Genomic DNA, 72,089 nt, shown 5'->3' on the forward strand with positions numbered 1-72,089 from the left:
TTTGATGGGGTTAGAAGTTTTGGAATGAGCTGATTTTTGGTGAGGATGATCTCCTCACCATAGAGATCATCCTCACCAAAAATCAGCCCATTCCAAAACTTCTAACCCATGTAGGACAAAACACGTTGTTAAAGTGTGTGGTAAAGCTTAGGGTGCTGAACGGGACCCTATATATATATAGGGTCCCGTTCGCCACCCTTAGTTTTTACCACACACTTTAACAAACGCGTTTTGTCTTACATGGGTTAGAAGTTTCGGAATGAGCTGATTTTTGGTGAGGATGATCTCTATGGTGAGGAGATCATCCTCACCAAAAATCAGCTCATTCCAAAACTTCTAACCCCATCAAAATTGATTTACAAAAAATGGACGGTCCATGATTTTTCAACGTGTAAACATGGCGCTAAACATTTCGGAATGAGCTGATTTTTGGGGAGGATGATCTTCTAATCATAGAGATCATCCTCACCAAAAATCAGCTCATTCCAAAACTTCTAACCCATGTAGGACAAAAAACGTTTGTTAAAGTGTGTGGTAAAACTTAGGGTGCTGAACATTTCCCATATATATATATATATATATGAAGCCTACAAACTATTCTTGTCCTTAGAATTAATGGATTATGTGTCTGTCAAACCCACAAAAATCTTTCAATATTAATTGTAAGTAGCAAAAAAAAAAAAAAAATTATCGATAGTTATTTGGTAGAATGAGTGTGGAAGAGCGACAGACTGAACTCCTAGAAGTGATATATATTATTTATAGAGAACATATATAATCTTGTTTTGATATTGGCAACATTTCATCAAGAAAACAAGTATATATCAAAATGAATTTTTTGGCAAAATCAAATATAAAACTAGAATCAAACGCCACTTTAAACTATAAATTTTAAACTTGATTTTACATGCAATTATTTTATAATATGTTTCTGGATTGTTTTATACATGAATTGTAGACCTTACATTTATGGTGTTACACTATCAGAGTTTCCTTACAATGGTCATAACCGTTGGTCTAATAGAACGTTAGATGCCAAACTTTTATGAACCCACCTGGATATAAACGTGTGGAATCTAGGAATTTTCATGGAAGATAGAAAAAATGTTTATTGGAATTATTTATAAGTTGAATTTTCAACTATTAGACTTGAAAATTGGAAAACCAGTTCTTCCCCATTCCACCAAGTCCTTGAACATGGCGTGTTTATTATAATTTTAATATTTTTTTTTTTTTGAGAAGGTTCATACATACACGTCATCGCATTATTCTATTTATATATCAAAACATATGCACTATTTTATATATTCGACTTATAAGGCATCAAACCTCTCATTAATAATTTTCATTTTAGATTGAGGAGAGACTTTGGCAATCTCACAAATCTTCAAGCCTTGTTAAGATTGGTTAATCTACAGATTATAGACCATGTCTGCAGCAGCAAGAACCATTGCTTCTTTTAACTTGAAAAACCTTCATATCCTTGCTCGCCGCAGATCCAATGTTTACGCTCTTAATCCGTATAACTCTTCACAGATCTCCACCTTTACATCTCGACATGGTCTCTGGGCAAACCAAGGGGTGTCACTTCACATCTACCGTGGAATCCATAGTAGAAGCAACAAAAAAATGTAATCTTCTATGAACATCATCTTTTTCCCTTTCACTTCCATTATCTTTACCACTAACTAACGTTGATTTTTGTGTCTTGAGTTTGAGTAATTTGGTGTAGGCCGAAAAGCGTAAATTTGATTGTTTATCAATCAAAAGGAAAAATTAGTCTTTAACCCTAATTATATACTTAACCTTTTATTGTATTAATTGATGTAGGAATTTGAATGTTAACTGTAATGTTCAACCAAGTGCACCTATTCCTCCAAGATTCCCTTCCATTTCTTGGTAATTATCTACTAACCATTGTACTGGTAATTCAATTTTTCATACCATCAATGAGTATTTGCTAATTTCTTGGTGTTTTTATACCTTGATCAATGAGGATTCGCTAAAAATTTTTCGCATGAATTATATATGTAGGATAAGGTGGATTATGGGGGCATTATTATCCATGGTTCTACCCTTTTGGAAGAGCACATGGCCATCAGTACAAGAATTGGAAAGTAAGGTCAAAGAAATCACTTTTATATATATCCACTCTTCATAAATACATAGCTTGTTTACTTCATCTGATTCCTTGTAAACCCTTTTGTTCTGATTTCTAAAAGATGTTCTGAATCTGGTTAATTGGTATTTTGGGTTTCGGATTATATATAATGTTACTTAATTTGGGATTAGGATTGTATATAACATTACTTGTTTTGCGATTATGGGAAAGTGAAATTGATGGGAAAAATTAAGGTTTCAAGATTTGGAAGAAGTTAATTGATTTTATATTTGTGATTTGATCTAGGATTTCATTCTCACAAATATTTATGTGTTGGGTACTGTGGATGTCTAGGGGAGGTGGACATGATTGTTGACACAATAGATACTGCAACGGAGGTTATCGAAGAGGTGGCTGAGGGAGTGGAAAAGGCAGCGGACGAAATGTTAGATAAGCTTCCAGAGGGCGGAAAGCTCAAGGATGTTGCTCGCTCTATTGAACATATAGCCAAAAATGTAGCTGATGATGCACATGCAGCTGATGAGTTAATTCACAAGGTATTATTATTATAATCAATAATGCACTTTGATTGGTAATTATGTTCATTTAGACTATTTTCCATTGGTCAATTGATTATTGTCTGATCGAGTCCTTTGGCTATATTTAATCAAAATAAACAACCTCACATGGCTTAATTACAGGTAGTCATGTCTCACTTCTGTATAATAATCATGGATCCTTCACTAATTTTATCTGACTTGGATCAATCTCATATTTCTTGGTATTAGTGGGGCAACTCGGTAGGGTTAATTTGATTGGGTCGGATTTGACTTAAACTCAATTTCAGACCATGGTCAATGTGTATGACTCAGGACCAACCTGAGACCTGAGTTGCTCCTCTCTATGCCCAAGTCCAATTGGGTTAACTCGGGGTGGTCAGATTGGTGACCTAATTAGCACCAAAATAAAGTTGGTAACATATGATCACTAAAAGAAAAGAAAAAAAAAAAAGATTTTGTAAGTAAAGTAAGATAAAATTACAGAAAACAGGGTCAAGTTTGGTCAGGTTGCCCGGGTCTCAACCAGAAATTTCGCTCCAGCCGAGATAGAAAAATTACATATGGGTTCGACCCATTGGGCGATGGAGCCAACTTGCACCCCACTTGTTAATAGGAAATTAAATTGATTTCATATGTGAATTACATTGGTTATGAGGTTTCTTAGAAGAAAAAAAAAAAAAAGCAAAGTTATTTCAGATATATAATTATAGATTTTAGAGTTTTCTCATGAAAATGCAGGTAGAGAAGGTTGAGAAAGAGGTGGAGACGGTCATTGATGCTGTCCTGGGACCTGAAAATGTGGGGAGAAAAGAAGTTGTGGAATAAAAATAAAATCATGTTCAAGCTAGTGCAGGGTCAATGTAAAACTTGATAAATATGTAAAAAGTGAAACTAGGGTTAGAGAAATGTTGACTCAATTTGTAATTGGAATTTGTTGTCTTCATCTTTGGTTATGAAAGTAATTCTTTATATTTACTAATCACCCGTGTGGTTTTCAATGCTGATCACCTATTAACAGGTTTTCCTTAGATATTAATTTTGAATGTCTAACACCTCAAGATCAATGTGGACTTATCTAGATCTGACTCCTAAGCTTTCCACATATCTCGTACCCGTGTGGTACATGTTAATTGCACTCCAACATTCAAGTTAAGAGCGATTAGATTTGCTCTCCAAATCATACCTTCAAGTCTTTATATGTCTCTTCACCTAAAGTGGTATATTTAACTGATATACATGTGCAGTGAATGATATGCACGGTTCACTAAAGAAAAAAAAATTGTTAAGATGCATGTATGCATTAAGCAGGAATGAAAACATATCAAACAAAACAATATTGATTTGACATATGACCCATTTTCAGCAAAGGAATCTTATAAATTTCATTTTTGGAGTTATTTCTAATTAATACATGATGGATTTGTAGAAATTTGATTGGTACTTTTCTTTTATAGATTTCTTAGCGTAGTTGTCCATCATCCTACAAAATGAATATTTTAACATATTAAGAACTTGATTGATCATTTTCATTTCGTGGAAAGTGAGTTTGGATAATATCTTTTCCAACTTCCCCATGTCGAGATATTGGATTGTGCACACATCAAGATGATACATGGTCGCTTAGAATAAAAAAAAAAGTAAAAACAATTCGTACAACCCATATTAGTATTGTCTACAAATTGATATCGAATTTTAGTTTCAGCCTATATATATTTTATTTTTTCTGTCACAAAGCTCTACGAGAAAGGGTGTTTCGCAAGTAAAGGAATCCCTACCATGTATTAGGAGATAGGGTATAAATATTTTTTTTGTCACGATTCCAGGTGGGCTAAACGAGTTGTATCCTTCCATCCTACCACTATAAAGTTTTGTTAGAAAGATTATTTATATAAGGCCATCTTGATTAGAGTTGGCACGTGCCTACTAGATATGGGTCCGTCCACCCCAAATCTTTAAGATGAAGTTCTTTGTAGGGAAAATTATAGAACAGGTTGGATTTGGCCGAACATAAGTATATCCATATTTGATATTTTATTCGGATTTGACTAGTTAAAATCATATTTTGATCCAGCTCAATCGAATTAATTGATTCGGGTCGATTGAGTTGCATAATTTCGAATTGTTCAAGGTTGTTTTATAAAAAAAAACACTAAGTTGTGACTTGTAACTTAAGACTTTTACCTTTTTGAAGGGAGGTTTTGATCACTATGCCCAACACTTGTTGCTAGAAAAAAAAGATATCCTAAAAATATAAAAATCTAACTTACAAAGTAATATATCATTCGAATTTAGGTAAATATAAAAATGGATCTATATTTAAACTTGGTTCCAGGGACATCAATTCATATCCAACCCATTTTTTAATTCGGATATACGTGAAGGAACCAAACCCACGAAATTCGAATTCGAATCACTCGAATTTTAGATAAAATCTGACTCATTTTATGCCCTAGGGAAAATATGAACTTTTCACATCTTTTTGCTCTCTATTTATAATGCTCCACTTTAGACAATATTTGCTAATTTTCATTGGGATTGATATCTTAATTGAGTTCGTAATTACCTTGAAAAAAACACGAATGATCTCTTCAAGATTGGTGTTCCCATTTAGACATTCCCCAACTTTGATTCTTCTAAGACAATCCGTCGATTCTAAACTTGACCTAAAAGGTTGTTTCATTTTAAACTCGATATTTGCTTATGTGTCAATCAAATCTTTTCCAACATGACTTGGATCTTGAGAACATGTTTTATTATTTGTGTAAATTGATTGTATTGGTCGACATGGAGTACTTTTCATCATTCTACATTTTTTTACCATCAATTTTTAAAGGTATTTTTCGTAATTTCACTGATATTATGTAAAATGTTAGTTATGATTTTTCGGAGTATATATTTCTTTTTATTTGGTGGAATAATGTAATCAATAGCAAAGAGTTTGTCTTGGTAATAGAATCGACGTGGATCCATGGACATAGCCTAATCTCGAGGGAACTATGTAATTCTGTATTTCTAATGGAATCAATGTTGATTTATTTCTTTCATAATATTCTTAGATCGATTTCTCTAAAACATGTCAATCCATGACTGATTGGAAAATCACTACATACGATACACATGTTATTTGCTATAACATTCCTCAATAAATGGAAGAATAAAAAAAAAAAAGGAATAATGTTGTAGTGACTTCAGGCTGGAACATCATATCTCATTTCTTGACGTGAAATTATATGGGAACCATAGATTATTTTCATCGAGATAACCGAGTGAAAAAGCATCTATGATTCCTACTCCCTACGAAGAAGGGCGATATGAGGTTTCCAGCTTGAGGTCAGTCCAGCACGACTCAAAAATTACAGCTGAGTCAGCAGCATATCCTCTTTTGTTTTGGGAACCGGCATAACCTATTCTTATCCATTCGACAATGACTTGGTCCTCCATCACAACCTTAACCTTCCGAAAGTTTAAGAAGGAACTTCAAAGTTTGGCAGATTGAGTAATTGACTCTCTCTCTCTGTCAATTGGTTTCTTCTCTTCGTAGTAATCTACATGGTGTGTTTCAATTGGTTTCTTCTTCCTAGAAAATAGGACAGTTTGTCGCATACGATACCATTTTTCTTTGTAGAATTGCTCTGGAAAAAAAAAAACGTGCAACCATATTCTTCCAAGATGATAGATAGTACATTAACTGGTCCCCTTATCGTCATCCCTACATTTAGTCCATTGGATGGTCTTCAAGATTCGTAAAATCTCAAAATCAATATTTTTTAAATTTACCATTGTACGTTATTACTTGAATTGGAAAGCCACCAACTACCTAACTCAAGTCCTCAGAAAATGCATGGCGTGTTTCCTCAAAATTTCTCACCTTCTAAGTTCTAAGATGATCCACACAAGTCAAATCTCTCTATTTATACTAAATTATGAATGGAGCCTTTATCAACTTCTCACAATCATAAGTTTCATTTTAGATTAACATACTTTATCAATTTCACAAACTTCCCAGACTCAACATTATCATGTCTTCAATAAGCACCATTGGTTCTTGTTACTTGAAAAACATTCATCTACTCGATCATCATCGAAGATCCAAAGTTTACTTACTTAATCCCTATCAATCACAAGAGATCTCCGCCTCTAAGCATCATCGACATAATTTCATTGCAAACCATGGATTGTCTCTCAACATCTGCAGCAGAATTTGTCGTGAAGACGATACGAACAAGTAATCTACTATTAACATCATTCTTCTCCCTTTCAAGTTTATTATCTTTTGCATCTTATTAGCGTTGCTGGTTGTTCCGTGACACATCTAATTAATCACTATTTAGTAATTCGATGTTGATTGTTTACTTGAGATTAGTCCTTCAGCTCGTTGGTGCGAAAGAGCGAAAAAATTAAAGTTAATTTTTTTAGCTCCAATTAAATATATTTTATTTTAGAAAATTCAGTGTTCTTACAAGTCTTAATTAATAACCTTTTTTTTTTGTTTATTATTATTGTATTTATTGATGTAGGGGTCTGATTGTCTATAGTGGTGTTACACCAGGAGCTCCTGTTCCCCCGGGACCCTCTTCTAGTTCTTGGTAATAATATTTTAAAAAATTCTCTATAATATATATATAATATATTAATTAATTATACTCATTTAATTTCGTATACCTTCAATGATGATTAGTTAAAGTTTCTCATACAAACCATGCATGCAGGGTATATTGGATTTTGGGGACGTTATTAGGCGTAATTCTACCCTTTTGGAAGTTCAAGCGACCATCGTTCCTAGAATTGAAAAGTAAGGATAAAGAAAACATTATACCCAAATTATTAACTCATTTTAGGATTACAAGAGAGTGACATCGAATTAATTGGGAGAATTGTGTTCTAATTTCATATAATTAATTGAGGATTATCTGTAATTCTGTAAAAGTTTATTCAGGTAGGTCACTATTGGAGTGTATAGAATCAGAAAGTAGTGGTAACAAGAATATGGATTCAATCATAACTCACTCTAGATCACCCTTAGAGTGCCAATTTAGGATAAATTCTTTTTTAGTTTCACAAAGAAAGTGAATCTCTCTCATCTAAACCTCAATCATATATATTTTTATTTTCTCATATATTTGTGATTTGATCTAGGATTTCATGTTCGTACTTGTGTTGGGTACTTTTGATGTCTAGGGGAGATAGACAACGTTGTCAATACAATAGAAATTGCAACGGAGATTGTCGAAGAGGTGGCTAATGGAGTGGAGAAAGTAGTGGAAGAGATAGAAGATAAGCTTCCAGGGGATGGAAACCTCAGGGATGCTGCCCATTCTGTTGAAAATATAGCGAAAAATGTAGCTGATGATGCACACAAAGCAGATGATTTAATTCACAAGGTATTACAATAATGAAATTTTGTTAATTATCTTCACTTAGAATATTTCCAATTAGTTGATTATTGAGAGTCTCTATATAACTTGGACCAATCTCATAATAGATTTGAAAGTCGGTTGGATTGGGTCTGTATTTTCACCATTGTACAATTAAGATTCTAACAATGTGTAACAGAATTATAGAAATCGATTTATCAGGTTCCCCTAAGTCTCAACCCAAATATAATCCTCAGCCGGAGGTGGAACCAGGATTTTCTTATAGTGGGGGCAAACTAATTAGATTTTTTTGCTAGAAGTTGAAGAAAATGATATTTAGGTTATTTTCAATTAGTCCTACTAGAGGAGTCCAAGTCAAGATGCAATGTCATCTTAAAAAAAATTGAGAATTTTTCAAAAATTGGAGGGATTTGAGGGAGTGGGGCAAATGGGGGATGTAATTAGTTGATAATACAGGGGTATCTCAAAAGTTCTGTGGGGGCAAAAATTGGAGGGAGGGAGGTGAGGGTGTGGGGCAAATAGGGAGGGAAGGAGGCGAGGGAGTGGGGGAAAATGGGACATGTAATTAGTGAAAAATACAGGGGTATCTCAAAGTTCTATGAGGCAATTGTCCGCACTGGTTCCTGCCCCTGTCCCCAGCCGAGATAGAAAAATTATATATGGGTTCAACCCATCCTTGTTGCAACCCCCACTTGTTATAGGAAATTAAATCAATTTCATATGTGAATCATATTGGTCATGAGGTTTCTTTGGAAGAAATAAGTTGTTTAGGATAATTTAGTTTATTTCGTGGCTTATTGATATTAAGTTTTTCAATTAAATTGCAGGTCGACGAGGTTGAGAAAGAGGTGGAGACACTCACTGAGCCTGTAATGGAACAAGAAAAAAATTCCAGGACCGAAGAAATTAGGGAAGAAAAAAAAAACTAAGAACTATATTCAAGCTTGTGTAGGGGGTTAATGTAAATTATTTTTAAACTTGTAAAAGGTGAAATTAGGTGTAGAGATGCTGAATTGGCTTTGTATAGTTGTAATATTTATTTATTTATTATTAAAGTAATTCTTAATACTTAAAAATGACCTGCAAATATATAAAGAAAAGCAGGATTTGAACCCAGGTCGTGTTATTAAGACTCAGACTTCACAAACTTAGCATGTTGTGGTTGGACCTCATGACAATTGAAATGGGATTGTAAGTTGTAACGCAAACTTTTGCAGTTGATTTTGTAGAAGCCTATGGGCCTAACTTATCCTTACAAAACCGGCTTGTAAAGAGAGGATTGCCCCAAGTTTATGTATAGCCCAGGGTTATGATACCCATGTAGGACTATCGCTCACATTCCCCCCTTATGTGTAACGTGTCTCTTATATTCTTGTTGTTACCCGTTCTGATATCATATAGAAATCCATGGGCCTAATTCATTCTCACAAAATTGGCATGTAAGGGGATGATTCTCTCAGGTTTATATATAGCCCAAGATCATGATACTCAGGCGACATCGGACCATCGCTCACACTCCCCATGCTTTGATACCATGTAAAAGTCCATGGGCCTAACTCATCCTCCCAAAACTGGCTTGGTCTAAGAGCAAACTTTTGCTATCATCGGTCCTAGGAAGATTTGTAAGTAAAGCCCTTTCTTGGACCCCCAAATTGTCGTGAACTAAACTTTAATTTCCAGATGATTAGGCATTTCCGGGTGTTTGGTTAAAACAATAAAAAAAACCTAAGTCGAAAGATTTAGAACAGACTAAAGGAATCTTGTTTCTCTAGGCATTTACAACTGCAATCCTTGGTTTGGTTTACTTATCCTCCGATTTCATTGGGAAACGAAATGAGGCATGACAAGGATTGCAGTTGGCACGTGCGTGATGCATATGTGACTGGGTCAGCCCAACGTCTCTTCTGGTACGAACAGTTTGATCTTTCACTGCGTTTTAAAAAGTGCAACTGATTTGAACGTTAGATGTAGGGACGGTTTGGATTAAAACATGTTGGCATATTGCTTCCGGATGTGCGTATTATAAAGACTATGTGTAGTTTCGTTTTTTCCAAATTTGCAAATACTGTGGGCCCTCAAGTTTAACGTATTTGAATAATTTGAAAAACTAACCATGATGGTTTAACTCTCAAGCATAATCGGTATATATTTTTCCTCAATTATAAATTAATTTATTAAACTTCTGACTATTTAAGGATGGCTTATCATCTGCATTCCCTCTTAATTTTAACAAAATCCATGTATAATTGACATTCCCTCATTTCCATTTTCCACCTTGGAGTATTTTTTATATTTCATTTATCAAAAAAATATCTCATTCATTTGCTCATTTTTAAATGAGCCATATGGATCCATCTAGAATGTATCTTATCCTCATTAAACTACATTAAATCTTATCTATTCCATATCATATATGTTAAAAAAATAAAAGTTCAAAAAGAAATAGAATGAATTTTTTTTTTATCATGTACAACATAAGTAAGGATAAATCATTTTGGATGGTCAATGCAGGGTTTGAACTCAAAACCTTTCTATTTTTGAAAGGATGCTTTGACCACTTCGCCTAACACTAATTCATTATTATAAAAGTATTGTTGGAAACAAATTTATATCAAATCAATCAAATATTAAAAGTCAAATGTTGTTCCATAAATTTTCCAAACGTAGTTTAAGGTTAGAAATTATCCAAAAGAATAAAAAGATAATAATAAATAAGGTCGATTCTCATCTTCCAAACCAATCACCCCACAAACAGTCAAATTTGCCTTGAGGCATATTTAATTAACCTTCTACATAAAATGACCATTGTGGAGGAGATTGTAATTTTTTGTCAACCAGTACTTTTAGATTATCAATATATGTGCTTCTATTTATTTTAGATACATGAAACATTCTCTTAATTGTTGTTGTTGTTTATGAGACAATGATGCAGTTCTTGTTAAAGAAGTTTCGAATGCTTAAATTAACATACTATGAGATCGAACCAAGTCTTAGTATCATTTTCAATGACTATTTCCAAGTTTCTTCTTATGAACGCTTATTTAATAATTTCCTTAACAATGCAACTCCCACTTTATTATTTAGTAGATATTTAATTACATTTCAGAATCAATAAATTTTCTCATGCACTTGCTACCATTTTCACCTTGGATTATTCCTGATACGAATCTTGAGACAACACATGCTACATCGTAAATAAATGATTTACAGCGGCTCGATTTAGGTGGTTTACTACAAAAGATCAACTTTAAGCAATTAATTAACTCAGTCAACCAAAACTCTAAGCTCTCTTCTCTCTCTCTCTCTCTATATATATATACGTGGAGTCTATGTAATGGGTGATCACAGCTGTGAAACACGTGACACATATGATGGGATACTCTCTCTTCTGTTCTTTTTCAAAAAGAAACCGAAAAGAGCCATGATTCCTGCTGTTGCTCCAACTGAGCAAAAGAACAAATCCAGAACTACAAATGTCCAGCATTCTTTCCCTTCTCGATCACTCTTACCATTCTAAATCCAAAAATCCGAAAAAAAAAAAAAATTTAAGAAAAATAGAATGACTTTAAAAAATTCCAAACAAAGTATAATATAATACTAAAAGTAAATCAAATCAACATCCTAGCCGTCCAATACATGATCAACCATCATAGAAATAATAACTGAGCAAAAAAATAAAGAAAAATAAAAAAGCAAAACTAAGCAGGTTCAAATCTTCCACTCCAACGGACGGAGTAAAAGTTCAGATCAGATCTACAGCAATAGAACGGTCGCTAAGACGCCGATGAAAGCAGATCCGGAGATGGTGATTCTGTTCAAAGCAACGCCGTTATCTGAAGGAGATCCTGATGGAGACCGAGACGGTGGCAAAGAGATTCCCGGAGACTGAGCGACAGGAGGCGCAGGACCCGGTGATGTCGTGGGAGGAGCTGGTGGAGACATGACCGAGGCTGGAGAAGGAGCGGAGGATGGAGGACTAGTAGTTGTTGGAGCAGGAACCGGAGCCACTGGAGAAGGCGTCGGAGCAGGAGGAGTGGCAACCTTTGGCGGAGAAGCTGGTGGTGATTTGGTCGGCGCCGCTCCTGGCGAGGCTGACGGTCCTTGCGCGAGAGCCGATCCGATCATCAAAGCAAACATTATCAGAACAACATTGTTCGAAGATCCCATCTTACGGCACTGAGATCAGATCGAGATTCAAGAGTGAGCGAGAGCGAGAGCGAGGGCGAGAGCGGAGAAGAAATGAGAGAAAATGTTGAATAAAAATAGCTGAGAAGAAAACAGAAAAGGAGTATATATAGGTGGAGTGGGGTTAAGTCGGTTTGCGGAGAATCAATTAGTAAGGCTAATTTTGTAAATTTACATGGTCTAATTGTCTTTTTCCCCATCAATGCCGAGGATATTATAAAATATTCTTATATACATTTCTAACTATAAATAATTTCGTATACACTTTAAAGGACCATTTGATTATCTTGGATCCTCTTTAATGTCATTTAATATTTTCATATACATTGATGATCAATCTCAGTCGTTGATTAATATATTCCATTGGTTATTAGAGAATTAGAATATAAAATACTCTAAAGAAAATGGACGGGTAAGATGTGATCATGCATTCACACTGACCACTAGATTGAGTTTTATATAAGCTTACGAATCTCTACTCAATTACCTAAAGTGCACCCACGTTCTCCCTCTCTTTATTATTATTAATTTTTTTTTATTATGAGCTGTGCCCACGTTCTCAAATGGAACTATCACCATCATTTGATCCGTATTACATCAAATTTTCAGATAATCTCTCCGTCCAAATTTAAAAATATTGTACTTTCTTCGTGAAGATTATTAACATCGTTCAGCCGAAGTTGCTTCCAGATTGCACTACACAAATCTCTAAAAACATCTCATGATCTAAGCCACAATATCAGGTTGCTTATAACCTTTGAAGAAATTTGTGAAGTCTTTGACCAAATCAAATACGTTTTAAATTATATATATATATATATATATATATATATATATATATATATATATATATATATATATATATATATAATAAACGGCATTTGGTAGACAATGTCGGGAAAAAAAATTTAATTTTTTTATGATAAGATCATCCTCATATAAAATCAGACCATTCCAAAATTTTTAACCCCAATAAAAATTTATGATCATTCTTACTTCTATCTATAGATATAATCCTTACAAAGAATAAAAAAATCAGTCCATTATTATGAAATGTTTAACCTATATAGGGACATACCTCTTTGTCTATCAAACCCAACTCATATAAAATAATAAACTATAAATATACATTAATTATATATTTTAGACATAATATCAGATTGCTAAATGATTGATCCAATCCAATATCGATCTATTAATTTACCAAATAAGAAGTTCAGAACCACTTTATTAAAGCTATTTCTTTTTTTTTATCATTAGTATAATTTGGTTCGGTGAGCTTGTTTGAATTAAAAGTTGAATTGTTCACTGAACACGTCCCATCCTTAAAAGTAGCCGTTGAAGTGGATGACAGCCAAGAAAAAAAAACACGAAATCAAGAAATAAAATATACATATAGCATCACGAGAAGAGGGCTGTTATAACCCCATGAATCGGCAATTCTCACATCATAGGCCCACCCTAATTAAGATTAAACACATTTCAAGAAAACACTACTGAAAATGATTTTTTCCACCAAACACACACTCAGGTCTTTCAATGTGAAATGTCATCATTTGGTCCATCATGATGGATCAAATTATTAGACCAAGGAAATTTTTTGGGATTAAGCTGTGAGGATGATGGATCAAATGACAGCAGATGGCAACCACTCAAGTGCTTGGCCCGCAAACATGGGAACAAGTTCTCCCAAGGCAAAGGAATAAGCCTCTGGCACCTTCCACGTGGTCTTGATCATTTTGATCTTGGATGAATTTCTTGGGAGTCCATAGAAGTCTGGCCCATTAAAGCTCGTAAACGCCTCTAGCTTGTCAAGTGCGCCCGCCTAAAAAATAAAAATAATTATGCAGTTTTATATCAAACAAGCAATAAGGATGCCGATAGTCATAGACTCAAAATATAGATATAGTGCACCGACAAAAACAAAAGTTTGGTTGTTCCCGTGTGGACTTCTGACACACTACACCCGCTAAGAAGTTGCAACCAATGAACCACGGGACCATAGAGACCTCCGATCTTCAGCCATGAAATATACCTAGAATTGTTGCCTAACATCGGCACTCTTCCTACCATGTAGATGCACTCTTTTCTGAGAATACAATCACTACAAGAACGATGGCAAAAATCTTCCAAGTCAAGGATGCACCAAGGTCTTTCATCTTTACGACTAAAGAACCACCAAGCATGTATGGGATCCTCATCAAAGGGTCTTCGGATGGGGGACCTTGCTAACCAGCTAAACACTCGTAAGGCATGACAAGATGCATCAAGGGGTGAACAAAATGAGAACAGATGCCTGATTGTGAAGGAAAAAATTAGATGCCTCTTGTGCTAGAAGACCTTGAAGATGGAGACTAGAAAAAGGTGGCCCAATTTGGACAAAATAGAGGTTATATTGTAAAAGTGGAACATATTTTTTGCCCATAAAAAAAAAAGTAAAAAAGGGAAGAATATATTTCAGTTTCCAAAATTGGGGTAGGTATATCGAAGTGGGTACACATTTCACTAAACAACAAGATAGGGATGAACATTTAAACAAGCAAACCTAAATGGAAGGGCATGTTGGTCCAAAATAGGGATGAACATTTAAACATGAAAACCTAGGAGACCTTGATCAAGCTTAAGGAGTGGGGTCTCATCAATGAAGCTAAGTGCAGCCTGTGTAAAATGCAAGATTTGGATTCAAAGCATATCTTTGGGGGCTGCCCTTTTTTGAGGTGGGTATGGACCGGTATTCTCATGAAATGTCTCATGCGAAAAGCCTTTGGTACTTGGGTTAAAGAGGTTGAATGGACTGTCAAAAATTTTAAAGGGAAGTTGATCATTCAAAGGGTGAAGCAAGTAGTTGTATGTGCCTTTATTTACCACATTTGGAGGGAGCATTGCAATAGAATTTATCAAAATAATTGCCTTGATCTGGATTCGATTATTCACAAGATTGTTGAGGATATTAAGATCAACTTCGAGGGATTACTAGAAGACATTGAAGACTCTAATTTGAATCGTGCCTTCACTCATGCTCGGGACCTTCAAGCTAGTTTTATCCCCAAGCTGAGAAGGTATTGCGCTTGGCCTAAACCAGATAGAGATATTTGAACCATTAACCCAGATGGTTCCTTCTCCATGAGTAGAAGAGGGTTTGGCGCAATCATTAGGAACAATGAAGGAGAAGTTTTGGCGGCTATTGCAGGATGTGAAGCCCCGATTTCTGTCATTTCTCATGAGCTCCGGGGCATTCTCCATGGGATTAAGTTAGCAATCTCCAAAGGATGCTCAAAGATTCATATCCAATCCGATTCCTTGCAAGCTATCCAAGTCCTGAAAGGTAGGTGGAACCCCTCGTGGAGTGTTCTTCACGTGGTCCTTGATATAAGGAACTTGCTTCACAGATTCAGCGAAGTTTCCTTCTCCCACGTCTTTAGAGAGACCAACAAGGCTGCCGATATGCTAGCTTCCTATCAGAATAGCTTAGATTGTACTGAATTAGATTGTGAGTTGCTCTCTAGCGACCTTATATGTATTAGTTATCAAGATGCTTGTGGTATCCCGTTCATTCGATTGTAGCTGGTCTGGGTCTGCCTTAACCTTGTTGACCTTTCAAAAAAAAAAAGGCAAACCTAGAAGGAAAGGCTTGTGCCATCAAATGGGACAAACATCAACAAACAAGCCCAGACATGTTACATGTTTTCATTGGCAGACCAATTGGTCTTAACAATCTATGTAGGCCTTCAGTTTAATGGGTATACAGGTTCATTAATTATTTCACAAGTAAAATCGTTTCGATGGAATAAATGTATCATAGAATTAGGTGTGGAAAATTAAATTCTTTAGACCTATTTGCCAAAAATAATTAATTTGACAATAGAGAAACATTATAACTTTGTTTTGGGTAGATGCATAAATATTACAGATTTACAACAGAAAGTGTAACGGAAATTACCTCTTCAAATACCTTCGCATAAAGTGACAGGGCAACAGGGGCACTGTATATACCGGCACACCCACAAGAGCACTCTTTCTGTCGTCTCTCATGAGGAGCACTATCAGTTCCAAGAAAAAAACGTTTATTTCCACTTGTCACAGCTGATACAATAGCCTGTCCTATATGAAAAACAAACCAATGATCTAAGCAAGGGAGATAACCAAGAGTAAATGTACAGTCAGCAACTTCAAAATAAATTTAAAAAAAAACTAGCTACCAAATAATTTCGAAAACAACAAAAAATTAAAAAGCCTCTAATCTAATAATAGTGTTTTTTCTTGGGAAAAAAATCCTCAAAACACAAGGGGTGTTCGTAACAGGCAACAATTAATGTGGGAAGAGATCATCTTTGACTAAGAGTTGAAGATAAAACTTATTTTGAGATTTAAGTAGCTCCAAGGAACTCCCAAAATCAAGTCAACACCACACCTGAAACCCGAACCAAATATTTCCCTTTTGGCCAGTCTTGCGAGCAGAATAGAACTTATTTTTACAAACCAATTTTGTAAAAGAACCCCCATGTGGTAGAGTGATGCCCCTCCACTTGTTCTAAAAAATGTTCAAGAAATTAATCATATCAGTGACCACCAGCAAGGATTAAAATAGGTAGGGCTGTGCCTATGCCATCCTTGTTCTAAAAAACAGTTGAGAGATTAATCATATTTGTGATCACAAGCAAGGTTTAAAATCCCATTTTGATGCAATGTTTCAGTCAGGAGAAAAGAACAAAATGGTCTCAACTGAACATTCTAAGACAACCCGAAATATTCCTGGAACATTCAATGTTTTGTGATCAATGTTTCATTCCGGTCACGGCCTGCATGTAAATCTCAATAGATCTAACTTGAACAACCTCTAAGGATGAGTTTTAGGTACAAAATCATTGAACATTCAGTAATTACCAGCTAGATAGTTCCTTAGCTCCAAACATCTCAGGGAACCATGTGAAAGTACACGTTTGTGCTTTTTTAGTTAATTTAGAAATTAATGTAAAACCCAGCTTATATTTTGGTGGGAGAGCTGGATTTGAACCCACTACTTCAACGTTGCATTGTAATGTCAACCTATAGAACTATGGGTCTAAGCCCATAATAAAAATCATGTTAGAATCTATTCTTCTATCTATAAATCAGGACTGTCTAAGGAGAGTCCCTCCTTTTCTAGGAATGCAGAGATCTAATGCTGCCAAGCCATATAGTGTATATAATAGAGCTCTCTGGATGGTTCTCCTGTCGAAATCACATTGTATCCACCATGTATTGTACGTCCCCAAATGAATCTAACCCTTGAATTTTTTAAGTGGAGAAAAGTGAAAGATATCCTACCCCTTTTTGCCATGTCACAGAGTGGTATAGGGGTTAAAGTTGGAACATGATGAGAGGTGAGTTAGGCAAAACATATGTGGCCTTCTGGGCTCAAAATTGAATTTTAAGTGAAGGATACTTATTAATCAAATGGCATGGCATGCCATTCAACATAGAAAAACCTTGGAAATGGAGTATCTTTAAATATCTTGCATGATGCCATAAAAATATAAGGATTTTGACTGTTAACAGTATAATAACTACCATTCATTTCGGGAAACATGTAAATAAACTTTTCCAATATTTTCTTTTTTAAGTAAAACCCTTTCCAACATGCTCTGGAGTGCAAAAGGATAACATACTATGGATCTCTCTTTTCAATACTGGAAGGCAGTAATTATGTGGCTGTAATCCTCCTTGAAATATAGAATTCCTATTGAGAAGAAGATGTTGTGGTGTCACAGTTGCAGCAACAGATCCTAAAAATTGAGATGATTCCAGAAAAAAGCCCACCATAGGCTCGCGAGTTAGATGACAAAGATAAATAAAATAAAATAAAAAGTCCAAATAAGCTGTTACGCAGGACTATAACATACCTTCCCGACAAGATTCGATAAACCTAACAGCTTCCTGGGTAGTAATATGCTCCATTACAATTTTCAACTGTGGAAACTTCTGTATTAATGGTCTTAAAATGGTATCAATGAAGACTTTTTCACGATCGAATACGTCAACCTCTGGATCCGTAACTTCCCCATGGACCTATAAAGGTAAATCATAGAAAGAAAACATTTCAGAAAATGTCTTCCCTTTGGGATCAATCTAATGCATTATGGTATTTCTACAAACAATACTATAATGAAAATTTTCTTAAAGTTCAATTCTTAGTAAAGAACATCTCAAATGAAAAAGACTAAGGAACTCTCGTATTGCACCTAATAGGCTACGTTTCAGGACTATATGTTTCTAAATATCATGTTGCAAGTCAAAGCATATAACTATTTATATGTTGCAGTAAAGTCCACTGGAGAAAATACCAGCAATGGCATATTCTGCTCAACCATCTCCTCAAGAACAGGAAGACACTTCCCCAAAAGATCTGTAACACCATCTTGAGAATTTGTTGTAGCCCCAGCAGGATACAACTTTACAGCAAAAACCACACCACTTCTCCCTGTCGAACCAATTTGTATTAAAAAATATCAATAATAAGAATTTGGTTACACTTTGCTCTCAAGTTGGTCTTTTCGACCACCCTTTCTATTTTTCTCTTCTTGATTAATGAAATTTTCATTTATCAAAAAAGATATATATATATATACGAGTGGATATACATGATTCAATATAGAGTACTATCTTGGATGGCTAGGCTAGAATGTTTCCCCATTAGATTTTACAGAGTTCTGTATTGCCTTGTACAAGAAATCTAATTATTTAAAAGATTGTTTTATGGTACATGTGTCTTTTACAAATTACAACTGATAAAAATAAATGACACATTTGTAGCTTAATTGAGAATTAAAATTACTCTAATTTAATGTATTTTGTGTATCTTGGCATATGGAGACTTACCAAAAAAATTTACTAATGTATTGTTCTAATTTGTTGACAACCAAGAATTATAACAAGACCGAGATTGTAAACCTTGTGAGTATTCCATGTAAATATAACCAGAGATTGAAAATTGGACTTACTAGCAAGCTTGATCTCATCAGGATGGGTGTTGTCCGTTAAGTAAAGTGTCATAAGAGGAGTAAAATTACTATTGGCCGGCAATGCTTTCAATATGGATTCACGATAAGCAACAGCAGCAGCTGTAGTCGTGACTGGAGGTTTCAAGTTTGGCATCACAATGGCCCTTCCAAAATGGTTTGCACTGTTGGAAGATTAAATTTGAGTTAAAAAAGGCAATGACAACCATCACAATTGAGTATAAAATTCGAAAGAAACATGACTAAAATTAAGAAATATAACCTATGAGAGACAACAGCCTCTAAAAGGTCACCATCACGAAGATGAAGATGCCAGTCATCAGGCTGTGTTAGTGAGAGCTCCATCTTTACTGCTTTAATTTTTACTGAACAAGAAGGTCCTTTGACCTTTCCAAAAGGGAAATTCGGTGCCTAGAATGCAACAAACATCTGCCACAATGTCAGGAGGACAAAAAGAACCGATTAACAATTCCTATGTTTAAACTTCACATAGATGTAAACTTAGAGAATGCAGAATATTATAATGCAGTTATCTAGAATTTCAAATAGAAAAATCTTATCCATTAAGGTCCCCTGTTATTGTGTTAGATCATTTAGAATCATAATGATGTGAAGCGTAACCATAACCAATGCTACTTGTTGAACATGCATCAACAGTGCTTGTCATCCTGAGCATTTGGATGAGAGTCACTTTGTGCCTCTTCATTCGCACTATCCACAAACGAGCCCAAATAGAGTTGGCTCTACATAGTGAATAGGTGTTTCTCTCCATAATTCCTTTCGCATCATTTAATCTCAAGGCTAGCTATCCAAATTGGCCCTTGAAGTCAATACTCTACCACAACTCAATCAATCATATGGTCATTTTATAAAGGATTTTTTTTTTGTTGTTGATGGGTAAAGCTAGACTTGAACCCACGACCTCTAAGTTGTTTTGCAATATGTAAAACCAGCTGAGCTATGAGTCTAAGCCTTCTTTTGACATCATAGTTTTAAAACCCATTTTGACTTCTCATCTCGTCCATGAACGAGACCGAGTTGTCTCGGAAGAGATTTTTAAAAATGCCTTAGAATTAGAACAAACCATGTCTTTGAGACGACTTGTCAACTCATCTCGTTGGTGGAAGATACCGAAACAACATGGATGAGATTTAAAACCATGTTTGAAACAGGATTGGCTTTCTAGTTTTGATAGATGAATAACATTAAAGAATAATAATCAGTCCATTCCGAAATTTCTAACCCCATCAAAAATGATTTACAAAAAATGGACGGTCCATGATTCTTCAACTTGTAAACATGGGGCTAGATGTTTCGGAAAGGGCTGATTTTTGGTGAGGATGATCTTCTCACCATAGAGATCATCCTCACCAAAAATCAGCCCATTCCAAAACTTCTAACCCATGTAGGACAAAACACGTAGGGCAAATAGTAGGGTGCCGAACATTTTCCATATATATATATATATATATGGGAAATGTTCAGCACCCTAAGTTTTACCACACACTTTAACAAACGTTTTTTGTCCTACATGGGTTAGAAGTTTTGGAATGGGCTGATTTTTGGTGAGGATGATCTCTATGATTAGAAGATCATCCTCCCCAAAAATCAGCCCATTCCGAAATGTTTAGCCCCATGTTTACACGTTGAAAAATCGTGGACCGTCCATTTTTGTAAATCAATTTTGATGGGGTTAGAAGTTTTGGAATGAGCTGATTTTTGGTGAGGATGATCTCCTCACCATAGAGATCATCCTCACCAAAAATCAGCTCATTCCGAAACTTCTAACCCATGTAAGACAAAACGCGTTTGTTAAAGTGTGTGGTAAAACTAAGGGTGCCGAACGGGACCCTATATATAATATATATATATATATATATATATATATATATATATATATATATATATATATTCCTCATCAGCTCAAATAAGCATAGAGTGTAGAATTGAAACAAAATGAATTTGAAGAAGAAAGGGAATATCTTGGGAGGAATTACCAAAGTCTTTATCATTCCAAATGCCTTTGGGAAAATTTCAAAGCTTCTCTTGAATACTGCACTGCCTTCTCACTTCAAAAAAATCAGATGAGAGAGAGAGATCTGTGGTTGTGAGGAAAAAAATGAAAGATGGTGAAAGGTATACTGCGCTGCTGCGGCTCTTTCGCGTACTCCTTCAATTTATTCCCTTGATTCAAAGAAAGAAAAGGAGAAGAAGAGTGTGTGATTTAGAGAGATACCCCTTGTGTTTTCAAACTGATGACATGCAACCCTTGACCTTGGTCTCTTTTGAAGATATCAATACAATTACTTAAATGCCTACTACATCTTCAATCTTTCACGGATCTTCATTCTTCAGTATGAACCCAAATTAAAGACGAAATTTCCAGCAACAAACAAAACAAAACAATTCAGAGGACTTTGAACTAAAATTTGAGACTCCCACCTAGTTCTTCCAACAAAGAGAGGGCTTCAGGGTTTTCAAATCTCTTAGAAAATGGTAATTTTTAGGTTGATATTCCGTCTCAAATCCAACTGTTGAATACGAACAATTCTCGGGTAAAAAAGAAAATGAATCGTCATAATCTGACTACCTCACGTGGCAAACTCAATCGACTACCCTGACATAGGGCTGTCAACGGATACCTATCCGATTGGATATCGGTACATCCGAATTCGAATTTGAATCCGAAATAAATCATCAATATCCGAATTCGTATCCGATTAACCTTTCAGATATCCGATTCGGATTCATCCTCCTGATTATTTCTCAAATCCATAGAATGGATATCAAAATCCCCCATTTCCAACCTCTTTTTTCAAACCCATTTATCAATAACCCATGAAAAGAAAAGAAAAGAAAAACCTATTGCTATCTTCTTTCTTCAACCTCTATTCTGTGTATAAAGATTCAATTTTTTTTGCTTGAGATTGAAGATATGAGAGACCTAAGAAATAAGGGTTTTTTGCTTGAGTTGAAGTTGAGAGAGAGAAAGAGATGCAGACTAGAAGAAGAAGACATACAAATCAAGAGGCTTTTTCTTGTTATTCATCTTAGTTTGGTCTATCATAGGCTTCAAATAATGCCTGAGATTTCAATGGGGATATATGCCATGGTGGAGCTTCTCAAGCTCTTTTTTGTTGTAGTTGAGAGAGAGAGAGACTGGACAGTTCGCCCTTATACTTACCGGATGCTCGCTTCTTTCGTGAAGACTCTAAATGAGTGGAGAAGATGGAAGACTTGAGGTTTTAGAGCTTTAGATATTTTAATTAAAATTTTTTTTTTTCTAACGAATTGGATATTATTGAATCGGATATACCGATATTCGAATTTGTATCCAAAATATTATTGAATATTAAAATGCATCCGAATTCGAATTCAAAATCAAAAAATTTAAGATAATATCTCATTTTTTCAACACGGATTCGAATTTGAATTTGGATTTTGACTATTCATTGACATGCCTACCTTGATGTGATAAGTTCGAAAATCATAGATCTGCTCTCCTTAAGATACATGATAGCATTTCTCCATAAAAAAATGTATCTCGGAGGAATTGTGTATCCCAAAGAGCACATATCAATGATTTTTGAACTTATCATGTCAAGTAGTTGATTAAACCACGTGAGATAGTCAAATTATCATGATGTGAATATCTAACTATCTCACGTGACATACTCAAACTATTACCTGATATGACAAGTTTAGAAATCGTAGATCTGTACTCCTTGAGATACACAACTGCACTTCCCCATCAAAATGTGTATCTCGAAGGAATCACATATCCCAAGGTGTGTAAATCTATGATTTCCAAATTTGTCGGACAGGATAATTTATTGAGTTTGGCACGAGGTGTAGTCAATTATCACGATTCAAGAAAAAACCTTTCAAGTATTTGATGGACAACGTTCAAATCAGTGGATGGAAATCATCAGTCTGTCATACTGACTTTTGATATCTTTGTATCAAACATGATTAGCTTGGTGGGTCAACCTTTCGAACAAGCAAACGATACATAAGGTTTTTCTTTTTTAAATTATTTCATGATAAATTATTTTTCCTACTGGGCAGACCTATCTGTTGAAATTTTTTTACAAAAACTCCACTACTTTATCAAGTTTGTTACCGGACAAGCCTTTACTTTATGAGTCAGGCTAGCACGACTATATAGAAAGATTTTAAAAATAAATCTTTTTTCAGCTTGATCAAAGTGTTGAGAATGAATGACTACCGAAACTCTCAAATTTAGATCTAAAATTCAACAGTGAAAATTAACTTTGTTTCTCGATTTTGTTATTTCAAAATTCTAAGAATTTTTTTCATCAGATCATGTTTTGGGCACCACAAATTTATGCGGTTAAGATCCACTCCAACTCCAACGTATGTTGAGTAACAAATTAACTCATCAATGTGATTGTTTTGACGTGGATCTCCACTTCAAGGTTTTGGGTAACCAACTTGATAATAAAGTAGGGTTGGGAGGTAACAAACTTCATAAAGTTAGGTTCTTGGAGTTGTCAGAACTCCACGGGAGTTTTTGTAATAAAATTGCAACAGTTGGGTCTACAGTGTAAATCTCTCTTTTTTCTAATATGGATGGAAACCCAAACTGCACTAATCGATTACCCATTCTGTATGTATAATTGGAAACTAAGAGGACCGGCTAAACAAATAGCATTTGTGTACGTTTTTGGTGATAATAGATAGGTTAACTCGGAATATGGCAAAAATTCAAGTTTTCTTAGATTTTGGATTCAGAAATCCACTTAAAAATTTGGCCAAATATCCGTTAAACGAGAAATATGTGGCATATGTTTTATTTCAACAATTGATAAGATCATTTTTTTCCAGGGTACAAGAATGGGAAGCTTGATCGATTATGATATTTTACCACGTAGTGAAACCTCTGAAACATTTCCCAGCATATACAGCTTGTCTTATTTAGGGACAGTTTTAGTTTGTATAGATTTCGCCGACGGTAATAAATTGCAGTACAACAGTATGTATGGCAGAGATCCATTGAGGTCAGAATATCAGCATTGCAGTTCTACATTCAAGATTGAAGCATAACTTCAGATGAAAGCAGAAGCATGATCTAAATCTCACCAACTTCTTGATAACTTTAGAGTGGAAACCCCTACTTTAGGCTGGTCTCATTGTTTCGCTTCAAGAAGGATAGAAGAGTAGGGGGCAACATTATATGTCCCTCCAATGCCTGGGACACCTTCCGGAACGAAATCGTTAGGAGATTCAAGATTAGTGTCTACCTGCAAAATTCAACATCACCCATGGCTACTTACATGACACGCCGAAATAGAAAAAGAGGAGAGAGAGATTTTATAATGTTCATGACAACCTAAGCCTATTAAAGACATGCTATTCCAAAAAAAACAAAAGGAAGAAAAAAAGAAGGAAGCATACCACTCGAGACCAGTTTCTTTTGGACGGAGGTGAGGGAATTATAGCTTTAACATAAAAATCATGTGCATTGAATGCAATGTAGATATCACTCACATGATTACTGTCATGGATCCTGCAATAAGATAAACGATGTCTATAAGACCTTCCAATGAAGCAAATTCACTTTTCCTTTTCTTTCTTTTTTCCTTTTTTTTTTTTTTTTTCCAAAAGTGGAATGTAAAGACACTTGATTTCTGTCTATTTTATTATCTTGTTTTTATCAATTAAGTAATATTAGTGTATATCTGATCACTTGGACACATTTACTACATAGTACGAAAACAAACTATTATAGAAAATCAACAAATTCATATCCTAAAGGGATTTGACATTACTTTCAGACTGGCTGTCAACCTGACACAATCCTCCTTTACCGGGATTGGAGATGACAATACAAACCTAATGCTCATACAGACACCACAATTGGATAACATGAACAAAATCGATCATTAATGAAACTGGGAGTATCCTATATAATTTGGACACAGAAAAATGTTACTTGCAATCATCAAAATCCAAATTTCACATCCACAACTATTTGGGGTCAGCTGTACAAACCCCTTTCTTCTATTCCTTTCTATCCAGGGTTACCTCCTCTATTTGAAGCACACACCTCAAAATCAATTCTCATCACCTCGATCAATGCTCTCATTAGCCTTTCGACTCCTCATTTTACGGCCTTCAACCTAAACCAGGGCACTCATTGGTTCCATCAATGGCCTTCATTATATGTAGCTAAACAATCACATGGACAAGTGTTGGTGGTAGACATGTCTGTGTCCAAATTGCATGAGATGGTTCTAATTCTACAGATATGGACAATGAGCTACGTAACTTGGACATGGATGAATTTGGTGTCAAAGTAACCCCCCAAATGCCTTACAGGTTTAACATCAGTTTAATTTTGAGACAATAGTAGAACTTAGAAAACATTATTAGGCATGTATTTCTAGTAGAAATGAAAATCAGGTAATTATATTATCAGTTACATAGAAAAAAATTAAATCATATTAACTCAAACATTGGTCTCTAAATTCAATAAATAAAAAAGGAAGAAACCGAAACTACAACCATGTTGACGAGTGCCAAGCAAATGCCCCTAATATTGAATTAAACTTAAATTTCTATCATTTCTGAAAAATGGAGTATCACATTCACATTGATGGTGATGGTGAACTGGTGATAACAAGTGATTGACAAAACTGTTAAGAATTAATTACATGGCACTACTTCAACGCAAAAACAAAATTTGAAAGCAAACAAAGAATATGATCAGTAAGAAAAATATAATTTTACTTGAGAAACAGGATTTTTTCCTTACGTAAATGCAAGAAACTTGCTCTCATAGTTGTCCCAATTGTCCTCATGCCAAGTGATATCCTTCTGCATGAATTAAAAGATTAGAATTATTTCATACTTATGCAATAACCGGTAAGTAAATGAGTCTAAAATTCTGGGTGATAAACAAATTAACGGCCTTCTGGTATGTCAAGATTGCTAGAACCAGTGTTCCCAGTAAAATGGCAGTGTGTCATAGGTTGTAGATCACATGTGTCGCACAGCAGTTATGGCTACAGTAGGGAGAACATTAGTCATGATGCAATCATACATTTTCTTGGCTATAGGTTTAAGATAGAAATGATAAGATATCCCATCATATTATCCATCCTTGCCCTTATTATAATTTTTCTATAAAAGCAAATCCTGTTTTCTGTGGTTCACCGAATCCATTACTCCAACACCTGTAACCGTATCAATGCAACATAGTTTAACAAAGAAAAACAACTTTCGAGAATCTTTATATGCAATTAAAGATCTAGAACACCTACAATTTCTATGAAAAATTAAAGAGGCCTTATATACTACCATCAGTTACTGCAATATTAAAACAATAAAACTGAAAGAATCAAGTGTCAATATATAGAAGGTGAATGAGATTTACTTTGTCAAGAAATTTGTCTTGTCCAAATACAAAGTGGTTTCGGCGAAACTTTATCATCTCTGCAAAGAACCTATATTGACTACTTTTCCTGGCATCCAGCTGTTTGTGTAGAAAATATGAATCATTAGTTGGTACTACTACATTTAGATAAAAAGAAGAAAGAAACAGAACATCATATTACCTGTCTCCACTGGAAATTATTTATACCAGCATCATGTCCATAACTATTGTTATTCCCATAACGTGTATGACCGTATTCATCTCCCATTAGCATCATTGGTGTTCCCTATGTAAATGGCATTGTGCACAAGCACACAGTCAATAGCTTCAAATGAATAGTTATTCAGTCATGAACAAATTTTTTGATGATAATGATATACTATTTTAAGCCAAATGAATATGTCAGATAGAGATACCTGGGAGATCATTAATGCCAAATGAAAGTTTTTCATTTGACGAGAGCGTAGAGCTTTGACGTTATTATCAGAAGTTTTTCCTGTTAAGAATAGATAGAATGAATGACAGCCATTTCTTAGTGTAAGAAAATAATTTAACTAAAATTGGAGAGAGAGAGAGTAGATCTAATGAGTTACACAGGAAAAATGAGTAGGTAATGGAAAAGAGGTCAAAAGGGAAAAGGAAAAATATGGAAGGTTGAATTCCCTATAAAGCTACAAGCTGTGTTCTTTTACCAGATCTAACTTTGTACTTTGGAACATTTATCTGACATGTTTAATGCAAGAACTTTCGTACCAATTTGATGAAAAGCATAATCATCGTTGAATTATCCAAAATGAGTCATCTGGTGTAGGAAGCACTGAGACCACAACTTATGGAGGGAACTCTAGTACCAATTTTGATGTAAAATGGAGTGCAAACTTTTACTACAGAAAATAGGTGAGGAAAATGTAACCAACACGCACCAAAATATATGGTTGGACGAGGAATTTAGTCAACTTTCTAAAAATTCGAATTTACACAAATCCAATATATGGTTTAAGAGATACTGCAAATATATTGAGAGCCTATTGCCCAATTAGTGGAATCGAATAACATTTAGAGAGGAATCATCAATGTGATTCCATGTTCCACAGAGGCTCAGACCACTATAGTTCAAGGGCCCATTGTGGACCCAATAGCTTGTGCTGCATCAATGTTCCTCCAAAATTTTCTTTTTTCCCTCCTAAAACACTAAAACTTCAAACAGTAAACACATGTTTTAGAATCATGTTCCAAAGGCTCGAAACAAAGAAGAGGACAACAAAAAGTAGAAAATTATGGACCTTACCTTCATAACCACAATTCCAACTAAAATTATCATTGCATCCATCATTGCCACCTTCTCCATTAGCATCATTGTGCTACCAAAACACCAATCAAAATTTAAAAAAGAATAAACTTTGCAAGGCTTGGTTTAAAAAATATCTTTGAAGAAATTGCTCTAAAACTGCAAGAATACCTTGAAATTGTAAGAAACAAGGTCATGCAGTGTAAATCCATCATGTGCAACGACAAAATTGACACTATGGTAAGGCTTGCGCTTGTTTACCTATACCATTAAATTAACATATTAGGAACCATATCCACAAGTTGAATTCACAACAATTGGTAAGATTGACGTTTATTAATAATTAACAATAAAGAAACACAATTTATGGTCATGAAAGACCAACAGGTGAAGCTTTTGTGTGAACTGGCTATAGAATGAAAAAAGGAATATAGATACCATATTTATAGTGGAGAAACAGTATATCACTGTGCTTTCATGCCAAATTGTTTGTTGACTTCAATAATAATTACCGAAATGAAATCATGAAAAATAAGTTTCACCGTATGAAAGTGAAAAAACAAACAATGAGAGGTAAATACCACAATTACTGATAACTTGAGAAATCTCAATGGTCTTTTGGATACCCGAAAAAAATTTCCTCACTACTAAGAGTACAAATCCTAATTTCCTTGGGCATCTGGGCGATGATGCCCATAATACAACTTTGAAAAAGAAGGCACTAATACCATACAAACTGAAGCACAATAACATAAACTACCCCACATTGTGCACGTGCACACCCACATAGAGGACTTGCTTGGATGGAATCAGGGAAAAAAGTGTGTTTGGAAAGCTCCCATCTTGTACTTCATTTGGGGGGGGGGGGGGGGGGGGGGGTGTTTTCTCTCTTATCAACGTTTGCCCTATTTCGATATGTACCGTTGGGTCCAGAACCTGCCCATTTGTGGCCTCATTAAGGATTTTTGAACCATGGAGTTTCACTTAGGTATCAAGCATTGATGTTTAGTGATGATTGTATGTTATGATGGGGCCTCAACCAGGGGCGGAGCCAGGATTTTCTTTTGGGGGCGCAAACTATATTTAATGGTAAGGTTTTAGAGTTCGAAGATGACTTATTTTGGGGAGAAAATTCAAAGGGTGGCATTTATGTCATTTCACATTAGCATATGAGAGAATATCCAAGTCAAGAGGACAATGTCTTCTGTTTACAAAAATAGGCATTTCATGTTCACCAAAATGCCTGCACACCCCCCTTGACCCCAGTCTTCTACAATAGACTAATGCAAAATGACCTCATTACCCTCATCTCCAACGTGAAACCAAGAACCCTCTGATTTCTATTAGCAATCGGTCATCTTCAACCTTTTAGGTAAGATTTAGCTTTCAACCTTAAGTTTAATCTACTTTAATTTTCAAATCTAAGAACAATATAGGATTTTTTAGGTAGACGATGATGAGATTTTTAATGTTGATAGAAAATACTAGTATTTCATACAAGAGATTTAGGTGATGTTCAAAACGATGGATAGAAGATGAAGTTAAATAAATTAAAATTAATTTACTATGAGGTAGAAGACTTTGAAGATATCTAGTTAGGAACAAAAATTAAGGATTTTTTGTCACTAGTTGAAAATAAGGATGTTTTGGGTTTTTTTCTTAGTATAAAAATGAAGAACAAGGTCAAGGGAGGAGGGCATGTCATTAGTTTGAAAACCATGGGTATCTCATACATTAACCAATTTAATAGAGGGCTGCCTAAATCACCCAAAAATTTTGAAAAGGTGGGGGACAACTGACAACAAAGTCAAAACGAGGCATGTCATCAGTTGGATAACAGGTGGGGTATAACAAATATTGGTGTCTAAATAAATGAGAAAATGGAAGGGGGAAAAAAACTGAACGGGGGAGGTGGTAACCCGGTCAGAGGGGGCATTTAAACTAGTTATAGAAATACCACAGCTCATGAAACTAGTATGACAATACAAATCTTACTTTGTATAGGTCAGCAGATCCAGCCACACGAGTTGCGAAATTTCCCTTCATTCCTGAGTCACCCTATCAATATGGACACATCAAGTCAAATTAGTTTAAACACACATAATAACGTAAAAAAACGTGAAAAGTTGATATTTTCAATCAAGGAACCACATTTTGAAAGTTTGACAGTTTTTTATCAAGCAACATGATTGCATCCGATATAATATTGCAAAACAAAAGGTAATGAGGATGATTATGGTTGTAACTTTTAAATAAAACAGGTTGTAATTTTTGTTTGTATTTTAATTTTGGATGGCTCAAGAAAAAGTAGAATTTCAACTAGGATTCGTGTTGCAACACACCCCTATATTTACAATAAGGCATACATGATGATTTCAGGTACAGTTCCTGTGCTTAGGATTCAATTTAAATCATGTAAAACAAATGTGTGTATAACATCTCATTCAAAAGAAATCATCCTTTACCAAAGTCGATAAATCTCAAATTATACAGAAACGTGGGCATAGAATCAACCCTGGTCAATCAAATTAATCATGATTAATCAATATGCATGTATACGATATCTACACCAACTGAAACTTAGGCTTTACAAATGTCTTGTATGCCTAAGTTAAGAACTGCGTGCTTAAATTAAACCATGGCATTTCAAACCAGTCATGTTAACCTTTACCAATGTCTAGTGTGTCTCAATATCTTATGAGGTAACTTGCTAGTATGTCTTAGTTTCTCCTACTCCATTTTTTGTTATGCGTGTTAAGTTTATCTGGAATGATCAATTTTCCATGTTGTATGATACGATACGAAGAAATAGATGTGAACCTCTAAGGATTGAAGCCATCAAATAATTATAAATAACACAGTTGTTTATGGGCATCACCTTTATGAAACGTCTAACATCATCACGATATATCCCATTCCATTCAGCCCACCTGCATGATAGAAATCTAATAAACAATGGATGCAAGGGTTCTTAAAACAGTCTGAATAAAAATGAATGAGCTTATCACCTTTGCATGGCTTCCAACAAACAATGCACTGCTAAAGTTATGCTAACTCTCAAATCTAATTGAGTCAGTTAAATTGCTGTTGTCATTTTTCAGGAAACCTCAAAACATAGGATCTAAATGATCCACGGCTATTCTCATTTTGAATTATCCTATATTCAATAATGTTATCATATGTATCCAAAGGCCTAAATTGTGAACAATTTTTTTTAAGTATCAAGTTGTGTACAATTCTACCTCTAGGTACTCTACACTCTAGTTATATAACAAGGGCATGGTGGTATCGGAATTTTTGGACATATGTATGCATGCATGTTCATAGACATGCAGAGGGAAATGCCACTCCCAGCCCAGAATCAAAAGTTAGCATGGTTCCTGTTTTCTTGGTCAAAGTTGGCCTTTATGTTTCAACCTTGAAAACAAGAAGGAAATTTTCAGTTATTTCAAATTTTTGGAAGTTATTCCTTCATCTTTGTTTGAATCATACACCAAATCTGGTTCTCTTCCCAAATCAATGGGGGCTATTATTAAATTAGCATTGTTATTGTGAGGTCCCCTAGAAAGATTTTAACTGCCAAAAGCAAAATGGCAACCACTATACATGGCTAAGGTAGAAGCCATTGACAGACGAGAGATGTATAACAAAAGTAATGGTGCAGAAAAAAGTATTGTACTTTAGACTTCAGGACCACATGTCTAGTTCGTCTATGCTATGGAAAATGTTTTGTTGTGAGTATCAAAATGTTTCCTTGTGTATCCTTTTTCCAGTGTTTTCTTGTGTAACGTACCATATCATCAATTAATAGAGAGACAATCAAAGAGACTGGCACTCAGCAATACAGTTCAATACAAGCTAATACAATAGGGATACTCCTCACTCCATCCCCAGGTTCCACACCCTAACTCGGAAAAACGACAAGTTATTAACCGAAACAGACCACCATCTATCTATATTTTTAACATGCTTAAGTCAAAACCTCCACTAAATATTAGTCTTAACATAATTGAACTGGTCACGTTAACAAATTTTACATTATTGTAGTGTCATAGTTTCTACAGTAGAAGTTCAAAAGAAACCCCACCCAATACTGACAAAAATTTCAACTTGATTGAATAACAGAGCCTTTTAGTAAATGTTGCACTATTGTTAGTGTAATCTTTATACAATAAATAAGCAATCCATCACACTGTTTTGCATATAAACAAATATAACTATTAATATGTGTTAATAGACAGGTTCCAGTTGTGCCGAATCTGACTGCCCGAGGCCGGTCCTGGAATAGCCAGGCAGAAGCCTGGCCAGCCATCATGTGTAAATATTCAGGCCAAAGCCTAACCCAGGACTAGGTTTGTAGGCCTGTATACTACAGCCCAAGACCAAGCCCATAGCAGGCTGGGCCCAAAAGACCATTAGTCCTAGAAGCTCTGAAGATGTAATAACAACCAATTGTGCAAGTGACCATTTCAAAAGGATATAAATATAATAATGAAAAAAGCATTGTCAACATCAACACAACAAAGTTGCCTTATTCCAACTATTTGGGGTAAGCACAATCAATTATGTTTTTCCATTCATATAAATAAAAGAATAAAAATAACATATAGATTATGAAAATCAAAATTCAATAAAAATTACCGGTCCCAATTTGGAAATCTTCCCACAAGATAAAGACCCCCACAATCCCAAGGCTCTGCAATTATTTTGCATCTTGATAAAATAGCATCTTTGGCAATCGCCTGTTACATTAAGTAATAATAAGGTAAATGTGAAGGTAACTTAACAAACTTCCAAATGACCAGCAATTTATCAACAAATAGCACAACCAATTGCCAAGATCTTCACTGGCATACCAACAGCCCAACTAATAATAATGTTACGTATGAATGCGTTGGTACATACACAGGCAAATAAATTCTGACATGCATGAATGAGGGCACTGGCATTGATGCAATGCATATGTAATTTCAATTTCAGTAAGCAAAGACTGATGTACGACACCCTTATTATATTTAAAGATTACATGTGTACTCTACTGTAGTAGAAAAACCAAAGGATGATACATATGGGCAGCAAACAAACTGAACAATGAAGGGGAAAAAAAAACAATGACAACCTTAAATTGGAATGTTTTATGAAACGACAATTTATCTCAAAATTATTCTAAAACCAACAAAAAAAAAAAACGTAGAATTCATTATCAGCAAATGATCTAATGTTTTATGTTTTCCAACATCCAAAGACCCCTAAACTCCAAATTAAAGGTTTCTACAAGGAGATACTGAAACTTCTAATATAAAAGATACGATTGGATTTAAATTTTCCAACATCAAATGAGGATAAGAAAATCATTAACTCACCTTATGACTTATCTTCTCTTAAAAAGCATTTGATATTATTTTCTAGGAAATGTTGAGCTTGATATTATTATGTTTCCCACTTTCTTGACCTTTTTTGAGCGCTGAAACCAAAATTCAGCCGGACTTTTTCTGTACCATATGTCTGGCATTTGTCAAATTGCTACTATGGCCTGACCTTCAGTTTCAGGTTAAGTGATAATGGTTGAACTCATGGATATGATTTGTAATGAATGGTACCATACAATACCCATTTGTAATAAGAGTAGCAGAGGCAAGTTACTTCTCATATGGAAATTTATTTAAAGAGAAAGAATTACATTTTTCCTTGAAGAAACACGTAGTTCCACAATTTGTCCTTCAAATTTCAAAAGCTCTCGGTACTCACAATTAGATTATAAATGATAAAATTATAAGCTTACCTTGATAAGGGGGGGAGCACCAAGTGGAGAACCATCTGTTCCTCGACAAAGGACACTTGCAAGGTCAAAGCGAAATCCATCCACATGATAATCAATGACCCTTCCGTAGGTCAAAAGAAGACACATGAAAATATTTTAGAATTAAAAAAAGGAGCATAGGATGCAAAAACCGTTCACCAAAAATAGAATAGAATGAACAATTTTTTTGGGAAATCAAGCTAATTGCAGAAGAAATTCAGTAAGAGAAAATAAAGGATAGACATACTTTTCTGTGGCAACTACCAGCAAAAGAACCTACTTAAAAAAAAAAACTACCAGCAAAGGAAAAGAAAAAATCTTAAGTTTTAGTTTGAAAAAAAAAAAGGTCCCTTCTAGAGATATTTGCACAGTATTTAAAAACAACCAGACTCTTATTCCTAAAACAAATCTTACTGTCTTAAATGGAATCCTCCACTCCATCGTAGGTCAAAGTTAACTAAATTAATCCACTAATAGATAAGTAGCCCCAATTACTGAATTCCTAACACAACCTTGACATGCTTTACTATTAATTTCAAAAACAGACGTGCCCAAAAAACCACTCACGGTTTTTCAAACATTGCAACTATAAAATAGTACTCTAGTACCGAAAATTTAGGCCCAGGGCAGAAACCTCTCACAGTAACCATGTCCAAAAACCAGTCAACCATTCCTGAATCAAGCAAACTAAGTCCGACCTGAAATTTGGAATTGCAAACATTAATCCCAGAACCTTAATCCACTGAATATACTAATGGATGTATATGGGTCCGACTGCAATTTGTTGAAGTCAAGGCAGAAGTTGAGACTCAAGGAGCTGTTCTCTTTATTCAGTTCTTGCCATAGTTTTTGACATTGTATTTTTGTGTATGATTTTCATAATAGAGACAATACAATTAGGATTCAATGGGCCTCTAGCCATCTGGAACAGACTGATCACCATGCGAATCCAAATCTGTCTGTCTTTGATGAGAAGTTGAGACTCAAGGAGCTGTTCGCTTACATGAAAATGTTCGTTCCCAAAATTATGTACACTATTACTAAACTTTATATACCAAGAAATCATGTTTCATTTGAAGTAAAGGTCTAGATACCTAAAAAATAATTAATGTGGTATTGCACTAGTGAACAGAAAATTTCAAGCTGTTCTAATGATATCATCAGATCATTTTCAATTATTTAGAGCTATTCTAACTTAAAAATATATCATACATCTGGAAGTCAATTATAAGAGATTAGAGAAGAAAACCCTTGAATGTCCATACCAGTGTCTCAAACTGTCAAGTATAAGTTCCATGACCACAGGATGGTTGCAGTTTAATGTATTTCCTGGATACCAGAAGAAATGCAGTTCATTTGAAATATTTATGGTATAGTTTAGATCATCATTGGATTAGAAATAAGCAAGAATGGAGCTATCTCAATTCTGCCACAAAGCAGTAACACAATTTTACTGCCTGGCCCAATTTGGAAAATATAGAAAAGCTAGGAAGAGCAAAGATGAACAAGTTACCAACAATAAGGCATTTTCTATTGCTTTTTTTTATTCCCCTTCGATGTTTTGCATTCTTAAAGTATTCCAAGATAAAATAAAAGAAGAAATTTGAGAGGATAGGTCACCCTATTAAGAACTCAATGCAGCAGAAATTTGGAATGATACCAGTCTTACTCCTCAAAGCACTTCGTGTTTAAATATAATTACAAAATTTATAAAATGGTTGGTCTGCACATGTCAATCTTTTTGGTAAGCTCAACCTACAATAATCACATTAGTACTCCTACCACCATCTAAAAACTCTAGTAAAGCAATTAAAATGATGCAGATGGATAAGCATCAGTTTGTCAATAATAAAAGAATGCCAGGAACAAGTAAAAGATTTAGTGAGTACATGGGCGAACTATACGTCAACATAAATGTGAAGTATAATAAATCACCTTGAAATTTCTCCAATCAATAAAATGGCTGTCAACCTCTATACACTTAGGCTCATTTAAAAAAGGGTTTTGATGTATTGAACAAGTATTGTCTCCATATGGAGAACTGGGAAGGATAGATGGATAAGAAGATCTGAGGAATCGCTCACAATTTTGCCACGTTACCAATATGGCTCTATATTCTGCTTCAGCTTTTGACTTTGAAACAGTGTCCTGCTTCTTATTCTCCCAAGATATAAGAGAAACCAATCATGCCGTCAACACCAAAGATAAAAGTGGGTGAATATAGTAAATCCCTCCCGGATGTCCCTAAAATTTATCAAATAATATGATGACGAGCATACAAGTAAGAGAGTCTAAGAGCAGTAAAAAAAATGATTAACAATGTGGAGCATGAAATATATTAGGATGGGTTACAGTGAAATGTGTAGCACACTGGCCCTCCAACTCAGTGATAAGGAGTAGGATTGTGAGACCTTCAACTTCTACTTATGACCTTGTAGCAGAACATCCCCCAGTCAGGGATGAACAAGGTTTGATTTGGTCATGCTCAGACAGTCTTGTCATCTTGTATCCAGAGAACCATACTTAAGTGAGTAGGTTATTATGGCTGGAACGTGAAGGAAAAGACTTAAACCTTGGTATACACTTCAACTGATTGATATGGACAGGGAAGAATTTCCTCAGCTTGGAAAATAGATCCCATCAAGCAGTCACCACAGGCACAGGCTAGTTTGTGGCTAGTGGAAAAAATGTAGGCAGGGACTCAACAGTTTGTTTGGCACAGGATTTTTTGTTTTGTAATCGTTGTCAGGTTGTTCCGGCTAGAGTGCATAGGAGCACTCTGGAGTTCTTTTGCATCCTTATTAGAACTTCAAACCCTTGTGAAAGCATTGATCAGGATCCAACATCAAACATCGATCTCTAATGATATATTTTAATTAAATACACTTTTCATCAGTTAACATGATAATCCTTTGTTGACTTAAAATATCCCCACAAGTGGTTTAGGAAATCAAATCCCATGAAATATCTTAGTTCATATGGATGCATCATGTTAAATTGTTTATAGTAATTCCTATATTTGAATATCAAATGATCATAGAGACTACGCTAAAAGTTGGGTCCGATTAGGATCACTTTTGAACTTTTCAAACCAAAAAAGAAAACAAGATGCTTATTTCAACACATACCCTTCTTCTAATGAAAAACGTAAGCAGCACTAGAGGTACGGTGCCAGAATAGTCACTAAGTCAAGGTTCAGGGAATAAGTCAGTAAGGGAAAATTCTAGAAAAAAGGAGGGTAGGTGGGAGATAGGATTAGGGTTGTGTAATTGTTCCAACGTAGTGATGCTTTCATTATATCATCAAATCTTTGTATTAAACACCAATAATAAATCACCAAACCCCATATTGATACCATCCATACATCCCATAAAGGTAACCACAGTCATGAATCCAATTTAGGATTCATCAACCAATTGAGATCATCCTCTCTTATTGGGAAGGCTAAAATTTTGTCTAGGCTGACATACCCCAGATTACTAAACAATACCAGTAGTCCCCCTTTGTTTCTGATTTAATCAAGAAGACTGCAATTTTATCGTGAAGTTCCTAAAAGTTCCAACTTATTGAAAAAGTTGCTATTTACATCCTTTTAAAACAAACCCCGATTACTTGAAGTAATTACAATAATTCCAATCAGTATGTTCATCATCTTATCAAAAGAAGCATATGTTTCTTTATAATATAACTAATACTATGAACCACGATTACAACCCAATAAATTATTGAAAGGGATGTAAAAAAAATCAATTCAAGGAAGATAAGTAGAAATTACCACAGCCAGAGAAATTAAGCAATTGACCATTGTTGTTGGGATCCACCATGTAATAAACCTGTAAATTGATTAGTAGGAAAGATATCATTTAGAAGTAAAGCTAACAAACCAACAAAACTCGTACATAAATTGTAATAAAATTCTTAAATAGATGAATTTGCACGTCCCCCGACCTCCACTAACACCAAAATGCATACCACTTAAGGATATACAAAATAAGAAAATATCATTAAGGTTTAGCAGGACAGTTCTCATGACTACCATATAAAGTACTAAGTACCATCCAATATTCAAAAAACGACATACATCAAAGCCTAACCATTGCTTTGTGTAGATTTCCATTTAAAATTGGCCAGAGTCAAGATTTAGATTTCAAGTAAAACCCTACAACTAATTTTTGTCAACATTCTAAAAAACCCAAGGAATGCCAAAACTGCAGCTTACTACTCAAACCGACTATTATTCTTGTTAGATTTATAGGATTTTTATTTATTTAGGATGGAAGCCCCACAAGGAGTTTCCATGGCATAGGAGTGGTCTACTATTCAAATAAAAAATTATCCTTGTTGGATTTATTGGATTTTCCTTTGGTATAATTATCTATGTTGGTACAGAGTGGTTCCTTATGCCAAGGCCGTTTTCATTACTTGTTAGTAGTTCGAAGCACAATACAAAGGCGTTTAGTTGCCTATCAAAAAAAATATATGAAGGCCTTTAGTCCGATCCATTCATGGAAAAAGGCTCGAGGCCAATGCTAGTAGCAAGTTTATGACATAAAATCTCAACAAGAGTATCCACAGCATGAGAAAGAGAGAGATTTCCTTGAAAAGGAAAGCTTCGTGTGAGAATGAGACTGAGAGGGATTCCATCCCTCATGTTATAAATCATTATTGTCATTAAGGCCTTATCCGAAAATTTTGGGGTTGTTGAAGAAATCATGTTCCGCTATTCAATTTTATGTAAAGAGTCTTATATCAATTCAATTGTGTTCATATCCAAAAAGGACGACGAGATGGCCCTCAAAGAAACAATAAATTTAGCTCCTTCCCTTACAAACCAAATCTCTTCTAAAAATAAATGCACAAGCACCATGGACAAAAATTAACAAATGAATGCAGAAATCACCTTATTATCAATGCCACGAAAAGAAGTAGTATAAGGGTGGACATCATCAGCTTCATTAGTATGGTTATAGACAACATCCAAGATGACCTGTAGTGAACAATAATAACAATAGTACATCAATGTCTCACAAAAGCACGGCACCAAGTATTTTAGAAATGAAAAAAAGATGGAGAATAAACCAACTGATGTAACTCAAATAACTAAAGAGATATACAACCTACCTCAATTCCAGCATCATGCAATGCTTTCACCATTTGTTTAAACTCCAAAGAAGCAGCCAGAGGCCCCCCACCAGAACTAGCATAACGACTCATAGGAGCAAAGAAATTTATCGTAGAATAGCCCCATGTATTGATCTTGAAGATTTCAAAGTTCAATAGCATGAAAAGTATGAATTCTTGAATAAGATCACTTGAGAATGTAAGAAATGAGAAATCACAAATAGTCATGCATACTAGTATATTCAAACTCATTCAAAACCAGAAAATGCAAAGAGCAATAAATACATGAAACAAGGAAGACTTTTTCGAACCACCACCTTATTGTATGTACACAGTGATAACATATCAAACTATATTTTATGACCAAACATTTATTAAGTGCGGAAATCAAAGTGTAGTTTGCTTAGGCTCTATGGATTTTCTATCATATAGGAAACAAACAGATATCAGAAATAAACAAATAGAGCTTCTATTGGCACCAAAACTTTTACTTATACACACCAATTTCTAAAATTATTTATCACACCCCAATGAAAGATTAAAACACACCATTCAAACATTATAACAGTTTGACTCAAATTATTATCTCAACATTACAAAACATTATAACACTCGTTTCAAACAATTTCAAGAGTTGTCTACAATTATGATTAGTCTCATATAAAATCTGAAATCCAAAAAATAGAAATCTAGCAAAAAAAAAAACAAGAGAACTTTTATTGGCACCTCAACTTTTACTTATTCTCAACCATTCACTCATTTTCTTTATTTTGGTGTAATAAGCAAAAGTTGGGGTGACAATGGTAGCTCTCTAAATTAAAGAGATCTAATTTAATTTTTCTGCAACCTCAGTGATTAGGAAAGGAAAAAAAATCAGTGTTCAAACAGGCCCAGATTATTGCATCAAGAAAAATGGAGGAAAAAAGAGAACTGGTAAGGACAATGCCAAAAATTATATAAACCTCATTTGACATGCAATTTCTTAATGTGGAACACTATTACTAATACTAACATAAGGAACATATGAATGTAAGGAAAAATGATCAACGTTACCATGTGATCTCTTGGGTTTGGATACCTCTGAAACTCCAATTCATCAAACTCAAAAACAGGCAACAGTTCCACCGCATTGATTCCGAGCTCCAGAAGATGTGGGATCTTAACAAGAATAAAAGACAGAATGTTGGTAGATAGGTTCATCAAATAGATTAATAAAGAATGCCCACTATGGTATAACATATTTTTTCCTCTAACTATAACCATTGTCTATCTTCCAAGTACATATATATATATTCAAAGAACTGTTTTAGGAATGGTTCCTAGTTTGGAAGGAATTCCCAGATTGAAAAAATAACAGATTTACAAAGTAATAGGTTAAACAACAATTGTGATGGAATTGTGAACAAAAACAATTTGATACATTTTGGGGTCTTTTCACACACCACAAGCATATGGTAATTTTGCATGTACAACTGTTTTACCTTCTTAAATCTAGTCACTGATAACTAATGGTATCTTTTCCTCTCTTTTTTGGTATCTCTGCAGTGGACATTCCCGGTCATTCAGATCAAACTTTCTTAACAGAAAAAATATTATAACTATTCAAGAATGTGAAGCATAGACCAGTCGAACATTGCAAGGTACATGGTCCACACTCTAAAGTCTAGACGCTAGAGAGAGACATACATTGGCTATGGGGAAGCTAATTTTTTTCGATCTGTGTAGTTGATCAACATATATCAGCTGAAATATGCCGATGTGTCCAATTCAAAATACTACCGAAGACAAAACATACCAACATGGACCCACTGTCACATATGCTACCCACGATGCAGATCGTGACTTTGAGCCACATCATAGCTCTATGTGTAATAAACCCATATGAGTCTAGTACTACATTTATTCCATGCATGATTAATGAACATTAATCCATCAGAGTCTTAGATATGTGCGTTAGAATTTACCACTTGCCAAGAGCCTTGTGTTCCAGATGGCTGTTTGGTAGTATAACGAGCACAAATTGTGTAACCATGTTTGTTTTATTACACCCTAAAATAGCAATGCATGTTTTTGTATGTTTCCACAGACTTCCCCGGCATGTTTCCCCTTCTGGAGGGATCTAAACTTAGATTGACACCAACATCTAAAACCTTGTACAGGATTCAACTCAGAAAACTCCCTTAACCCCCTCCACATCGCACAATCACAAATTAAAAATAAAATAAAATAAGATTTACAAACCTATTTATTTTGCTTATTCTAAAAAGGAAAAAAGATCTTGAAACTTCAGGTTGAAAGTTGTGCAATTCATCTTGAGTGTAACCAGAACTTGTGCATATATAGATCAAGATCATAAAATGAAGAGCAGGCCCCTACTACCTCAGATTTTTCTTTTTTTAGAATTAAGGGAAAATGCTTAAGCAATTTATTTACTGTCAGTTTGTCATTCAGATTAACCCAAGAAGCCATTACCTTCTCAATCACACCAAGGTAACTCCCACGTATGTTTTGATCGAGCCCACTCGAATTGTCAGCAGTAAATGCACGAACATTCATTTCATATATAACAAGATCTTTCTGCACTAACAACAACAAAAGGAAAAAAAACGGAGATCAGAATATGACAAAGGTATACATATAAAAGGCATACCTAACAGAAACACGGGGTGCAAGACGAGGCTCCCAATACTGACGCCAAACATTTAAATGACAGTATAATCAATAATGATTTTGCTGCTCACAAAATGGAACCCGGAGAATAATTGGTATATTAACAGACATTAATAGATGATATTAGAGCCGTAATCCTTTAAAAAAAATGAGAGAGAGAGAGAGAGAGATTTGGTCTGTCCCAAGGAAGGAAATGTCCTTTTTTATCTGATCTAAAACAGAAAAAGGAAAGAAAAGAAAAGAAAAAAAGAAACGTCCTTTTTGTAGAGATATTAAAGAAACCTATTAGGTTTACCTCCGGAATATTTGGTTGCTTGTAGTTGTTTCCCCAGTCAAAAGGCAAACTTGTAAAATCATATGTTCCAAGAAATTTAGACATCTTGTGGCTAACATCTCCAAAAATTCTGCGACCCTCAACTAGTTTTGCATAAGGATCTAAAAGTATGATACTGCTATCAAACCGATGCCCTTGCTTCCATCCCCGAGGTCCATCAATGCGATAGCCATAAAGAACACCATCTCTAGGCAGATCCTGCATTTTTCAAATAATATGGCATAGAACAATAAGCAAGTGAAAGTTCACGAAAAATGCATCCTCAGCCACATTGAGAATAGCCCGTATCATTGAAATGCATATATGGCCTCAGTACCAAGGAACTGTAAAAGTAAATCCATGAAACATTATCATTTGTGAAACTGACAGAATTGGAAACTAAAATAACAATTAACTAAGGAAAAAAAATTACCAGTTAGCAATCAAAGCCTTGGAGAGCTTCTAAAACATTGGAAAGATATCTATATTGAAGCAACGGTTTCAAAGAAGGCATGGCTTTAGATATAATCGAATGGACAAACAGGATTCATTCAACATACACCATATGATAAAGGTGAACATAAGCACCCGAAGAACAACCAAAACAGTGGGGAAAACTTGATGATATAAGATGGATGTTCAAGCAAGTGATTTCCACAGATCAAATATTGAAGATATTTTTGACCGCTAAACTGCTTATAGATAGCATAAACAGACATTAGATGAAGAAGATCAGGACATTTATTTGCATTATTACCAAACATGGATGAAGATGAAAAAAGGGATGTCATCGTCTTCTTAAGGCTTTTAATCAAAAGGGAAACATTCTACAAGCTAAAATTTTGAAAGTACATGAATTACAATCTAAAAATAATCCAAGTCACAACTCATGTGGAGAAAACCATTGATGGGATCTTACAAATAATATTAGCAAAAAAATGAAAGAGACAACAATAAAAGTTCCACTTAATTCCCTGTTTAGTGCAAGGAAAGAGACCCACGTACACGAAGAAGATAGAAATGAAGTACGTCAGTTTACATCAAAACCTAATATCAAGAATACCTCCACACATATGTGCCATATGTCTCCTGTCTTATTGATGCTAGGATCCAATGTTAGCTCCACCATTCCAGAATCTAGTTCCTCATGATTTCCCCTAAGAAGAATATCTTTATGAGATAAATCCAAGTATCACATTGCAAGGTACAATATTCAATATTTATATAACTACAGAACACACCAACAACTAGTTTAAAACATTAACCATACCAATACAATTAAAGTACACATTAAGAGTGTTTTTAAAATAATTTTAGGCTAACACCTCAAGGCGCATCTCAAGACGTGGCTCATTATTAATACCCTAAAGCTCAAGGAAAAAATGTGAAACAGTTGAGGCCCGCCTTAGAGCCAGAAGTGTAGCCTCAATGCATGGCAGGATTGAGGTGCATGCCTTAGACCAACCAGTATCCAATGGGCATGGCCTTAGTGTGAGGCATTACTGAGGCGTACACATTTTTCCCAAGTCATACTCCTCACACATTAAATTTTTTCTTTTCTTTTTCACTACTCATTTATATAATTATATATTAACAGTATTTTATGTTTCCTTCCTCTCTTATCTTGTTCTTCTTGTCTTTGTTTTCTTCTATTTTTTTCTTGTTGCTAGCAAGAAACATAATTGGAGCATTTTGAAATAATTTCTTTTGATAGGTTTAAGTGTGAAGGCGGAGTTTTGATCCACGGTTTGTGGTAATACTACACACAAATTTATATTCTTATAAATTTGAGTATAAGATAGTAATACATGCAAAGAAAATTGTTGAATTGATTTCATTCATAAACAAATTTTTCTAGCATTTTTCATCAAATTCATAAATAAATTTCTGTAGCATTAATTTTGGATGACTTAAGATCATAACTTACCCAATAATTGTGGAGAAAGAAATGTTGGCATGATCAAAGATTACATTTCTCACTATTTCATATGGGGATTTCCCACATGTTCAGTCTATGTAGTGTGCACAATTTGGGCATCTAAACACATTGTGAATGGTCACATACAATTGGGTAGCTTCCGAATTTTTATGGAGTACAAGCGTGGGCACAACTCATACACATTATAGAACTCCTTTAGAAACTTTCGAGCATAATTCTTTCACTCTCAGACTTAGAATTCAAACCTCCTTTCAAAGAATATAAAGGGGAAAATGTTGTCACCTCTCTGGAATTGTTAAGCAAAGTGTGACTGCAGAGGCATGCCGGGAAAATAGAGAGAAATTAATCCCATTTTCTACTTCCGAAGCACCAAGTGGAAATGCCTGTCCTGGAGAGACTTTGAATGGTCCGCTGATCTCAGACATTTCTGGGGCCTCTTCCTAATGTTACAAACAGTAATACTAAATCAAACATGCTTGTAGATCATAAAAATGTTTCCCACTCGACAATAACATTAGAAACAGCAATCGATTTTACTTGATAGTAATTAACAAAGTTATTAAAATTTAAAAGTACCTCGAGCACACTTTCTTGAGCACGACGATTGTAAACACCTGTAATCTTACGGTTGATTCGATCACTTTCTCTAACCTAAGCCAAGAATTAGATTACGAAATTCAAACAACTGGAAAACGAAAGAATGGATGTGAAACAGCCAGGCACATATGTACCTGGAAATATATGCAATTGCCATTGTAAAAGGTAGAGATCATGCCTTACTAATAAATGTTTGTTCGTTACTGCCAAACACAGATTTCTTACTTGATCTCAATCTGTAAATATATTAAGAAATAACCACACGAAAAAAAAAAAGGATCACACACTCGGAGAACTTGTTAAATTTCAAATCCAGATAAAATTTACCTCAGTGTAAAGAGGCGAAAACCTTCAATCGAAGCACAACGAGTAGGGTTTCTCGAAGATAATGGAGCAAGCTTGGTCTTCGAATCGCAGAAATGTGAGTTGAGGTGGAGCATCTGTGTTCCATATTGCGAGTAAAGCAGAGCATCCATGAAGTAAGAAGAAGAACGAAGCAGAACCAGAACCAGCTACGCTTTTGAAAGGCTCAGAGAGATTGACTGATTTAGCGAGAATAAAAGTGCCTTTTGACGCTATCGTGATCTTCTTGCGGAAACGTAGCGCGCCCTTTTTGGCTTGCCACGTGAAGATGTATATGAGGAGGGGCTTCGTGTGTGGACACGTGTACGGGCGGACAAAAAAATATCGCTAACCGTCCAAACAGGGGACGAATTAAATATCTCTTGCAAGTTCTTTCTGTGTCCCCCACGACAGATCCATTTTCGCTTCGTTCTTCATTCATATTTCCCGTCGTTTTCGCGTCGCGATTTATCTTTGGCAATCGAAACTGACTCGAGCGATTCAAAATCATTGAACTGTCCATGTTGACTCGAAGGAGTTCTCAGAGTTAAAACACTGGGATTTTAAGATAGAGATGGCAACGGATTGGATTTGGGTCGACTTTACCTTAACCCGGTTCCAGTCCGGATTAATATTACACCCCGACCCGACATGGGTATAAATTTGTTAATCCTTCCTCGCCCCCCTAATGGTATTTCTAAAATCCACCCCCACCCCAACTCCACCTTTTAACACAATTTTTTTTTATAATCAAATTGAGAGATCTAAATTTCTTTTATTAAAGTAAATTTTAATAAGAATTTAGAGGATGCACATCTAGGTCCCTTAATTTTTTATCATATAAATCAGGACAAGTATATGAAAACTGCCCATGCCCCAAATCATCACAAAACTGTTTGAAGGTGTGAAAACTTGATCCTATCGAGGCAAAGGTGGGCAAAATTGTCATCTTTATTTTAGGATTAGATTTAGAGGGAATTTTTTTGGGATCCGATGACGAAAGAGATGGGAAGGGAAATATAAGATTTACAGTATCAGTTGTCCTTGAAATCTATATAGATTATCTTCAAATCTCATCCATTGTTTAGTTGGACCATTTAAAAATGCTAGCTCGCTACATGCCGCTAAAAAGTGCGTTTGATGGAGGATGGGTCCACATCTGATGGAGATAATAAAGCACATGCGTACGAAACATACGTCAAAGCCTCGTGATAGTGGTCCTACCACTCAACTACATAACCAGTAGGATGTTGGGAACTAGATTCATCCACTTTAGCATTTCTCCAAAGAATATCTTACGAAGCTAAATGTAGAATAGTGATAGTCGTGGATTGTTAATAGAAAATGCTAACATGGTATATTAGGACACTGCCCTCAACATGTGCTCGTGATGGTGTCCCATTCCTAACCAAGGTCGGGTGGTACCCCATTTTATACCATGTGGCATTTTTGGGGATCCACTGACCATATGGATATGTGGTTCATCTCTTAGTGAATCTATGTACCAAAAATCATAGTGTTTGATAATTTGTATCTACTAGATCTAAGCTTTTGAAAAAAAATTTAAATCTAACAATTAGAAATCTTTCTTAAGACAATGTTATAATCAGGGAATGCACATCACTAATCAAACTGATCTTTTATGTGTAGAATCACCAAAGGATGGACCACATAACCATACCATTAGTGGGTCACCAAAAATGCCATGTGGCATAAACAGGTTGCCACCTGACCTTGGTTAGGAACGGGATACCATTCCAAATCCCTACTCATGCATAAAATCATAGATTTTTTCCTCAAAATACGAACATGTTACAATCGAGGGAAGTCAATAATTTTTCGTAGACACGATGTTAACAACAATGTTGTAGGGAGTCAATGTAGCAAAGCTTTTGAAAATATTAGCAATCTCCACTAAAATGCAACATCTTATGGTTTCAAAGTCGTTTTTATGTTTATAATTTCCATTGTTTTCTTAAAGAGTAAAGAAAATGAAGTTTGTCAGGTATTATTGGAAAAAGAGTGTAAAAGATAAAAGTGAATAAAGTTGAAGAGTATACTTGAAAGGGGGAGAAGATAAAATACAATAAGGTGGAGACTATCCTTGAGATTCATGATTAGATAAAATCTCAACCCCAAGTTATGTGAGGAGGTGAACATTGAGTAGAGAATCCTTGTATTTTAGTATATAGATCATTATAAGTTTCTAGTATAAAAAAATCCCTAAAATAAGAGGTTGGAAAACATATTTCTATAAATTTTGTCTAATAATTGTAGTGTAAAATTCTTACACCTGGAAACCTACAATGCCTTCAATTCAATATTGCAAAACATTTGTTTCAAGCACTGGTATAGTATCGAATATTACCAAAGAAACTCTGATCTCAAAGCACAATTCCCCCCCTAATATTTATTGGAATTAATCAAACTTAAAATGAATGAAGTTACTGGTATTTTTTTTTTTTTTGGCATATTTCTTTTCATATTTGTTTCCCAAATAAACATGATCACCATTGAAATCACTTGGGTTTGATTTTTTATTTTTTTTAATCATAGAAAAAAATCAATTCAAAATTTCACGTGTAGGATGCTCTTACATTGATAGCATCCCATTTTGCAATGGGCTTACCTAATGTGGGTATTTATGCAAAATGAGGGTATACCATCAGATAGAGTTTTGATACATTGCCTTTGTTGGATACTATGTTCAACATTGTGCTAACATGGCATGCACAAAAGGCCATCAATTTATTTTCTCAAGATACAAGTAAAGAAATCCACGACTCTCTATGAATCACCACATCAATGCAGTGTTGAACATAGTGTCTGATGAAGGCAATTCAACATTTTTCCATCAAATACACTACGGATCTTGTGATTGGTGAATCAAAATTTTTATGAAATCCTAATTCGAGTGCTGATTTTGTAACTCAACCTGACAAGATAACTCAAAAACTTAATGATGTGGCAAGTACAAGAACACCATATATATTTTTCCCTTGGGATACACAACAATACATGTTTTAGGAGGATGTGCACCTGTATATTTTGAAGGGAAAAATCTATGATTCTTGTAAGGTACATGTCAATTGAGTTTTTGAGTTACCTCGCTAAGTTGAGTTACAAAGAGTTGTGATAATTTGACTACCCCACGCAGAACACTCAATCGACTCGCCAGACATGATAAGTTCGGGAATCGTAGATTTATGTCTCGGAATACATGATTTTATGGGGAAGTGCAGTTTTGTATCCCAAGGCATACGGATATATGATTCTCGAACTTATCATGTCAAGAGAGTGAATTGAGTGTGTCACATGGGGTAGTCAGATTATCACGATTCAAGTGACGAGATCATTATGCAATCCTAAATTAACTTTTGAATGCGAAAAAAATTCTGCTCTAGAGACACTCGAGATTGAAGTGAATGTTGAAAACTTGAAATACAAATTTGTTATTTTTAGAAACTTAGCACACATTCCTAACTGAATTGATTGGAAAAACCCTCCAAATTTAATCATTAAACCCCTACTCACGTGACATCACCGAAGGCCACCAATCCCTTCGTATGCTTGGTTAGTTAGTTTCCATACCTTCCCATTCGAGAGAGTAGAGACGAAGCAGAGGCTCTTTCAATGATGGAGAACTTCTTCGCGTTGTCTCTCCTTCCGCTTCCATCTCCACCGCTCATTCCTCCAGCCTCCACACCACGACCAATCAACCCCTCAAATCTTACACATCATCTTCAACCCTAACATTGGGTTCTCAATCAGTCGCCATTGGATTGGAGTGATTGTTCGGTTCTTCGTTCCAATACCAGTTTAAGTATCTCTTCAAGCTTGATTTTAAGGTATTCTAGTTTATCTACGTACATTAATTTCCCCCCTATATTGTATACTAAACATTAACTAATATTTAAAGAGAGATCTCTGATTCTTTTCCAAATTCCAACCAATATAAAAAATTACATTTTTAAGGGGAAAAAAAAATCGTTCAAATCCATTCTCTGTAAACAATAAATGGGAACAATTTTATCTACATAAATGAAATAAATATTAAAGAAAATATAAATGAAATTTCGAAAATGCAAATTATTGGACTTAACGTTAGTGGCATGAATCTTTTGCCCTGCATGTCGTTCCTACTCTGGACTAAAAATCTAAAATCTGTAGAATTATATAATCAAACTTAAGAACAAATCATACCACTCCATAGACGTAACATTAATTCTTTTAAGAAATCTATATGTGGTGTTGGTTTGCTCGTATAGCTTATAGGAATGCTTTTGCAACTGCAGTGTGACTTCATCCCAATAAAGGTCCCAATGGCTGTGGAAAATTTATAATTAATTTATGTATGAATGATGGTTACATTGGCTCTCCAAGTAGTTTTTATGGAAAATCATTAGGGTAGCAAGTCGACTTAAAAATTAGTGTATGGATGATTTATCAAGGAAGATCCCTCAAATCAAGCTCATGATCTGTCATCCTAATTTCTAGGCTGATATTCTGTCTATAACAGCTAGAAAATCTTGTGTAAATGCCTTGTAAATGTTAGGCTTAATTTTAACTTCTTTCCTAGAATAACTTTTGAATATCTGTATATAACTTTGATACAATTCAATAGAATAAGTGTGGAAAATTTTCCTTGACAGCAAACAAAGGAATTTCTGTGTCAATACTTTTCAAACTTCATCATGGTATCAGCAGAGCCGTCTTCCAACGAGAATTCGATCCCCTCCTCTGAACATACCCATAACCCGATCTCAAACCCACCATCCCCCACAGAAATTCCTCTTATTGCTCTCAATATCACCTCATAGATCAATGAAAAACTCAACCCCTCAATTTTTCCTCAATGGCGTGCTCAGTGCGAAGCCTAATTTATTGGGTATAATCTCCTTGATTATGTTACTGGAGATAAACCCTATCCCTACTCTAGTGATTCCTCCATTCCCACTCCTCAACGAACCCACTGGATAAGACAAGATAAACTTATCCTCTCCGCCATTTTAGCCTCCACAACCACCACCGTTACACCATTCATTTCCAATTCAAAAACCTCTCAGGAAGTTTGGCAAAAATTACACACGATGTATGCCAACAAATCCTGAACAAGGGCTATGCTACTCAAAGAGGAATTAACTCTGATAAAAAAGAGACGGTTCAAGAGTACTTGCACACTGTCAAAACTCTTGCAAATGAAATCTCCCTTATTGATCATCCCATTTCCGAAGATGATCTAACACTCTACATTCTCAATGGTCTGGGTGCTGATTTTTGTGAGATTGCAGCCCCCATTCGCGCACGGGAATGCCCACTCACCTTTGAGGAGTTACATGATCTCCTTATAGGTCACGATACCTACCTGCGCCACCTTGAAGTCACTTCTTAGCAATTGATTGCTTCCGCAAACTACTCCCATCGAAGAACAAGTGCTGGTTCTTTCTTTGGAGGCTCTAATCCTAAGGGTTTCTCAAAATCAAATGGCTCGGACCGTAACAATGGAGGACAACACCAAAATTCCTTGGCCTAGTTTCATAATAACACTGGCCCACGTGACAATAGAAAGTCCAAACCCAATGGCCAGTGCCGTTACACACCAAAGCCAACTCTGCGAACAGATGGGCTATACTGCTAAATACTGTCCCAAGGTCCAAGTTTCTGTAGCAACGGCAAATTGTGTCTCCACTTCCCCAGCCCAAGACACAAAATGGCTCATTGCCTCGGTGGCATCTCACAAAATCACTGGTGATTTGGCAAATTTATCAGTTCATTCTAAATATAATGGCACTGACGAAGTTGTAATCAGTGATGGTTCAGGTTTGCGTGTCTCCCACATTGGTTCCTTGGTTCTTTACTCACCCACACACACTTTTCATTTAAATGATACTCTTTGTATTCCCAATATTAAAAAAAATATCATCTCTGTCCATCATTTTACCACACAAAATTGTGTTTTTGTTGAGTTTCACCTTTCTTTCTTTCTTGTTAAGGATTCGATCACGAGGGCGGTTCTACTCAAAGGTGCATGTGAAAATGGTGTTTACACCCTCCCGGAGTCCATAGTGAGATCTTCTCCAAAAATGGTGGCCAATGTGCATGAACGGACCTTCGTCATGGGTGGCACAAACGTGTTGGACATCCGTCTCAAAATATAGTTCATCAGCTTGTCAACTCTTTTTCTCTTCCAATAATAAAAGAAAATCATGTTCACTCTCTTTGTACTTCTTGTTCCATCAATAAAGCTCACAAACAACCATTTCGGCAAAATAGTCTTCAAAGCCATGCTTTTTTTGACTTAATTTACACTGATGTTTGGGGGCCTTCGAACTCAATTGGAATTGATGGATCCCGCTATTATTTGATTTTGGTTGACCATTTGACAAAATATATTTGGTTTTATCCTATGGAAACTAAATCTGGTGTTAGCATGGTATTCCCTCAATTTAAACACCTTGTGGAAGCACGTTTTCAATCCAAAATCAAAACAATTTACTTGGATAAAGGTGGTGAATTTGAAGCTTTAAAAAAATATTTTTCTATTCATGGAATCAGTCATTATACCACAACCCCTCATACACCACAACAAAATGGTGTTTCTGAGCGTCATCACTGTCATCTTGTGGAAACGGGTCATACTTTATTACATGATGCCTCATTATCCTTAAAATATTAGCCCCATGCTTTTTCCACTGCGGCTTACCTTATAAACCGTCAACCCACACCTCTTTTACACCACAAATCTCCATTTGAAGCATTGTTTAAACAATCACCAAATTATCTCAAATTAAAAAGATTTGGTTGTTTATGCTTCCCTCTTACTCAACCTTATAATACTAACAAACTCCAGCCCAAGTCTGTTTCCTATCTCTTCGTGGGCTACTCTTCGGCCTGCAATGCATACAAGTACTTTGATCCAAAAACCAACAGGATGTATCACTCAAGGCATGTCCTACTCGATGAACACAAAACGGCCCCTCTACGCATCCCTTGTCCTCATTCTCTTCGCCATGTGCTCCACCCATCAACGCGGTGTCTCCAATCGTTCCACAACCTCCACCAGTGACTCCGGCCAGGGATAACTCCTTCGCATCACCTCCTGGTAATGCCTCTCTTCCTTCCTCCTCTAATTCTCAAAATTTGCAACTTGTTAATTCTAGCCCTAATTTCTTGTTATTGCATGATTCCGAAAATTCCACATCACATTCACATGGGATTTATGTACAAAATGATATTGCTTTGCATACCGATTCCATCTCAACTTCTTGCGACCCACCTACCAAATCAACTCACCGAACCCATTCCATGACCACTCTGATCAATGAACAATATCCATAAATCCAAACAGCTTAACTCCACCACAAAGCATCCCCTTCCCAATACCATTGAACCAAGTTGTGTGGGACAAGCTCTTCGTGAATCACATTAGAGGATGGCCATGTCAGAAGAGCTTACGGCTCTTATGCACCATGGCACATGGAATTTGGTCCCTCCCCCAAAAAATTGTAAACCTGTGGGATGCAAATGGGTTTTCCGTGTAAAAAGGAAAGTTGATGTGTCAATAGATCGTTTTAAGGCGAAACTTGTTGCTAAAGGTTACAATCAACGTCTGGGGTTGGACTACAAAGAAACCTTTAGTCCCGTAGTGAAGCCCACTACCATTTGAACCATCCTAACAGTTGCTGTAATGCAGGGATGGCCTTTGAAACAACTTGATATCAACAATGCATTTTGCATGGCAAGTTGACATAAACTATCTACATGGTCCAACCCCCAGGCTTCAAAGACATCTCTAAACCTAACCATGTTTGCAAGTCAAACAAGGCCATCTATAGTCTAAAACAGGCTCCTCGCGCTTGGTACTCCGCACTCAAGTTGGCTATCATGAGTCTTGGTTTCCAAAATTCTAAATCTGACTCCTCCTTATTTATATACCAAAAAAGTTTTGTTCTATGTTATTAATTGGTATATGTTGATGATTTGGTACTCACTGGTAGCAACATGGATTTCTTATCTCATGTAATAGCACAACTTGGAGTTCAATTCTCTTTAAAGGATATGGGTCAGTTTCATTTCTTATTGGGCATGGAAGTAATTCCTACCAGATCAGGTCTCTTTCTATCACAACAGAAATATATTCGGGTCCTCCTCTAAAAAACCAACATGATGGGTGCCAAAGAGGTGTCTACACCGCTGTCCACAAGCACAACTTTGAAGCTGCTTGATGGTACAACTTCATTTGACAGCACTAAATTTTGTAGTGTTATTGGAGGTCTCCAATACTTATCTCTCACATGCCCAGGCATTTGTTTCTCAGTCAATAAATTATCACAATTTATGCATAAACCCACGGTGACTCACTGGGCAGCTGCAAAGAGGCTTCTCCGCTACTTGAAACAAACAATCTTTCATGGCATTCACATCAAAGCAAACTCAACTTTTGACCTCACAACTTTTTCAGATGCTGATTGGGCAAGAAATTTTGATGACCGTACATCTACCTCAGCATATATAAGCTTCCTTGGATCAAATCCCATATCTTGGAGTTCAAAAAAACAAAGAGTTGTAGCAAGGTCATCAACTGAAGCTGAATATAGATCTCTTACTAATACAACCTCTGAAACTGTGGCTGCTCTCACTATTCAATGAATTTGGCCTACCAATGACAACTTCATCGAAACTGTTATGTGACAATTTGGGTGCAACCCATCTCACTTTCAATCCTGTTCAGCACTCTCGGATGAAACATATTCAGATCGATCTACACTTTGTTCGTGACATGGTTCAAAAGGGCGTTCTCAATGTTTAACATGTCAACACTCAAGATCAGCTTGCGGACTTATTGACAAAGCCATTGTCCCGACAACGGATGGACTTCCTCAAAAACAAGATTGGCTTAGCCGATGGCAGCTCCATCTTGCGGGGGCGTATCAAGGAAGATCCCTCAAATCAAGCTCATGATCTGTCATCCTAATTTCTAGGATGAAATTCTGTCTATAACAGCTAGAAAAATTTTGTGTAAATGCCTTGTAAACATTAGGCTTAATTTTAGCTTCTTTCCTAAAATAACTTTTGAATATCTGTATATATCTTTGATACAATTCAATAAAATAATTGTGGAAAATTTTCCTTGACAGCAAACAAAAGTATTTTTGTGTCAATACTTTTCAAACTTCATCATGATTTGGATTGCATTGGCTATCTGAAATATTTTTTTTAACATATTGGGTAGTTTGTTGGCAATATTTCTTTGGATAATTGGTTTACTTTGATATCTAGATTTTAATCTTGGCAAGAAAGTAAGTCAATGGTTTCCTCAGTGATGTTTTTTTAAGAAAGTAGTATTTGAAGCAAATTAAAGAATGTCAACTTCCTTTTTTGGGTTCTTGATTCATGGGGGATATGGGAAAAGGAACTAATGAGGAGCCTAGTAGTTTGTACAAGGCAACCCATTGCCAGTTTTAGGTCTTGGTTATTTCTTTGAGTCATGTTGGAGTGACAACTAAATTCACATTGTTTCACACATTGCGAGGTGCGCACATAACCATAGATGTTTTTCACTCGTATCTCAATGAAAAGCATCTATGGTTTGGTACAAACATCCACGCCAGCAATGTGTGAAACGATTTGAATTTTAATGTCACTCTAGCATTTTCCTATTTCGCAAAGTTGGTCCTAAAATTTGTGCAAGCCAAGGGTTACAAAGCTTATTTTCTAAACCCCCCCCCCCCCCCCCCCCCTTTTTTTGTTTTAGGAAATTGAATCACTTGCATTTCCCAACAAATGAAAGCTACGTAGGTGAATAATATACTTGTTTTTTTTTTTTTTCTTTTTCCACAAAGCAAGGAGGTTGTTGCTTGAATCCATCAACATTTGCGCAAAGTTGGCCTCAACCATGTTATTTTATGTTTTAAAGGATGAGCGATTTTCTGGCCATCATCTACACGAGCTCTGCCTCTTTATTGTTTGCTAAGAATGTATTTGAATACAATAACTTGCAGAGTGGGAAACATTTAATGGGGTTTTCATTTTGAAGATTGTATTGTGCAATCCCTCTTCTGTATACCTTTGGTGGGTAATTCTGTCGGTGTGTTTCAAACTTCATTTGTGTTGAATGTACCATTTATAATTCTGTTAATGTTTACTTGGCATCAATCTCTGCGGAATGTCTTGATTTTTCTCCTATGAAGGCTCAAGAAGCTGGGATTTTAGTCTCATCCTTTCCTCAGGTGGTTTGGAAAGGGGGGGGGGGGGGGGGGGGAGATTATGGTGTGAGTCCAAGTTATTGGAACCTTCAGAAGATTAAATGGCAAATGATACTGCTAATTAGAGTAGGAATGCTGGGATGGAACAAAATCACAACAATTTCCTCTTATCATGATGTGGACCTTACTTCCAACTAAGGTTTAAGATGTTGTATCGATTGAATGTTTCGGTTATTGAAAAAATCGACACGATATCGACCGATACATTTGATACAAACCGATACATCTGATACATTCCCAAAACATTCATTTGTTTTGGGGTCAATGTTTTGTGTTGGTCTCGGCCGATACATCTGATACATTCCCAAAACATTCATTTGTTTTGGGGTCAATGTTTTGTGTTGGTCTCGGCCGATACATTCCAATATTTTAAACCATGCTTCCAACATCCCAAATGTAGTTGTTGCCCGCTGTTGAATTTGAGGGGAAGAGCTGTTGATGAAATGAAAACGGGAACCCATGTAACCTGGACTTTTAATTCTATTGATCAAGTTTTAATTCTATCTATATTTCATGTAATCTTTATACAATTTTGTATGATTTGTCGATGCAGCTTGGTCTGTGTGTGCAGAGATCCCATTGGCAAATATTTACTTCATTTTTATGCCTGGTTTGGAGTTCAGTTCACCACTCATTCAACCATAGTCTACATACGGAACCATTAATGGTTTTCATCTGAAAAGCATCTATGGTTGCGTGTGCACCTCCACACCAACAAAGTGTGAAACATAGTGAATTTCAAAGTGACTCCAGCACGACACTTTCTTCTATTGTTTCTATGGTGAATATCAATGGACTATGGTTGCACAGGAACTGATGATTATAATGGCCATAATAAAAGAGTTGGGACCATTTGGCGGAAGTCTTTGGGGCTCTATTGAATTCCACTACTCTTGTAATGTAAGTTGATACTACTTTTCCCCTGTTTTCATATTCTTTGTTCCTGGGCATGGTTTGATCATCTCTTTGCAATGGAAGAAATTCTCCATACTTTTGATTGGCTTTTAAACTCTTAGTACTTTGTCAGCATTGCACAAATGTGATAGTGCAATCAGAATCTTAAAGTTATAATGCTATTTTGTCTGTCAAAATGTGTTTTTTTATGAATAATGCTAAATTGACTTTCTATGGCACTGAGTTCAACACTTAGTTGACGTGGTGGTGTGCACAGAACCATGAATGTTTTTCCTCGAGAAACAAGTGAAAAGAATCTATGATTCCCTGCATACCACGACATTAGCTCAGTGTCCTGCGCAGTCACTCTAGCATTGTTCATTTTTTATTCTTTGGTCATGGTGTTATTTAATTTTTAGTTCTTCCATCTATGGCTAACACGATCATCTAAACAAGCTTGATCAACTCTTCGGATACTAACTTGTTGGCCTCATGTGATGTTGATGATTATGTACCTCTTTACGTTAATGAAAACAAATTGTGGAGGACATTATGAATGGCATTTATTGAGGAGGCAAAGTTACATTAAGAACTTGAGGGGAAACTGTCAAGAAGTGAGCTAAATTGACACATTGACCAATTGGAAGTTGGATAGAAGCAAAGGCTCAACAAATATTTGTAGGCTTTGTAACTTTTAACATTTACATGTGTGTTGGTTTTAACTATGGATATGGTGAAAAATGAACCTGACGACATTTGGCAAAATATCTAAACAGTGTATCCAACGTATCAGACTATTTTTAAAATGAGTAAGAAATAATGACTATGACCCCCTAAGATCCTGCACATAAACACCCATGTCTTTTACACTGTCAAAAGGGATTTATATTTATGTCATTATACGTGATGTTGTGGGTTATAACAGTAATATTCTCTTGTTATGTTATTTATATATAAATATATAAATACTGTTTGTACTTGCTGTTATTTTTAACAAATTAGTCGTCATGCCTTTTTTTTCCTTCCACCCAAATGTTATTGTAACGTAACATTTAGGGAATGATGGTTTTAAATTGAACATCATCATCAAAGCCTTATCCCAAAAAATGTGAATAGCACAAAGAAGTTGCCGCAAAAGTATTATAAAAGAAAAAGGGAAAATTGCTGCTAAGATTGGATTTGTTTTCTATTAAAAATAATTCTTAAAAAGTTGGTTCACACGGACAAAAGCCAGGATGCTTGCAATTTTGGGCATCCCTAGTTTTCGATTCGACTTTGACTATCTAATGAGATATGAATAACCCATCCATCCTCTCTTTGGCTTCAAACTATTTTGTTTGATCCACAACTCCATTATTTCTCAATTCCATTTGTGTTTCCCAAATCCTTGATTGATGATTCGATGGTCCGAGGAATAAAAATTCAACTAGAGGCCAAAGAAGAAAAAAAAAAAAAAACTTAAATAGGAAAAATAAATTCTCTTATCAAAACTCAAAAACCAACTTATTAGTTGTTTGAATTTTTGAACATTTTTCTATCCCAACTTTTCAAACCCCACACTTTTCTTCTTTTCACATGAGTGATGACTGATATAAGAAATGAACTTTAATACAAAGATTCTACTTTTCTTTACTTTTCAAACTAGCCTTTGGAAAGGTAGAAAAGAAAAAAAAGAAAATGTCTACCATATACAGAGACACACCCACCTACTTCAATCTTTTTTCTAATTGAAAAATGATGCACTCTCTCTCTCTATCTCTATCTCTCTATCTATCTTACTGTCTTTTGTGATTTGTGGTGTGAATCTCTTGGACTATCCAAGGGTATGGGTTAAGAGAACGATAGGGACATTGCTTTGCTTTTATATATGTTATTGGTAATGCATGTATCTAGGTTATATGAACTACTACCCAAATGATAAACCCATGACCCATGACCCATGACCCATACTTTCTAAACACTCTTCTATCATTTTGGGTAAGTAGCTTTCTTCATGTCTTCCTATCTTGATTTTTGCTATATATATAATTTGATTTGCAGATCAATGGGAATCCAAGCAAGCACCTTTAATAAACCACAAACCTAACTTTTCCACAAGTCTAGTACCTACTCAGGTTCCTTTCCATGCATGGGGAGGTGTGTGTTGGAAAATTATCTATATTAACTTTATGGCATCATTTGGAAGTTTAACATATATCATATAAAGAGGTCAAGCACATGGTTCCATCCGACGGTCATCCGTGTCACAATCTTTCAGTGGTGGACCCTACTGTAGCTCGTTACCATTAGGAAAAGAACGGCATATAACATATTGTTGTATGTATATATAACAAAAAGAGGAGTAGGTGATGAGGGTGGCAAAATAGTCTCTCTCTTTTTTTTTGGCTTTGGTTTAGACATAGTTTGAGACTTGAGGGACCAAAGATAAATTTGTTAGGATGAACCATACGTCGATTCAATCAGGACCGTAGAATTGGAAACCTTTACTTTGAACTTAGCTCCTCAATTGGATCTTGGCTTGGTTCATGAACTAAAACTTAGTCGGACTAAAATATGTAAGAAATTGTGAATCAATGGGTCTAAAAGGCCCATAGTTTTAAATTTTTAACTGCTTAGTGGGCCAATGCGTACTACTGTACTGCAATACAGTGCATGACCCCACCACACACGCATATTTCAAAATTCCACATGGCATACTTTTCCACTCAGATTGTTTGGCCCACATTTCAGTCCACCCACGCCAAAATAAGTTGGTTTGGTGATTTCTAGCTGTTTGATTCGAGAATTTGTTGTCAAAAGTTGGAACTAATTTCAAAATGCTTTTTTGTGAGTTAGCTCACCAAAGGAGAACCCAAACATTAATGGGTCAGTGGGCCCATGCCACGTGTTATTTTTAGATCTTATTTGTTGGATGCGAGGGGCGGGGTTCATGACAGCCTTGTCTTCCAAACAAGGATGGAACATTTAGCATTTCAACTTGTTAAATTCTGTAAGCATAAATAGATTTCCCCTATTTGAACTAGTGGTTGGCATGTTCGTTTGCACCTAAATTAGTAAAAAAAAATATTTAAGCAAGGTCAGAATTGTCTTTATCATTTTTATTACAAGAGATTGTTTTAAAAAAATTAAATAGATAGTCTAATTTTATAAGGACGAACTAGTTTCAATCACATATTATCAAATTGAATTCCATCACTATAGAATTTCTCTTTACATTCAAGAAAATATTGCACTCCATCTCCTTTTTCTCGAACGAACAAATCCTCTGATTGATTATGATGCCATTTTTTTCTTCTTCATTACCATTCAAAATAAAAAGAAGATTACGCTCCATCATCATCTTTTTTTTTTTTCCTTTTCTTCAGCATCTTTTTCTACTGATTATGCTTCATATCAATGACTATAACGTTGAAGGAAGGTACTTATGATCATGATAAGTAGAAATACTAAGAGAATAAGACATAATATTAAAGTGGGTTGAAGTATATTACAAAGACTCGTTTCGTAAGATGCAAGTAGTATGATTAAGATTGAGATTTAAAAAAAAAAAATTGATATGACTTGTGATTTTTACAATAAAATACCATTGCAGTTTTATAATTAATTTTAAAACTATTAATTAATATTGATTTGCATTAATAATATTCATTTATCTTTCATTAAATAGTACTATAGTTAAAAATATTGATTATAGAGATTTTGAATAGAGTCGCGATGGAGAAGGGTGTCCCGTACCAAAAGCAAAATAAAGTGTCTATGTGAAAACGAACACATTGGACTGCCTCTTGATGAGGAGTCCAATTTGTCTTAAACTCTTACCAAAACACGCCATGTAGACCATGATCCTATGCTATAGGAATGGGGCATTGTTCAAGATCTCGACTCTTTTAAAAATTATATAATAAAAAAAAGGATATTTTTATAATTTTCAAATTAAACTGTAATTTTCTTTTTTTTTTTTATCAAAATTATCCTAATGTATTTAATTTAAATGTTTGGGTTGGGGTATTTGTGATAGTCAAAATTTGGTGTGTAATAAATTCTACTCCTCCGCAGTCTGTCGTTTTGATAGTAAAGAAATATGGTAATGTAAGAGTTATTTACTAATGTGAATTTTGTGAACAATTAATGCTCACACGTGTCGTTTGAAAAACATATCTGGCCCACTTACTACTAATCGACGCAAACTGTTGTGTACACCGCACATTGTCAGGAAAATTCAAAACATGGCACGGTCAAGAATCTTGAAGTTGTCCAATCTAACGGTCCTGATTGATTCTGATGGACAGAAGAATTCATTATCGATGCAACTAGGTACTAGCTCACAACCCATCTGCACTACAAATCCAAAATCAAAGCCCTTTTTTTCTTTGGAAATTTGAAAAACCAGCTCACAAGTAGATGTAGATGGGGAAGTGGGTCCCACCGTACTTACTAAAATAAACACAATGTTAAGGTGGTGGGCCCATTTTATGATTATTATTCTACAGCCAAAGGCCACTTGTGCTTGCCTTTCAAAAGGTGGCTAGACTTTTCTTTCCTCTCTTTTAGACAATGTTGAAAATGAGTGATGCTGTGTGAATTGACAACACTAGACTTAAGGGTCTATATATGACTGTGGATCATTTCTATCCACCACCGATGGTCCCACTCCTCAAAATCTTTTGATCGAAGATCAAATGGTTTGCATCAGACATTCATAGTTGTATTGCTAATTTAGATATATTATACATGCCTCCTTCAATTTTAAATGAATTTATTTTACAACCTTCATATTAAATGACAAAATTATTTGTCTACTACCTTTATTCAAATGGTTGTATCTACCCTACCCATGAAAGAAAATACCGTAGCCTTATGGTCTTTATATTTTGTAATAAATTTATTTTAGAATTATTATGAAATATTTTCTAATTTTCCAGAGAGAGAGAGAGAGTGAGTGATATTAAGAGATTGTGATCATGATTTAGTTCCGATTAATTGAGTACCCATTGAAACCCCAGCCTATAATGCTTATAAGATATAAAATTACTGATTCAAAATGTTAAAATACATAATAAAATTATCAATCTATTAAAAGAAGTTATTTCCCAAAAAACACCTCTCACCAAATATGTTTCTATTGCTTTTGCTCGAAGAGTTTCTCCTCTGATTTTTATAAGAGCCCCAACCTTATACATATTCAAGAGGACTTCAAGAAAATAAATCACTGAACATTTTATTTTATTTTTATTTCTAAGTATTAGGATGATGGACCAAACATTCATATGTGAGGCTAAAAAAGGGAGGCCATGTGACTTTTGAAAGGATCGAGTGTAAAGGAGTTACTCGACAACTACGTGTCTACGCATACAGGATCTGGATTCTCATTGATGGGTGTAGATGAGAAGCCAAAAAGGCAATTTAATGTTATTTTTCCAATCTAAGGCATGTATAATATGCCTATTTTTCCAAGGAGGTAAGGAAAATAATAAAAAAGTGAAAACACTTCCTTAAACAACGTGTTCGAAACCAACTGATGAACTGTTGAGATTAGAGAAAACACATAGTGATTCCTGGTAAAAAATTTCGATTAGAGAAAACTCATTGAGTTATCGATATTTTCATCCATGTTTTTTTTTTTCTTAATCTTTTTTCCAAACCTTCAATTAGTGTCAAGGGACATATTATAATTGGTGTGGTTAATAGTCGTTATTGAAAATAGAGAACAAATAGTCGAATCTAAAGTTAGACTTAAACACAACTTACCACCGGGAGAAAGGACTTCCTAATTTTTGGAGGATAGGACACAAATATATTTTCAAAATGTAAGTATTAAAATAATTAATTATGATGCATTGTAATAAGGTATATTACGATATATTGTATCGTATTTATTAAGATTAAGATAAGATTAGATTGATTTGATTGAAATCTATTAGGAATAGAGTTTATTATCACTTGATATGATTCGATTTTTATAAAATTCTATTAAAGATGTCATAATTATCATCTTATCAATCAATCTTATTCTCCTTTAATAAAAAAGCATGTAAGATTCACTCACAAACAAAGTTGGTGTTATTTTTCGAGCAGACACCTTGTACCTTGAATTGTAACTTCAATGGTAATCTTCTCCTTCCCCCCAATGACTTTTTGTCTATTAATAGAAAACTCTTGTTCTATGATATTTCCTACTCATGTGATATTCTTCCTTACCTTGAGAGGGATATCTTTTCCCTTGTTCTCAAAAACTAGTTATAGTAAAGATATTTCTAATAAGAAATTTTCAAATTGGGAAGGGATTTTTATTTATTTTTACGTAGTCAATTGTTGTACTACTTTGGATCCATCTTTGTGCTTGGGCTTTGCCTGATCTTCATGAGCGAGTAGAGTTGCTTTGTATCACAAGACTAATGGACTAGAAAACTTACCTTGCTCAGCCTCATTCTTCACTAGATTTAATCACGTGTAAGGTCGGGATCAAATCCGCCTTTTTTTTTCTTTATTTACAAATAAAAAATGTCATTGGGATAATTAATGAATCAGATTTGGATCAGGCCGATCTAAGACGAGATTAATAATAATCAAATCAGATTTTGAATCAACCCAATCTTTATGGAACAGGTCAAGAACATATCAAAACATGGATTGATATATAAGATTATAATCTATAGATATACATCAAATATCTAAAAAGATATATATATACTTTAGAGATCATCCTCACAAAAAATCAACTCATTCAAAAACTTTTAACCCATGTAGAACAAAAATGATTGTCTAAAATGTTTGGTGCGGTATATATTCATGTTTATCTCATTCACAAATAAATTCATTTGATAGGCTATTAAATCATATATATTTATTGGATGAGTCATGCTGGAGTGACCATAAGATTGTACCTCATATCTCACTCTTACGATTTAGAAGTGTGTAGGATTCATAAATACTTTTTGATACATATCTTGATGAGAATATCTGTGATTCTTATACATTTTCACGTCATGGAAGTATGATATGAGATGAATTCTTGTGATCACTTCAGCACTATTCTTATGAGATTAGGTCTTTTATAGAGATCCAAATACTTAGTCCAATCCATAAGTTAATGGATCAAAAAAATGTGATAACGAATCCGTTGGTATTATTGTGACTTGCAACATTGCCACTTTCTTTAGACACGTATTAATTACGATTAAATCAAGATTTCTAAACCGACCATACAGTTATAACAGTAGGGGTCCACTTCAACTCAGGTTAAGCCAAACTGAGCCAAGCTTGGCTTTGTTTTACTCCTCATTTTCCAACCTTTCTGATTTCTTCCCTTTAAAAAAAATAAATGGGTGATTTTGAAACACCCCTTACATTTTGATGAATATTTAGGATACCCCTCATATTTTTAAATTAATAAGATAGATCCCGTTATCATTAATGGGCAACCAACAAAAGATGACGTTTAGGTGAATAAGTATTTGTCAAAAGACTTAAATACTCTCACAGTAAATTCATCTGTGAATCAATACTTTTTAAATTTACTGAAACACCCTCATTATTACTTCCTTTGTGAATCACTTATGGAAAATTAGTTGAGTGGTCATGGGCCCACATGGATTGTCAAGTTGACAAACAAATACATCAAATTCTAGACTTAGTTAGATCATATGATATTTTAAAAAAATGGTATTAGGGTACATGAATTGCTATGTTGGCAAAATAATAGGTCAATTAGAGGGTCATTTAGATCAAATCGATAAAAAATGAAGAGTTGTAATCTTGATCAAAGATAATGAATATCTAACCTCTCTTTTTTTTCTTCTTTTTAATTTTAAAATATATAAGATTATGGCATTTGATCATCTTTTTGGTTGTCACAAGTAGATGTGATTGGAAAATCTCTCCCCCTATCCTCAAAAAGATAAAGTTGACTCGTCTTGAGGCAATTAGTATGGTATGAGTCAAACTATTAGAAATAATTACATTATTTACATATTTAAATTTTTATTTAAGATAATAACCATTAATTTTTTATTATAAACAAAATCCTCACAAAAAATCAGTTTATTCTTAAACTTTTAACCCATATAAGAAAACAATTCGGTTATGGTGTGATTGCCCATATTAATTTTTGGGGGTACTTTTATAATTGTTTTTTCCACTAAGTTAGTTGGCATATAACCATCCTATGCTAGACAACCACAATAACATTTTTTTTAACATAAACTAAGTTTCTGTTCAAACAGAAGTACAATTAAAATATATAGATGGTAGTGTAGACTAACGTGACTACCAAGTAAGATTTCAAATCTTACCAAAGGTAGTTGGGCCCACGTGAATTACTACATTGGCATTCCAACACCACAACACTTTAGATTTCATGAAAAAAATTTGATTAAAAATAAACTAACTAAAAAATTGATCTTTTTGAGTTGATCAACGGTGTTGAAAATAGACTGCTATTGACCTTCCAAATTTAAAATTAAAATTTATGGTGAAAAATAAGTTTTTTTTTTTTTTAAATTTTCTTTTCAAAGTTCTTAGAATTTTGTTTTGTAGAATCATGTGACATCGAATCACGTTTTTTGATGCTACAAGATGACAGGGTTAGGAAATTTCCTTACTAATTTAGTAAATAATTATAAATAAATAAAAAAAGACCTAAAAAAGGAATGCGTAATGAACTTTCAAATTTTAAATTAAAATCTCAGGTGGAAAATAACTTTAAAAAAAAAAGTTGTAAAAAAACTTAAGATTTTCAACCATAATCATAATTTTGAGATTTCCTTTGCTTGGAATGAGATAGTAAATCGATCTTAACTCTTCTATATTATGTGATTCATACAAAGAATGAATGGATAATGATCGATTTTCTCAAAGGTTGTAGTATTTTTTTAAAATAAGAGGTTGAAGATGATTACAAGATTTCTTAAAAAGAAAACCTAAAACTTTTCAATCTTACACCCTAAATCTAACATCTCATACCAATTTTGATATTAGAGATTTTGACTGTTTTACCAGATTTTAATGATGAGGGTATTTTAGTCTTTTGATAATTTCTTATCCTCCCAAACGTGAGCATGACTTAACTGGAAGGGTATTTCAGCCTTTTGACAAGTAATTATTCTCTCAAAGCATGATATGTTGTTGGTCTCTCGTTAAGAATAACAGTCAAGGGATCTAAGTCATCAATTTGAAAATGTGGGGTATCTCTAATATTCATCATAAGATAGGGGGGTATGTTAAAATCACCCAAAATAAATAAGTAAAACGTCCAAATGCCACGTGGGGTGGGCCTGTATGTTAAAAGATGATCCTGAATGATCAGTGATTTCTAAACGTTGACTTAAGAAATTTAACCATACATTTGCAACCCATGGGTCCATAATGGAATTCTCAAATTCAGAGGCAAAAAATGGACGGTCGTGAGGATTTTTGATGTGTGGCTAAATCAGAGGGCAGGTCAAATGATCAAGTGTCTGCCAAACCCAAGGGCTTGCCACGTGGCAACTCTTGATTTCTTTTTTGTGGAATCAAAATTACCATCTTTAGGCTCTGGAGCGGCTAAGTAGACATGAAAGGGACGAGATTTCTGTCAATTTCGAGCTTCAAAGTACACGTGGTGACTACTGAATATAGAGATATCACGTTTTTGATATATAAAGAGAGATCAAAAACTTTTGTAAGCAACCCCTAAAAATATCTTCGAACGGTCGAAAATGGGAGTTCAATCGGTTCGAGTTCACTTCATTTCAGTGGAGTAACCAGAGTCAATTTCTAACCCAAATTTAACTCAGTCGGGATTTATTTAAAGAGTGCGTGCGGCCATGGCCAGGGGGGCTGTGAACTGGTCTCTCTCTCTCTCTCTCTCTCTCTCTCTCTCTCTCTCTTTCTGTAGAGAAGTTGCGCTTTAAACTAGCTGAATTGGATTTGATTATTGCGTAGTTGTAAAAAAGAGAGTTTGATTGTTGTTCTTGTGCGTTTGATTTTCTTTTTTGTGGGTTGGTTTTGGTTTGCTTTTTTCTTCTCCTTCTTGGTTTTGATGATGGGTTCAGGAGGAGAAGTTGTAAAAAAGGAGAAAGATTGGACAACCAAAAGAGATTGGTGGTTGTTCAGAGTCTCAGTGTCTATGAACTCTTGCCCAGTATGGGTTTGTTCTAAACATGGGAGTTCAGCTTCCATGGCTTTTCTTGTTTAACGTAACTGCTCTCAACACCCCTTTGGGCTAAAAAAACCTGTAACAAACTAAAAGGATCTTAATTTAATCAATCAAGATCTGCTATAAAGACCCTCTTCTTTACTTCAGTCATGAAGAGACGTGGTAGCTCAGATTCCTTGGGTGCTTTGATCTCCATATGTCCTACAGGTAAAAATTTGTCTAGATTTCAAAGATACCCTTTGTTTCTTGTCTGTTGTTACCCCTTTTGTGGGTGCTATTTAAGCTTTCTTGCTTCTTGTTGTGGGTAATTTTGCTTGAATCTGTAAATTTGGACCAAATTTCTTGTTTTGGGTCTCTCCTCCTAAGTTTTAATGCTTTTTTCTCATCTTTTCCTTTCTGGGTTTTGTTTTTTTTTTTTGTTTCTCATTTAGCTAGATCTGAGAGGCTGTGACAGTGTGACTAACTCTCTCTGTCTCTGTTTCTGTTTCTTTCTTAGATGAGAAGTGTTCGGCTGGTAAGAACACCACCACCACCACTGCCCCCACCAACACCAACCATGTTTACAGTAGAGGTTTTCAATCCATGTTGGAGGGGTTAGAAGAGGAAGACTGCTTAGAAGAATCAAGTCATGTAGCAGAGAAGAAAAGGAGACTAAGCGTTGATCAGGTGAAAGCCTTGGAGAAGAATTTTGAGGTCGAGAACAAGCTCGAACCAGAGAGAAAGATGAAATTAGCCCAAGAACTAGGCTTGCAACCAAGACAAGTTGCTGTTTGGTTTCAGAACCGACGAGCCCGTTGGAAGACCAAACAATTGGAGAGAGATTATGGGTTTCTTAAATCCGATTACGAAACTCTCAAGCGGAATTTCGAGTCTCTCCAACGAGATAAAGAAGCTCTAGTTGCAGAGGTGAATCGAAATCAAAATTAAACAGAAATAATGTAGTTGAACTATAAAAGTAGTAATCTTTAATTTAATTTATTATTATTTTTTAAAATTTTGGGTTTTAATTATAAATGTGGGTTGTAAATTTGCAGCTAAGAGATTTGAAATCAAAGCTTCAAGAAGAAAACCCAGAGAGTGAAGTCTCAATTAAAGAAGAGGTCTTGATGTCTGAATCCGAAAACAAAGTTTTTGACCAGAGTAAGATCTCTACGACCGATCCAGCAACAACTGAAGATCATCAGGACAACAACAACAATGGAGTTGGACTTTTGGTGTTTGGGGACTTCAAAGATGGATCATCTGACAGCGATTCTAGTGCGATCTTAAACGAAGACAACAACAACAACAATAACAGCCCAAACGCAGCGATTTCTTCATCTGGGGTTCTTGAGCAACATCAATTACTCATGCCTCCTGCTTCATCTTCTCTTAAATTCAACTGCCCTTCTTCTTCGTCGCCTTCTTCGATCAATTACTTTCAGTTTTCTGATTCGAGAGCAAATTCGACAAGTACCCAGAAAGCTTTTCAGCACCAACAGTTCTTGAGGATGGAAGAACACAACTTCTTTGGTGCAGAAGACACCTGTAATTTCTTCTCTGAAGATCAAGCTCCAACCCTTCAATGGTACTACTCTACTGATCAGTGGAACTAGAAGAACAAAAGAAAAACCCAGATCAGAAAATAATCATAAAACTGAAGTGAAAATCAAAGGAACTTTGCGAATTTTGCGAAAATGGGATTGTAATTAGTTTGTTAATCTTTATTTTAGGAGGCGGGAGACAGAGTTGCAGAGCTCGATCAAAGGGGGAGGAGGGGGGAGGGGGGGAATTTGGGGGAATATTTCACGTGGTTTGGGTAACGGTGACGTGTAAAGTTTCAATTTTTTTTTTTTTTTTTACCGTTGGATAGTGGGGAAAATTGGCGGGAGGTAATCTGAGTGGGAGAGGAGAAATGGAGAATTATGATTACCTCGTGATTGAACTCTGCTGTAAAAAAAAAAAAAAATTAAAATTTAGTGAGATGGTCAATTTCTCGCTTGTTTATCTCATCTCGTATTTTTACACTGTTGAGTCAGTGTAGAGTGTAAACCCCAAATCTTTGCACGAATAACAAATCACCCTCGCAACAGCAATATCAATAAAAATAAAGAACCCTTTCAAATGACCTCCCTAATGCCCCGTCCCTGCCTACAAAGCCTCTACTTACGTAAAATTCCCTCAATAATGTGAAAAATCTAGTTTAATCCCACAGAAAATCTTTGTTTTTTTTTTTTTTCTCTTGAATTTAAATAAAAATAGAGAAATTATATGGCGACACTAACTTTTGCTAATGCCACACCAAGTCATAATATGTAAATCACCCATGAATGAGTTAGCACACATCTTGGGTGGCATTAGGAAAAGTTGGTGTGGCTCTCTAAAAATAATAGTCACGTATGGTGAAATTTAAATAAAAATAGAAAAATTATATTGCCATATCAACTTTTGCTAACGCCACAACAATTCAAATGTAAATCACCAATGAATGAATTAGCACACATCTTAGGGTGGCATTAGGAAAAGTTAGATTTTGTCTGATTTAGTAGTTTTGGGGTTGGCAATTGAAAAAATGGCCAAAATTTCATTGATGACTCACTTTATGTGTTTGGTTGTCCCACAAATCAAATTAGCTGTTAGTGGCAACTTTTTGGTGTCACATACTTGTATAGATTTGTTTCATTAGTGTGATCTTCATATTACTTTATTTCATGTGAGATTGTCTGATTATTATTTATTTTTTCTAAAGTGGGATCATTTGATTACCACTTTTTCTTCCAATCGAATGTTGTCATCTTCTTCGACGAGATCTTAAAGTAGTTTATCTTTTTTTTCCCTTTTTTGAATGACTAACATTGCTCTAATACCAATTAAGGGAGAACTATTAGACCTTGATTGTGGAGTAAATGAGCCATCCCTTCGACGCATCATCGCTTCCTTTCTTTAATGGAGGGGGAAGAGACCTTGGAAAAGCCTCGAACATTCTCGACAAGCTCCTCTCTTTCAAATAGAGAGAGAGAAGTTGATATCTTTGATAGTCTAACAATCATGATTTTAAAACTCATCCGAGACCGAGACGTATCATCGTTCAAATTAACTTGGTATCGAAACTGAACGAGACCAACTCACAAAATCACTTTTTTGACTAAGTTTTGAGACTCACGTTCAATTTTTTTATTTTTTGAATGAGACATCTGAAATGTATCAAAAAACTCGTCTGAGACAACTCGGTATCAAGCCTGGATGAGACAAGACGTGAAACCGAATTTTAAAATCAGGCTAACAATAGTTGACACCCTCACATAGTTGTCAATGGACTGATTCAGGTCGAATTGGTGCTAATTTGACTCCAATAAAAATATGCTGCCATGTAGATACCTAAAGTTGTTATAAGAAGAAGACTCTGTTTTGGATCGTGACTTAGTACTTAATTAGATCTGGACTTTATATGAGATGCCGCATTTGATTTTGATTCTCATTTGACATGGCTTGGAGAACCCAACTTCTTCGATAATAGATTTTTGGGGGAAATTATCAGAAAATGGTTGATTTTTTTTAACGAAAAATGTAATAATTTTTTAAAAATTACAAAAAAAACGATTTAAGACATTTGACTGTAACATTTATTGAAATCGGAGGACACTACTGCGTTTTATCACATGGCTTCACATTTTTTGCATGCCTAAAATGACCTCAAATTTCTAAACCGATCCACGTTGGCATGACTTTGATTTAAAATATTATCAAGGGTTGCTGGGCCCACATGAATTACAAATTTTGGCAATCCAACACCACAGACGTATATATTTCATTAAAAAACTGTGATTAAAAAGTAAAAAATTAAAATAATTTTTAGAAATAATAAAAATGATATAAATATTGAAGAAATATTCATTGATCTTGTAGAAAATGATAAAATACGATAAAACAACCGTATGAATTGTGAAATGAAACATAACAATATTTTGCCATATATACGTTTAAGTATTGAGAGTTTGACAATGAAAAATAATAATATTTTACATGAAAATAAGAGTAATATGTTGCGTTAATTACATACAATTTAATGTGTGAAACATGAGAATGAATAAACTATTAAGTATTGCATTCATGTGTTATTATATTTCTTATTGATTTTGAATAAGTACAAATAAATTGCTAATATGTCCAATTAATTAAACAATTATCAATTGTGGATGTGCTTATATAGACGTACTAATATACTTAGAATACATTAAAATAAGATGAAATAGATAATCAACTAATCATAATTCATTTATACTAATGGATGAATGTTATATACAAAACTTTATTAGTAAATACTATATATAATTTACTAGTTCTTTCTAAAAGAATATTTCTGTCGAAGTTCCCTCAAACTATTTTCATTGAGATATTGCATTTTTATCTCTAAAGTTTGATATTTCAATCGAAATTCAATATTCATAGAAATATTTTGTGAAATGATTAGTGATTTCCATCAAAATATATAGAAAAAGAAATTATTGATTAAATTTCGTGTCGAAACTTGGGAAAATGAAAATATTTCGTGTAAATATGTCAAAATTTAATACTACGAGCAACATATACCAAACTATCCGAAAGTGTCCTAGAGCAATGCACTCGAAGGGTCAGAATTTGAGATACATCCATGAAAAGCAATAACTAGGATGGTCTGAAATCCATCGGAATAGGTTGCTACTTTGAAAATCAAGCCAAAACTTGATAAATCAAAGATGTGGGATATATCAAAGATATCATTCTATTCCAAGCAAGATTTTAAGATTAAAATCAATAAAGAAGAGTTTTAGGAGGATGCGTTTCTTTGTTTGGATTAGAATTGATTAGGTAATTAAATTAGGATTAAGGTTTCCCTATTTTAATAAATAAGGGCATTGAACACAGAAAAAGTACATATTCTCTAACCCAAAAATCTCTCAGAATTTTTCTCTCACTTGGGCATGAAAGGTTTGTTGCATCACAATCAAAAAACTTTAGAACTTGAGGAGTATTAATCAATCTCTCATTCTTTGATGTCGATCCAAAAAATTATATCCACAACTAATATTAAAAGAATTGTGCTGGATTGACTTTATTTCACACTTTTCTGATGTGAAGGTGTGCACATAATCATAGATGCTTTTTTCTCGTATCTCAATGAAAAGTATTCATGGTTTCTAGACACTTACATGCCAGCAAAGTGTGAAATGAAGTCATTCTTGAGGCCATTTTAACATTATACACAGAAAAAAGAAAAAAAAGAAGGTTTAGATCAGATTACTTAGAATTTACTAATTTACTTCCAACTAGCATTCTTTATTTTACTTTTAGGGCAAATTATACTGTTGACTCGTAACATTTTGATAATTGCACTTATCACCCGTTTCATAGATGATGTTAATGTTTAGATATTAGTTTACTATTTTACCCTTTCATTTTATTTTATTTATAATATAAAAAATTAAAAATATAAAAATATCCCCATCGAAGCATTAATTCACACTCTTACTTGTGAACCCATTTTTTCGCAAGGAAATTTTTTAATACAGATAATAACATTTTGAAAAGGGTAAAATAATGATAATAAACTGTAAGAAATCATTTTTAACTGTCTGGTCGATAACAAGTAAATGGAAGGCCATTAGTGAGTCCGTTAGATAACTCTAAGAGAGGTAAGTGTAATTGTTAAAATATTAGGGGGTGTAAGTGTATTTTATCCTTATTTTTATGTAGACTTTTGAGGGTTTGGTAATGAAGACCCCATAATAAAAAAATAAAAGAAAGGGAGCCACTAGTTGCACATTACCCATGACCTGAAATTCTCCTCCTTGCACTCCAATCTTATGATCCCACTCAAAAAAAAAAAAATTGCAGCAACCTTCTTTTCTTTCTTAAATGCGCTATTAAGAAAGTTCAAGTCTTACTGCCTACAAGCTCTAATGTTTAGTCCAAACATGTGTAGTTTAGAAAATGTATAATTTCTAAAATCTTTATTAGTCAACTCGACTCGTACTGACCATTGCAGAGGGAAAGTGGACAATTTTTGTCGGTGTTAGGTAGCAAGGTGGGTGTGGTCCACTTGACTCGAGCGGTGATTTTATAAAACATGCTGATAAAATCGGATATGT

At 34.9% G+C, this 72,089-nt stretch overlaps 6 protein-coding genes across 7 annotated transcripts; 3 read left to right on the forward strand and 3 right to left on the reverse strand.

The window, feature by feature from the left end:
• The first annotated feature begins 1,299 nt into the window (after positions 1-1,299).
• Positions 1,300-3,659, forward strand: LOC147402696 (uncharacterized). The gene is made up of 5 exons (XM_086437592.1): positions 1,300-1,631; positions 1,831-1,899; positions 2,035-2,117; positions 2,456-2,658; positions 3,400-3,659. Exons 1-5 carry the CDS (start codon positions 1,429-1,431, stop codon positions 3,484-3,486), a joined length of 645 nt encoding a protein of 214 aa, XP_086293718.1. The 5' UTR covers positions 1,300-1,428; the 3' UTR covers positions 3,487-3,659.
• Positions 3,660-6,584: 2,925 nt separating this feature from the next.
• LOC147402697 (uncharacterized) lies at positions 6,585-9,152 on the forward strand. Its single transcript, XM_086438026.1, has 5 exons — positions 6,585-6,886; positions 7,179-7,247; positions 7,371-7,453; positions 7,840-8,042; positions 8,864-9,152. Exons 1-5 carry the CDS (start codon positions 6,681-6,683, stop codon positions 8,963-8,965), a joined length of 663 nt encoding a protein of 220 aa, XP_086294152.1. The 5' UTR covers positions 6,585-6,680; the 3' UTR covers positions 8,966-9,152.
• Positions 9,153-11,596: 2,444 nt separating this feature from the next.
• Positions 11,597-12,296, reverse strand: LOC147402698 (uncharacterized). The gene has a single exon (XM_086438027.1). It carries the CDS (start codon positions 12,201-12,203, stop codon positions 11,790-11,792), a length of 414 nt encoding a protein of 137 aa, XP_086294153.1. The 5' UTR covers positions 12,204-12,296; the 3' UTR covers positions 11,597-11,789.
• Positions 12,297-13,596: 1,300 nt separating this feature from the next.
• On the reverse strand, positions 13,597-22,415 carry PYR4 (pyrimidin 4). Of its 2 annotated transcripts, none has more exons than XM_086438029.1 (8): positions 21,217-22,415; positions 19,482-19,630; positions 19,202-19,383; positions 18,545-18,681; positions 18,104-18,269; positions 17,870-17,986; positions 16,162-16,322; positions 13,597-14,046 (listed from the first exon to the last, which is right to left on the reverse strand). In XM_086438029.1, exons 1-8 carry the CDS (start codon positions 21,229-21,231, stop codon positions 13,849-13,851), a joined length of 1,125 nt encoding a protein of 374 aa, XP_086294155.1. In that variant the 5' UTR covers positions 21,232-22,415; the 3' UTR covers positions 13,597-13,848. The 2 variants fall into 2 exon arrangements, with proteins under 2 accessions (XP_086294155.1, XP_086294156.1); XM_086438030.1 differs by having other exon boundaries at positions 19,482-19,648.
• A 1,590-nt stretch (positions 22,416-24,005) lies between these two features.
• On the reverse strand, positions 24,006-45,052 carry ISA3 (isoamylase 3). Its single transcript, XM_086438028.1, has 24 exons — positions 44,674-45,052; positions 44,525-44,582; positions 44,326-44,400; positions 44,032-44,189; positions 42,874-42,967; positions 41,793-42,029; positions 41,300-41,404; positions 39,881-39,985; positions 38,828-38,962; positions 38,607-38,693; positions 37,482-37,539; positions 34,972-35,035; positions 33,689-33,788; positions 32,548-32,648; positions 30,785-30,836; positions 29,902-29,964; positions 28,078-28,167; positions 27,907-27,979; positions 27,035-27,114; positions 26,800-26,904; positions 26,619-26,717; positions 25,998-26,059; positions 24,638-24,749; positions 24,006-24,483 (listed from the first exon to the last, which is right to left on the reverse strand). The coding sequence occupies exons 1-24, from the start codon at positions 44,820-44,822 to the stop codon at positions 24,370-24,372; spliced, it is 2,376 nt and encodes a 791-aa protein (XP_086294154.1). The 5' UTR covers positions 44,823-45,052; the 3' UTR covers positions 24,006-24,369.
• Positions 45,053-65,653: 20,601 nt separating this feature from the next.
• Positions 65,654-67,971, forward strand: LOC147402701 (homeobox-leucine zipper protein ATHB-6-like). The gene is made up of 3 exons (XM_086438031.1): positions 65,654-66,189; positions 66,479-66,888; positions 67,017-67,971. Exons 1-3 carry the CDS (start codon positions 66,132-66,134, stop codon positions 67,575-67,577), a joined length of 1,029 nt encoding a protein of 342 aa, XP_086294157.1. The 5' UTR covers positions 65,654-66,131; the 3' UTR covers positions 67,578-67,971.
• Positions 67,972-72,089: the final 4,118 nt, after the last annotated feature.

This window comes from Akebia trifoliata, chromosome 4 (assembly GCF_017979445.1).
Source record: "Akebia trifoliata isolate Shusen 1 chromosome 4, ASM1797944v1, whole genome shotgun sequence".
In the NCBI taxonomy this organism is placed as follows: Eukaryota; Viridiplantae; Streptophyta; class Magnoliopsida; order Ranunculales; family Lardizabalaceae; genus Akebia; species Akebia trifoliata.

Coding starts and splice junctions, on each gene's coding strand:
- LOC147402701 (XM_086438031.1), top strand. CDS start 66,132: ATGAAGAGACGTGGTAGCTCAGATTCCTTGGGTGCTTTGATCTCCATA. Junction 66,190..66,478: donor GATCTCCATATGTCCTACAG/GTAAAAATTTGT, acceptor TTTCTTTCTTAG/ATGAGAAGTGTTCGGCTGGT. Junction 66,889..67,016: donor AAGAAGCTCTAGTTGCAGAG/GTGAATCGAAAT, acceptor GTAAATTTGCAG/CTAAGAGATTTGAAATCAAA.
- PYR4 (XM_086438029.1), bottom strand. Junction 16,323..17,869: donor ATTGAAAAGAGAGATCCATA/GTATGTTATCCT, acceptor TTTTTCATATAG/GACAGGCTATTGTATCAGCT. Junction 14,047..16,161: donor ATGCGAAGGTATTTGAAGAG/GTAATTTCCGTT, acceptor TTTATTTTTTAG/GCGGGCGCACTTGACAAGCT.
- LOC147402698 (XM_086438027.1), bottom strand. CDS start 12,203: ATGGGATCTTCGAACAATGTTGTTCTGATAATGTTTGCTTTGATGATC.
- ISA3 (XM_086438028.1), bottom strand. CDS start 44,822: ATGGATGCTCTGCTTTACTCGCAATATGGAACACAGATGCTCCACCTC. Junction 27,980..28,077: donor TTGTTTCTTACAATTTCAAG/GTATTCTTGCAG, acceptor GTGTTTTGGTAG/CACAATGATGCTAATGGAGA. Junction 24,484..24,637: donor AAAGAAACTGGTCTCGAGTG/GTATGCTTCCTT, acceptor TGAATTTTGCAG/GTAGACACTAATCTTGAATC.
- LOC147402697 (XM_086438026.1), top strand. CDS start 6,681: ATGTCTTCAATAAGCACCATTGGTTCTTGTTACTTGAAAAACATTCAT. Junction 6,887..7,178: donor CGTGAAGACGATACGAACAA/GTAATCTACTAT, acceptor TTATTGATGTAG/GGGTCTGATTGTCTATAGTG. Junction 7,248..7,370: donor GGACCCTCTTCTAGTTCTTG/GTAATAATATTT, acceptor CCATGCATGCAG/GGTATATTGGATTTTGGGGA.
- LOC147402696 (XM_086437592.1), top strand. CDS start 1,429: ATGTCTGCAGCAGCAAGAACCATTGCTTCTTTTAACTTGAAAAACCTT. Junction 2,118..2,455: donor ATCAGTACAAGAATTGGAAA/GTAAGGTCAAAG, acceptor GTGGATGTCTAG/GGGAGGTGGACATGATTGTT. Junction 2,659..3,399: donor CTGATGAGTTAATTCACAAG/GTATTATTATTA, acceptor ATGAAAATGCAG/GTAGAGAAGGTTGAGAAAGA.